Source organism: Pinus tabuliformis, chromosome 5_2 (assembly GCF_031772625.1).
Source record: "Pinus tabuliformis cultivar Carrire ecotype Pingquan chromosome 5_2, CPIR1, whole genome shotgun sequence".
Lineage (NCBI taxonomy): Eukaryota > Viridiplantae > Streptophyta > Pinopsida > Pinales > Pinaceae > Pinus > Pinus tabuliformis.
Genome location: NC_142306.1, coordinates 65,091,782 through 65,163,870, shown reverse-complemented (window position 1 = coordinate 65,163,870; position 72,089 = coordinate 65,091,782).

Sequence of the window (72,089 nt, the reverse complement as noted above, 5' to 3'; positions counted from 1 at the left end):
GTTCTATTGGGAAAGGCCTACCTTCTAACAGAGGTATTTTATTCCGGTCTAATCCCATTTTCCTAAACGGACGGGTGTGTCAGACCAGTCATATATCCTCTGCGGAAACCTACCCTATATCTGAAGTTTTCTTGCCGAAGCCGACGAAGGTGCATGCCCCCTAGGTTTCAGTCACAACCACCGAATCACTCATGTTCATCAGGTGGATGAATAAGAGATTGATGAGACATTCCTTGTGCAAAAAGAACTGTTAGGGATGGCATTTGACTATTAGCTATGTGTGAACTGGGGAATGAAAGATGGTCTACGAGCTGGACCACTCTACCTTCATGCGGAAAACTCATTACTCGAAAGAGTGAGGAGATGATGGCTCCCATGCTATAAATGTAGTCGCGCCCAAGGAGTAGATTGTAATCTAAAGGTCCTTGGACTACCATACGTTCAGATAAACGGTTTTCCTCCTCAAAGTTATAGGCAAACTTGGAAGGATCCCTAACGGCCGACTGGTTCCTTTATCGAAGCCTGTCAGATATCACATCTCAGGCAAAAGCGATGGCAAACCAAGCACTTTGCAAGAAGTTGAGGAAAGGATACTCACAGAAGTCCCTTCATCTTTGATGGTACCAACCATGACCATTTTGTAAGTTTGCACTATGATTCGAAATGGTACATTAGATGGTAAATGGGGTCTGCCTAGTAGATTCCAATTGAAGGAAATGACTAGGTTGCTTGGAGGTGGGACCGAATAAACGACCGGATACAACTCTGATGAATTTCCTTCCTATGGTAAAGGAATGGGCAGATTGCCCCCATGTTCATCGGAGTCTGTGTTTACGAAAAGATTTTGGACGGTGTCGTTCTCATTCTCTTCGATGAATGTATCATCTAAAGGTAAATCTTCTGAAGTCAAGATTGGGTCGACTGCCGTCTTGGACTCAGAGGGTTTATCTTCAATGATAGATGCTTCGACCGACTCTAAAGGTGGGTCAGTCAGATTTTCAACTAGCAATGGATTCGACAAGAGTTTCTTGTACCCAAGAGGGAGTTGCTGTGGTGATACAGGATGATTATCCAAGACTCTTTTAGCTTCGTCCAGGAAGGGACAATGGTGGAGGGCATGATCGCCTTCACACAATCTGCAGGGAAATTTAGATTTTCCCTTTTGTCCGGAGACTTCGCTTTCACTAGTTGACGGTATACTTTCAACATGATTTTTAGAGGTTGACGACACCAGATTGTGCAAGCGGGGAGACCAGTTCATTAGGATCCATGGGATGCAAGGACAATCTCGGTGATAGTGGTCTCCTTTGCAAATGACACATGGAGATTTAGGTTTGGACGGTGTAGTTTGTGGATTTTCACTAGTGGATGCACGATTGCCCCTTTTTGTCGTTGGCTCCTTCTTCTTCTTCTCCTTCCCCTTCTTCTTCTTCTCAGTTACTTGGTTTTTAGTTTTACTATCTTTACCAAGCGAAGAGGAAGAATGAGAGGGAGAGATAAACGAAGTAGAAGGTTGGGGGGGAACTCTGGTATCATCTAGTTGCTGATTCGATTATTCAGGAATCATGGTGCTTTGAACGACAGAGGTCGAGAAAAACCATACCAGCAAGCCAATTGTCAGTCCTGGGAGGGACAATGTGGCCATATTAGGTGCACCAACATCTCCCCAAGAGGAGAAAGGACTAGGACTTCCCCAAAGGGGAAATCCTTGGTTGGCGGACTCCATTTTCTCAACCTAAGACCAACGAGGGAACAGTGACGTTATTCAGATTAAAATAAATTTTAGACGCTTTGACACAACTTGTTTTTTAAATTTTTAAGAGTCGAGAAAAAGCTAAAGATGACTCTAGTCGCCTTTGATTTTTAATGAGCTTGAAGTGACAAGTGCTCAGATGGACCTTTTCTTTTAAGGAGTCTGAAAAGGAATGAAAGAGACTACTCTGGAAATCTAGACAGAGGGATTACCAAACCAATCACAAAACTGTAGAATACTTTTTACGGTACGGCAGTCAATCTTCCCGAATGATGTGTTCAGTGCATTGTGATCGATAGGGCGACAGACATGGCTTCCTAAGGATAAAGGATATAGCCCATTGTGGTCTCCCAATATATACTCGACAGTACGTGGGAGCACAAGTCCGTACTGACACTTATCATCTCAAAGAGGAGGAATCACCCAACCTATGGTGAAAGTGACAGTTACCAGGCTTTATGACGCTGGAATACGTCTCTATCCTAGACTTCTAGATGTTGTGCGTTAGGTTCCAAAGCGTTTTATGTTCATTAATTTACTTTACAGTTGATATTTATTAAGAAATTTTCCTTTCAGGTTCACCGCGTGATGTAGATGTACAATTCCTAAAATGCAATCTAAGATGATAAACAGTCATTTAATCTTCTTTTTGCAATGAAAATCCTAGCCACTAAGGAAAGAGAAATGAAATCCTTTCAACATAGAGAAAAGAGCACACACTAGATGCACTGTCCTAAATCAAAATCAACAAGCAGTCTAAATGTAAATGCATGTGCATGTATTTGTTTTCCGCTTTCTTAATGTGTGAATGACAAAAAGAATGCTAAACAAAAATCTGAATTATTTCTTCTTTCAAAGCGATAGTACTAACGATTTTCTTTTCAAAAAACGACAGGAAGGCAAGACGACACTTCGCAATTTTGAATTGAAAATTGCTTTCGACACTTGAAATACTTATAAATTGAGATCAAATACAAGAGTAACAATGTAATCGACTATCAAAAGAGAAATATTCTTTTCTTTGACTGAAAACGACACTTGCGACACTTCCAAATCAAAAGACGATAGTTCGATTAATCTACTATTTTGTAAAAGAGAACTGTAAATGGCACACAATACATAAAAACACTCACAATTCTTTGTACAATAGAGGTTGGATGATGCAAAGAAAGGGGGTTTCAACAGTGGTCTACTGATCATAGACAGCAAAATTCCTGAATAAAACTGAAGAGTGTGAAGAAAAAACCAAAATATGGAGGCAGATCTAGTCTTGTATGGTCATCGCACTTGTAACACAAGGAAATAGGGATGCATCCCACCTACTGCACACGAGAGGTGCGATGCATCCAGATTTCCTAAAGGAGATGGTGCAATGGTCAAGGAACGAGACTTTAACTTGGTTTTTGGTCACAGTTTGCAGTTTAGTTCAGGGATTTAGGGCAAGCAAATGATAGTCAGTAACTACAAAGTATAGGACTGATCTAATGAGGTTACTCAAGCTACCTCTAGGGAACTTAGGATGTTTGCAAGTCAATTTTTCAGTTCATAAACAAACCTAGAGATTGACTGAAGTAGCATTGATCTACTTTGCACTTGCATAGCAAATGTAGTTCGAAGGCTAGCTGGCTTGACTTCAAGCTCTGTCTGCGGTTTATGAATCAAACAAATGAAGACAAGAAATCAAACTAATTGCTCCCCAGCGGAGTTGCCATTTTGTTATCGAGAAATCTAGTGTCTATTCAGAGCTGCTAGTCCCACTAAGACGGGTAGCTATCTTAGAAACAAACAGATTAAAGTCACTTGTTTTTCCTTTACGAGAGAGAGATGAGAAAGAAGCAGAGAGTACCAACCTCAATCTTTCGTTTGGCTCCTTTCTTGTTTCCTTTCCCCTTTGACAAAATCTCGCCACTGCTTCCTTACTTGTCCCACTTCGAAGAGCACCTGTAGATTCACAACAACATAATACCATCAAAGCATAGAGATCTTTCACTGTAAACAATATAGGATCAGATATATATTGACCATACAAATGCATATATCAACACGATATTCAAAGATACACAAGAGTATGGAGGAAAACTCAAATAGATTTATTAGTAAAAGTCGTAGAAGAGAAGATTACAACCACTTGGTCTGAACCAACGCCATCCTCCTATCTTGAAAGCCCTCTTCACCTCACACAAAACAAGATCACCCAACAATGTTGTTACACTAAAATTTGTCACCATGACTATTTGCAGTTAGTATGGCTCCATCAACTGTCATACTATCCTCCTTGGCAAGTCTCATACCTCTGCTCTTCATGTCAAACTCCAAAAAAGAGAGAAAGTCTTTAAAAATCTATATAACTCTGGGTACGCAGTTTCTCTTAGCCTTACCTACGTGTATGCACCCCAAGTTCACAATACCTGCGTACTTGTACGCTCTGTCTATAAAGGGGTGGGTGCGTACTCCTGTAAAGGTCAAAAGGCGCAAGTTTCACTTCAAAAAAGTTACTTGTGGTCATTTCTAGAGCATTCTAGAAGCTTGTTTGACGTGTATTGAGCGCCTCCAGATGGTTCATGTATCCCTATGAAAGAGGAGCTTATCCCATCAAGAGGGGAGCTATCCCATTCAAAGAGGGGCTTATCCCATTGATGGTGGACCTGATTAACGTCCTCTAGAGCACTATAAATACAGGCATTGGGCCAGAAGGAGGGGAGGTTGAAAGCTGAATATTCCTAAGGGTAGATGCTGCTGGAATTAGGACTCCCTTATAGAGATTGAGAGGAGAGATTCCCATCCTTTCCTAGCCTTATTTGGAATTGGGTGAGTTGATCAAAGTAAAGGAGAACTCTTGCTGGACCCTAGGAGGGACCTACACAACACCAAGGCTCAGGTTGTAATGGTTTCTTTTGTTTCCACTTAATACAATTAAGCTCACTTTTCTCAACAGATTGTTATACATGATTTGTTTCATATACTCCTTGGTCTGTATGATGAATATGTGTTATTTTATAAGTTATTCAGCTATGTAATCTTTTGGCTTGTTAGTGAATGTAGGTTTCGAAGAGAAGGAGGAGCTCATCCGGATCGGCGAGGCTGGACTACTACAAAGCGTTGGACTAAAGGTATGTTATGAACACCTGATTACTTGTATTCTAAATGCATATTTAGAGAAAGGTAGTGTTTACTTGTCTTGTTTGTCACTAGAAAGCCTTAGCTTCTAGGGAGGTCAGTTTTGTCCGCAAAATTGACTCTTTCCGCATGACAAAATGGCGACTCCACTGGGGACTCCATTGATGTGAATGATTTTTCCTTTGTGTGAAACTTTGATTTGATAAAAGTCGTTTGTTTTCTGGTTTTTAGCTGTTTGACTCTGTATTTGGGTGGGATAGCTTAGAGTTAAATTAGATTTTAGTTTTTCTTGGTTTTGCTAGTAGTATGCACCCTCTGAGTTAAGCACAGTGCGTACCTGTACGCACTGCAACTTTGTGCACAGAGCGTACACGCACCTGTGAAAACAAGTTGCCTGCGTACCCTGTCAAAATTGAGAAAATTTCAATTTTTTCCTTTTTTCCTCATAGATTTTGTTTTTAATTTGTTTTTACTACCCAGATCCACTGGTTACCTATCATAAATCTTCACCTAAGCTTGTTTCATCAGTGTCAAGAGTTTTAGTGAAATTCATAGAGATTTTTCCCTAGGGTTTGATTTTTGCATTGGTCCTGTAGTGACTTTGGCTTTAGAAGTTGTAAAACCTTGGATCTCCCTGGTCTTTTCAGTCTTCTTAGGAGTCGGACCTTTCATAGAATCCACCCTTGTGAGAAACCTACCTTTGTGTTGTCCCTTTGCGGAATCTCGAAAAAGTTTGTTGATTAAACTTTGAATTTTATTCTTAAGAAAAAGAACAAAAGATTTTGATTTTTGTTTTTGACTGGTTTTTGATTCTGCATTAACTAGTCCTTAGTTAAATTTTGACTGAGTAAAACATCCTGGAATCATACTTGCTAGGCTTTTGCCTCATTAGATTTACTTTTAGGTGAATTTCTCTTAGATTTGCTTTTGGGTGAAATTGAGTTGATTTGATTGCCATAGATTTTTTAACTTTGATTTCTGTTAAAGTAAGTTTTACATGCTTTGTTAATATAGGGAAAAATACAAAAAGAACTCTTTTGAAGAAAAGTTTGCTTTAGTAGCATTTGAGTCTTTGAAAAGATAAGGAATTTTCGTGAAGTAATTAGTGGTCATGTGTTGTATGCTTTGGAAAAGATAAAGAGTTTGTTTCTTTGATTTTCATTGCCAAGAAAGTTGTTTTTATATCAATTTTGCATTCTCCAACTCTCTTAGCTAGGGAATTCATTGAAAAAGAAAATTAGTATAAATCATCCTAAGTGCATCTTTTTAGTGGATTTCAGTCGAGTCTACACACCATCAGTTTCATCTCCACTACCTTTTGTCCTAAAGAAAAGCCATAAAAAATTAATGCTTAAAGTAAAATCAACTTAGTAACTTTTATTTACTAGGGCTCTGAAACACTAATATAGATCAGGCTAGTGTCTTGGAGTAGGAGAGTAATTAACTCTCCAAGACAGTAAAACCAAACAAGTAGCTCATCTTGTGGTAGGATAAATCCAACTGTTTCATTTGTACTCTGGGAAAGCTCCTCTTAAAGGAGAAGCACGAGACCGTGTCCGAACCAGTGAGGGGATCAATCCTCCTTCATTGGGAAAGATGCCAGATACGCACGTACTACAAACAGTAAACCTCGGATTATTGTCGAGGAGCCTAGGGTCACTTGTCGGTAAACCTTGGATTATTGTCAAGGAGCCGGCAAGGGGATTTAGCTTGTTACTCTGCCCTTGCGCGCTATCGCGTCGTAGACTGTTCCCCCAGGTATATTTGTTGTTGTTGGTAACCTTAGTGACCATTATCTTTAGGATTCTACCCGAGGTGATGGTGGAGGGAAGATCCCACTGTACCTGGAGCAGACGTCGGCTAGAATCACTTGGATTTTCTGGGGGGTTCACTTCACTCGAGACGGTTAAAGTGGAGGAACTTGTGCCGGTCTATTCATTAAGCAGGTTGCCGGGGTAACTGTTCCACCCACCACTTCTGTACTGAATTCGGCGATGGGCTTCATCACCAACTAGTGTTTTCGGTCCGGAAGGCTACTATTTGTGTATGGTTTGACGCCCTAGATTCTTTAGGCGTGTGATTCGAATTTGTTTGGTTCCTTAGAGACTTTAGGCGGTTTTCTTTGAGATTTTACTTTGTTTGCATGTGCAGTAGTTAAAAGTTTTTAACTGTGGCTGAATTACCGAGCCAGTCTCGTAGACTTCGGGGCCAATCTCCTGAGATTGTTACCGTGGCCGATTTGTTGAGGAAGTCCTGTAGACTTCGGGGCGAACCTCCTGAAGACGTCCCGGGTCATTACGAAGGTTTGAAAGTCCTTGTAACTCCTAGTGGCAGTAAAGTAGGTTCACCTGAAGAAGGAGAGTCATCGTTGGTAGTCCATCCAGATTAGCAAGGTCTAGAAACAGGTTATAATCTCGAAGCTGTTGCAGTTTCCGAGCTTGCTGGTAGTTTTTCATTTACTAGTGATATAGGCGAAGAACCTGAAATATCTGAACCTGTTACTCCAACTTCTAGTGCTCCTGATTCACCTAGGGTAGAAAGAGTCATCACCGAAAATCTTCCTTCTGGTTTGATAGCTATTGAAGAACTTGCTCCAGAAGAAGAAATAGGCGTCTCTATCCTTGAAGATCAACATACTATTGATCTAAGGGAGCGTGAATCCATTTTTTACAGTCCTCCTAGAAGTACTACTTGGTATCTTTCGTTAACTAATTATTTGGACAACTCAGGGTCAAATTTTTCTCCACCTCGTACTCCTTATCCACCTGGAGGTATTTATACTCCTGTAAATATGTCTGGTCAGTCGTCCATGTTCACTCAATCTCCTGAATCTTTCTTGTACGGCGGTCCTTCTATTCCCTCTGGGTATCAGTCACTTTCTGGTACTTTTGCGGGAGCATCTCCTCAACCCATTGAACATGGGTTATTAACTGGAAACAATGGTAATAAACCGTTGGGTGTAGGAGACATTTACATGATGTCAGGTTCAATTCCCGGTTCTCAACCTCAAGGTGGCCAGTTACCGCCTGGGGGGCAGCCTCAATTAACGCCTGGGGGGCAACCTCAAGGTACACAAATTGCGTCTGCGGGGAAACCTCAAGGACAATATGTACCCATAGTGCAATACATTCCTCAAGGTCAACCCCAGCCTCAATATGTACCCCAAGGTCAACCTCAGTATCAATTTATGCCTCAAGGTCAACCCCAGTATCAGTACTTACCTCAAGGGTATCTACCTCAAGGTCAGTACTCGAGTCAAGGTTATCAACCACCCCAAGGTCAATCTTATGTTCAAGGTACGGGAAATGTACCTTTCAATTATCAATCCTACCCTCAATTCGGTTATGGATCTGAATATCCTCAACCTGTCATGGGTCAATACCCCGGAATGAACATAGTGTGGGATCCATCGCAAGTTCAGCAGGTGTTGCAACCAAGCATACAGTTGTCATCTCAAACTGGACAACCTTTAGTTTCTGGTTCACCCCAGCAACTAGTCCAGTCTAATGTTCAAACTTTTGTACCTTCGGTAGTTACTCAGTCGCCCATTGCGCCTAGTACTCCATCTCAAACGACTGCTGCAACTACCGCAACATCTGTTCAGTCTACCACACTTACTTCTGGAGTATCGACAGCTCCAGTTTCTACTGTCTCTACAACTACTCCTCAGACATCCTTACCATTGTCTGGATCCACGATCCAAACTACGGTTCAGATTCCTGTAGGACAGCCTGGTTTAAGTACGGTTGTCACTAGTCAACCACAATTCACTTATCAACCATACCAGGGACAGTAACAATACGGGCCTGCTGTCCAGCAGCCAGTTTACCAGTATCAACCCTATCCTGGGTACACTTATCAACAACCTCAGCAACCCCAGTACGGTCTGGTTAATCCTGGTTTTCCGGGAGGATACAATATCCTGAATGCGATTCCTATTCCAAGTTATCCTGGATATCCTCCTCCTGGGACTGGTCTTGTGACCCAGAGTTTTAGGGATCCTAATCGGCAATTACCGTTTATCGAAACTTTGGATTTACCAGACTTGTCGTGCCTAACGAACGATCCGATCAATTATCTTCCGTTTTGGCCGCCAATGCCGAATAATTTGCCCAATGACATTCCCAAGTTCGAGGGTAAGTCTGGAGAGGATCCGTCAAATCATGTGATGACTTACCACCTCTGGTGTGCTTCAAATTCCATCTCGGATGATTTGATCTGCTTACGTCTTTTCCAGCATACGCTCATTGGTCTCGCGGCCAAGTGGTACATTGAGTTACCACGGGCCTTTTTTTATAATTTTAGTCAGTTAGCTACCTCGTTCCTAACTCATTTTCAGTTGCCGGTCAGATATGATAATGGCACAGAGCTACTAACTTCATTAAAACAGTCGACGTCCACTTATATTTCCGATCATATACATGAATGGAGTCGTCGAAGGCGATTAGTGAAAGTTTTTATCCCGGACCAAATCTTAACTGAATGGTTTGTTAAATCATTATTACCGAAGATTAATGAAGACGTAACTAAGGCCGGCGTAGTTACTGAGGAGCAAGTGATTGCTCAAGCGCAGTACCTTGACTTAGTTTACACTCAGTCAGGTACGTTACACGAAAAGATCCCAGATCTTCCAAAGTCAAATCAAATCGCTGCTGCTCCTTCGGGATCTCATGCTGCTGATGGCATGATTGGTACGGTGAATACTAAAAGCAAGAAGAAGTCTTCAAAGAATTCTTCTCCTATTATAACCCTACCAGACTCCCCGACAGGAGAATCTTCTGCTGAAGTTTCCGCTGATATTCACGCTGTAGAGTCATCTACGGCTAAATCAAAAAACGGTGGGAAGAAGAAAGGTAAGAAGAAGAATAAAGCAGACAAGACTCCAAAGGAGAAAACAAAAAAGTCGGAAACCAATGACGAAAAGCGCAAACCTCGATATCCTTGTCTTATTTGTGAAGAGGATCATTTTACAAGAGATTGCCCTCATCAGGCCGAGGTTGTGAAAATCGTCAAGGGTTCCCCAACTCCTGCTGTTTTGAAAGATCCATTTCCAAAGCAGGAGAGTAAGATGATAGGTTCTTCCTCGAGTGCCAGTGAAGAACCCATATTGATGATGTCTCATGTAAGGATTGCGACTCGATTGCAAGATTATGGTAGTAAAAGTCCTGTTGATGGATCGAAAGAAGCAGAATCTTCTCATTCAAATCCATCAACCTCAGCTCCCGGTTCCGATCCACTACAGATCGAGAAACCTAACCCTGACTTAGTAATCAAACCGCCTGCCAAGGGTGTACTTCGAAGGTCTGCTTTCAATCCACATGCGAGAGCGGCCCAGAATTACAACATTGTTGAGGACTTAGCTGTTTCACCCTCAGTAATGTCGGCTTTGGAAGTGCTGCAATCGTGCCCAGCACAACGTAAATTAATTTTGTCGGCTATAGGAGCTGTTGATATTTAGGACCCGAACCTAATAATCTTTGATCTAGAAAATAGTACACCGCGTTTACCTCATCAGATGGCTTTCCAGATTCCAGTGATAGTAAAAAACAGGCCTATTCATCGGACTGTAATTGATGAGGGAGCTTCCATGTGTATTATGTCGATACAGTGCTGGAGATCGCTTGGTTCTCCTTCACTAAATCAATCCCCGACAATTCTTAAGGCCTTTGATGGCCGTTGGTTTCATCCGTTTGGCATTCTACAGGATTTGCCTATAGGGGTTGAGGGAAAAACCGTTAGTCTAGATGTGGAGGTGGTTGATGCCCCTCTAGACTACAACCTTCTCTTGGGTCGAAGTTGGTCTTATGCTATGACAGCGGTCGTTTCATCGGTCTTCAGAGTAATAAAGTTTCCACATAATTGCAAGATCGTAACCATAGACCAGCTGGCTTACTTTTCATCCGACCCAGCCTCTTCAGAGAGTATCCAGCGTGTCGGTAAAACGACTATCCCTTATAAGGATTTTGGCGTAGGATTAGTTAAAGATGCCGGTTTACTGGGAAATTTTCCTTTTCCTCCAATCAACGCCGTGTCTTCATTTGCATCTATTCATATGATTACTTCAGACACCATTGTTTATGACGATCCTTGGATCGTTCCTTCTGACTCTGAGATAGACTCATTTGGTGATGCGATGCCTTTGAGTCCATATGAAATTGCCTATGAAGCCGTGCAGTCTTTTACCGACCCGAGTTCAACCAAAATCGACCAAATGAATGTGGTCCATGAGAAATCACTTTTCACCTCAACCTCGGAGTTAATAATGTTTCCCGAAGTTGTGTCATTTGATGAACAACTTTGTGAAGTCCTGTGCGTAGACAATTTACCATGGGAAGATCTCCATCATAGATCTTCGTTTTTACTTGAGGATGATTGCTTTGAAAACGATTTCTCATCAATCTTTACAGCTGAATATGTCAAAGAAGCTCAGAGTCCAATGAAACATCCTGATTCAGAGCTGAATTTGGGAAACATTTCTCGCACTATTCCCATTGACATTTCAGTCAAGCCCGGAATTGTTGAGCACATTCATATAGGTGCCTCGTGTTCAGATGACGAAATTCAGACATACAAGGCCCTATTTCAAGAATTCCGCGACGTGTTTGCCTGGTCTTACGAGGAAATGCCAGGAATTGATCCCGCGATTGTTGTCCATGAGATCAAGACTTACCCGGACGCTAAACCCGTCCGGCAACGTTTGCGTCAGATTCACCCACGAAAAGCGGCTGCAATTAAAGCAGAAGTTGAGAAGCTGTTGAAAGCAGGTTTCATTTATCCGATCCCGTTAACGGATTGGGTATCGAATATTGTTCTGGTTAACAAAAAACAGGGAACAATAAGAATATGTATCGACTATAGGGATATTAATCATGCTTGTCCCAAGGACAACTATCCAACACCCTATATCGATCAAATAATTGATGATTGTGCCGGCAGTGAAATATTTTCCTTTATGGACGGTTTTTCCGGTTACAACCAAATCAATATTCTACCTGCCGATCAACCAAAAATGGCTTTCATTTGTCCATGGGGGACATTTTCTTATTGAAAATTACCTTTTGGGCTGAATAATGCCGGAGTCACTTTTCAAAGGGAAATGTCTTATGCATTTCATGACATCAAACACATTGTGAAACCGTATCTCGATGATTTGCCCGCTCACTCCTTACATCGAGCTGATCACCTTGTCCATTTATGAGCAATCTTCATGAGGTGTAGGCATTATCGGATTCGGTTGAACCCACACAAATGTGTCTTCTGTATAGAAGTGGGATGATTGCTAGGATTTGTAGTTTCAAAAGCCGGCATCCGCGTCGATCCCTCGAAGGTAGAAGCTATCATCAAATTGCCTCCTCCTTCGAGTCTTCGCCAACTCCAAAGTTTGCAGGGGAAAGCAAACTTTTTACGCCGATTCATTCCTAACTACGCCGAGATTACAAAGGGTTTTACCCGGTTGTTGAAACAGAACGCTCAATTCTCTTGGGATGAGATAGCTCAGAAATCTTTCGATGTGCTCAAGCACGCGTTGACCCATGCACCGTTGCTGTATCCTCCCAACTACAACCAGGATTACTTTTTGTACCTCGCCACTGCTCATTCCACCATTGGAATGGTCTTAGTACAGGAAGACTAATTCGGAATGGAACATGTGATATATTACCTTAGTCGGACGTTAAATCCCACTGAGCTCAAATATTCACATGTGGAGAAATTGGCCTTGGCAGCCGTTCAAGATGTCCAACGTTTTCGTCACTACATTCTTCTCCGTAAAACTACAGTCATTTCGGATTGCAACCCTATGATCTACATTTTGACTAAACAATTGCTAGGGGGCAAGTACTCCAAATGGATTGTTATCCTGCAGGAGTTCGACTTGGAATTTGAAAAATCTAAGTCTAAGAAATCTTTAGTTTTTGCCGAGTTAATGTGTGATTTCCCGCGTGCTGACACGAAAACTATGGCAGAGGAACCCATTACGGACGAATCTTTGTTTCTCATCAGCATTTTAGATCCGTGGTATGGGGATATAATCATCTATCTCCAAACCCAATCCTTTTGGCCCGAAGTTTCAAAGTCGGAACGTCGGAGAATTCGATTCCAGTACCAATAGTACAAAATTATTGGAGATACTCTTTATCGCCGTGGGGCGGACTTGGTTTTTCGCTGTTGCTTAACTCAAGAGGAAGTTGAAAGGGTTTTGAATGACTGTCACTCTGGAGCGTGTGGCGGTCATATGTCTGGGTATGCCATAGCCCAAAAGATATTGCACGCTGGTTACTTCTGGTCGTCCTTGTTTAAAGACTGTATTATTGCGGTCCGGAAATGCCACAACTGTCAAGTGTTTGATCGCAAGATGCGCGCACCACCTGCTCCTCTCCACCCTATAATTTCCGTTGGTCCTTTTGCCAAATGGGGTATCGATTTTATTACATGTAACCCTCACTCGGCCGGGGGGCATGCATATATCATCCTTGCGGTTGACTATTTTACTAAGTGGGCCGAGGCGATGCCTACATTCGAGGCAGACGGCAAGACAACTACAATTTTCGTATTCAATCACATTATTGCTAGGTTTGGTGTCCCACAAGCGATAATCATTGACCATGGGCGCCATTTTCGAAACGTTATGATGACAGAACTTACAGGCCAGCTTGGTTTGCGTCACGATAGCTCAACTCCTTATTATCCACAAGCGAATGGTCTGGTTGAGTCCATCAACAAAGTTTTAGTTATCATGATCCGATGAATCATTGGTATTCATCAGTCGAATTGGCACAACATTTTATTTTCCACGGTTTGGGCGTACCGAACCTCAGTGAAAACATCAACAGGGTTCACTCCTTTCAACCTAGTTTATGGTTTGGAAGCTATGCTGCCCATTGAATGCGAAATCCCGTCACTTCAAATGGCTGTCGAATTACTTCCAACTACTTCCGAAGAGGAGAAGCGTTTATTATACTTAGCTCAATTAGATGAGACTCGACGTGATGCTGCATTGGCAATCGAGACTCACGCAAAACGTATGAAAGCTCAGTATGATTGAAATGTGACCCCTCGAAATTTTTCGGAAGGAGACCTAGTGCTATTATATGATCAAGCTAACGATAAATTAGGTGCTGGAAAATTCGTTCCTATGTGGCATGAGCCCTACATTGTCAAGCGAAAGCTAGCAAAAGGGGCCTATGAGCTGGTAGATTTTGACGGGGACTCTTTGGGTAAACCCAGAAATGGACTTTACCTAAAGAGGTATTATGCTTAAATGATGGGTATGGAGATTTTAGTTAGGTTAGGTTTTTCCTTTTAGCTGGTGTGTTTGTTAGTATAGACAGTGTGCTTAGCTTAGAAAGTGTGTTTTTCGCCGTTATTCTGGCTTATCTTGGTTTTACTCTTGATATTGCAGATGTCGACGCCTCTCCAAACGTACATTGGATTCGCTGATGGTGCTTGTCGTAGTACACGGAATATCTCTTCCGCAGCTTGGGTTATCTATTCGCCCTCTGATGAGTTAGTTTCTATGCATGGGGTGAGCCTCGGTCAAACAACAAACAACATTGCAGAATACAGTGCAGTGATTGAATTATTGTCTGAATCCATTTCGTTTGGGATTCGGAGTTTGATAGTGAGGTTAGATTCTGAACTCATTGTATTACAGCTTAATAGAGTATATGCCATTAGAAATCCAGTGTTATTAAGGTTATTTTTGAGAGTGCATCTCTTGGAACGTGAATTTGATTACATTGAATATCAGCATATTCCAAGGTCTTTAAATACATTAGCAGATGCAATTGCTTCTCGAATGTTAGACAGACATTTGCGATAATCATGCATGTAAATTTAAAAACATTTCATCACACATGTTTAACAAGATAAGCCAGTAATAATGATATATATAGATAGGAGTGTGTCAAAAAATACATCGTCTTCGATCATAGGTCGAAAAACACCTTATGATCGGCAAAAATGATAAGTACAAAAAACCAAAATGTCACATGTGTCTACAAAAGCGACCATCCAATCACTGGTGATGCTCTCTATACGACACCACTGCACGCGCCACCCTACACAAGAACCTCCTCAAAGGTCCTGGGACTGCGACGACATAGCGCTGAAGCCTGATACGAATATCATCTATAGTAGTCTCTGGTATGTCTGCCGTAAGATGCTCTAGGTCTTCTTCCAACTCAGCTAAGGTCTCTGCAGCCGCGTCCTGTGGGGCCGGTGCCGGTGCAACTGGTACTCTCCTCTCGAAAGGCCGGAGATTGGCTGGACGCTGTGGGCCTACATCTGCATTTTGAAAATTGTCACTGTCAGTTTTGAGACGATATAAAAACAAAAAAATAGATAATTTAAAAACTTGTGAAAAATGAAGTACCTGTGTCATCCCACTGTTCTCCCGGTGGAAGAATCATGTCCGGATCTCCACGAAAATCAACTCCGGCATAAGGAAAATCCTGTATCGAGAAGATCTGGTTCTCCAACCAGTGAAAATACTCCGGTCTAAATCGGACAACCTCCGTGCCCTCGTTAGGATGACGGGCCATCACCGCAACCCATCGCGTCAACTTAGGCTCTCGGGGAGGCCCAGCCTCAACAGTGAGATGCTGTGGGATCAAAATCGGAACCCTCTCTAGGGCAAAACTCACAACTAAAGGCCCATAACCAAAAGTCTTCAGCTGTCCGTTTTTGGTCCTAGTCAGTTGGCCCTTTAAGTTGGCCAACACAGCATCGCACCAGTTGAAAATGGTGCCCCGATAGCAATCAATCGCCATCCGCATCTGGGATCCAGTGGCAATGTGCAAAGCGGCAGCCCCGCAAAGTTTGGTAACTGTAAAGGCAATTACCATAAGTTCAGGTCGGGATATCTTTTTGATCTCTATCCCCTTATCCTGGTTTTTATTATTGCACCACTCTAGTCGGAGACTAGCAATGGGCTGGCCACCCGGCCTAGTCCTGGACAGAGTCAATTGTTCGCCCCTCTTGGGCAAACCAGTGAGAAAGTAAATATCTGAGGGCTCTATCTCGAGCTGGTGCCCTCCAATGTAAAAGCACTGATCCTGAACGTTCCACCTTTCAACCAGCCACTCTAGAAAGCGCACATGGGCCCTCATGTCAGGTATGGCCCAGTATTTGTAAAGACCGCATGCCTTCAAAGCATCAATGGAAGGTTGGTGATTAATGGAAGCCAAATCAACATCTTCGTGTTCTCTCTCGTGCCAATCAAGCATGGTGGGAAATCTACACACCATAAAACATATGTTAGAGTCCATAAAATTAAAATTTTTTGGTTCATTTTGGAGAAATGGGGGTTTGAAAATCCTTTCCGCGGTATACGCAGCCCGCCTTTAGAGACAGAGTGTGTGTACGCAGGTTCTCTTAAGGCAAGCTGCGTACGCCCGACATTTTCCCAACTGAGAAAATGTCAGGGTACGCAGGTCACCAATGGAGCACCTGCGTACCCCGAAAGCGGACCTTGAAACCCCAAGGCCTCCAAAAAATGAAACTAAAGCTTAAAAACAAATTCTAAATGGATGGAAATGCAAGGGAGGATGTTGTAGAATACCTGATGAGATGGCGTTCGATTCCGACGGTCGGATTCTCCGCAATGACCACGGGAAGTTTCTTGCCAAAAGCCCTTTTTCTCTCCTCAACAGTAAAATGGTAAAAGCCCTTTTTATAGGTTTTTTGAGTAAATAAATGTTAAATTTGTTTATTTTCCACGGTGAAAAGGTATTTTTCAAAGTATTTTTATCTATCTTTAAACAGGTATGAGTAATGTGTTGGTTTTTGTGTAGGATAAAAGGATTTTCAGGGAAAATTGTCATTTTTCACAAACAAAAAATCAGAGTCATCTTTTAAGCCCTTTTCTGACTCCTAAAACATGAAAAGATTTCTGAGCGTTTCTTTTACACTCGTTAAAACGGAATTAAAAGATGGTCCCCTTATAGCCTTTTTCTGACCGTAAAAACAGGAAAAGATTGCCGGGTTTTTGTCGTTTCAAACTCGATATTGGAAATAAAACGACGTGTCCTTGATCGCTTTTTACTTTTCAGGTCAAAGACACTAACTATGAAAGTACTCCTTGGTCATAAAAAATGAAGCGGTTCTCTCAAGTATTATTTTATACTTTTTTGGGCATGGGAGACACAAATTTACGAAAAAGTTCAACCCTGGAGTCTTCTTAAGTTTTTTCAGACTCTCTAAAATTGAAAAACGCCGAGTTTCTCCTATACTGGACTCGTTAAATTTTCACAGTAAAGGACCTGTTCGATTACAAACAGGAACAGACCACTCCTTCTTACGGTTCGAATCAAAACTAAGTTGGACTCATCCGAAGGATGAGCTTATAATCAAGCATATGTTATCCTCCTCAAGCTTGTAAAAAATAAAGAGGTACTTGCCAGAAATGGTGGGGGAAAAGAGAGAAAAATGAGCCTATTTGTTATCCTTTGTCTCAGAAGAAGCCTTATCACCACTCTTGAACACGACACTTTCCATTCACCTGGGTTGGGAAATCCTTTGCCTCACAGTTGATCAAACCACATTGAAAGTCTTCAGCCAGGTATTAACTTTGGGTCAAATGTCACCAAGCCATCTGTTGTGTCGTTATGTGTTCAAGAGGTCACTGCAAATAAACCATTCATCTGCAAAATACCCGTCATCCATCTCGACCATCCCTGAGTCAGTCCTTACAGCTATGTTTCTTCAACTTGATCTATGATTTCGTGTTGTGGGCTTGTCTGCAACGGGTCGCTTTCTATTGACATCATCACATTATCTAGAAAGATGACCTAGAAATCGTCAGTACCTTGAAATCTGCATGCATCAATGGCAGGTTTCTCGCCTTTGATGACGGTTTACATCATTGACTTTCGATCGAAGGACTCCGTGAAATGTTCGACATCAACTCATTCATTCACATCTCATGGTTTGTACTGGGTACTTTGAGAACCATTGACATCACTGGTGGTCTCTCTCACACTTGTTAACAGTTTACATCATCGACTGGTAATCAAGTGGTTTCTACCATGCTCGACATCAACTCATTTATTCGCATGGATAGAATCGTACTATTTCGGGAAGTAGAAATGAAGACCCTGGATCTAGTTTCCACCATCCAGGCTGCGAGGAGTTTTGTATTCATTATATAGTAGACTAATCATAAATAGATGGCTGCGTCCATACTGTGTATACAAAAGTCTATGATTATGATGTACTGCGAAATCATTTCTGTATCAGAGCAGTAGTTAGTTTGTTAGTTAAAGTTTTTGATTTGAGTATGGGAATGCCTACCTCAGCGATGATATGATCTTATATATGTATTTTGTGTTGAATACTTGCAGGTTCCAACTGGGCTCTCCACAAGATAATCCTTGAAATGATAAAGTACTTCACCCTTCCTAGATGATATGAAACCCTAATCTACTACAGGCTTCGCACTTTAGGGGGAAATTTGTTACACTAAAATTTGTCACCATGACTATTTGCAGTTAGTATGGCTCCATCAACTGTCATACTATCCTCCTTGGCAAGTCTCATACCTCTGTTCTTCATGTCAAACTCCAAAAAAGAGAGAAAGTCTTTAAAAATCTATATAATTCTGGGTACGCAGTTTCTCTTAGCCTTACCTGCGTGTACGCACCCCAAGTTCACAATACCTGCGTACTTGTACGCTCTGTCTGTAAAGGGGTGGGTGCGTACTCCTGTAAAGGTCAAAAGGCGCAAGTTTCACTTCAAAAAAGTTACTTGTGGTCATTTCTAGAGCATTCTAGAAGCTTGTTTGACGTGTATTGAGCGCCTCCAGATGGTTCATGTATCCCTATGAAAGAGGAGCTTATCCCATCAAGAGGGGAGCTATCCCATTCAAAGAGGGGCTTATCCCATTGATGGTGGACCTGATTAACGTCCTCTAGAGCACTATAAATACAGGCATTGGGCCAGAAGGAGGGGAGGTTGAAAGCTGAATATTCCTAAGGGTAGATGCTGCTGGAATTAGGACTCCCTTATAGAGCTTGAGAGGAGAGATTCCCATCCTTTCCTAGCCTTATTTGGAATTGGGTGAGTTGATCAAAGTAAAGGAGAACTCTTGCTGGACCCTAGGAGGGACCTGCACAACACCAAGGCTCAGGTTGTAATGGTTTCTTTTGTTTCCACTTAATACAATTAAGCTCACTTTTCTCAACAGATTGTTATACATGATTTGTTTCATATACTCCTTGGTCTGTATGATGAATATGTGTTATTTTATAAGTTATTCAGGTGCTATGTAATCTTTTGGCTTGTTAGTGAATGCAGGTTTTGAAGAGAAGGAGGAGCTCATCCGGATCGGCGAGGCTGGACTACTACAAAGCGTTGGACTAAAGGCATGTTATGAACACCTGATTACTTGTATTCTAAATGCATATTTAAAGAAAGGTAGTGTTTACTTGTCTTGTTTGTCACTAGAAAGCCTTAGCTTCTAGGGAGGTCGATTTTGTCCGTAAAATTGACTCTTTCCGCATGACAAATGTCTTCAAAGAGAAACTAGCAGCACCTCTTTACAAATTACCAAATTCCAACCTTTGAATCTCTTGGATGAGGGATCCATTTATAGATATTTGCAGGGGGGTGAGTCAGCTTTTGGGATTTTGATTAGTGTCATCTCTCTGATAGTTCCTGGTTCCACATGGAGATTTTAGATCTCTTACTCATCCCTGGGCGAACTCAGAGAGGCAAGTGTCAAATGAGCAGTTTCTAGAAGATTCTCTGGGTTTCCACCTAGCAAACTACTTGTGCCATTTTTCTGCTCTCGCTCATCTACCCTATAGAAGGGATTCCAGTATGCATCGCACTTTTTTCATGTGGAAAGTGAGATGCATCGCACCTTTAGCACTGGGCAGTCTGTATGGTCCTGCTTTGACCAGTTCTGAGTAGCTTTTCATGGAGAACTTCTGGGAGATGATGTAATCAGTTGACCTTGCTCCTTTAGGGTACGAAACAACACTTTTAGGGACTTAGAAGCCCTTGGTTTATGGAAATATGTGATTGGGGTTGTAGTGCCCAAATATGTCTATAACAGTTGCCCCCCAAAGCATGAGGTCGTAAATCTTTTGATGTCGGGTGAAATGATTTATAATGAGGATCCAAGGTTTTTTGCACTGGAAGGTGACCTGTAATAAGATACAATACAATACATTATCTTCATAATATTTTCATGATCTAGCTGAGGCGGGCATTCCCACGCTCAGCTTGATAAATTCATTTTCATGTACAAAGGACAGACAACCGTCTGTGTGCAGACTGATGATTCTGGTAGAGCTATCATCCCTTAGTTTGGCTGATTATCTGTGCAGCAATGATGTACATTTGATGTCTTTATTTTCCTGATTATATCGTAGCCCAGATGGATGAAACTAGATCCGGGGTCTTCAAAACTTGTTCAATCTTCGCCCGAAAGTACAAGTCGATCCATGTGAAAAGATGTTCTGACGTCGAACATGGAAGGACATCGCCTGATTACCAGCTAATGATGTAAGATGTTAACAGACGCGAGAGGAATCACCGATGATGATAATGACCCTCAAGGTACTGCAGTACAATTCATGTGGTGCGAATACATGAGTCGATGTCGAACACCACGCAAAATCTTTTGGTCGAAGGCCATTAGTGTAAACATGTCGTCGGAAGTGAGAAACTTGCCATTGAGGCATGCAAGCTTCAAAATACTGGAAGGGTTGTCCATAGGTCAGCTTCTTGGATAATGAGTTGATGTCGACAAGAAGTGACCTGTCATAGGAGGGCATTAATGGATCCCACATCTATGACACGGAACGGAGCAAATGATTTTGTGGAGGTGAAAACGATCTGATGATACAACGTTCAGGGTGGCGGTCATGAAAGCATGAAGCGTGAAGGTATTGTAGCAGATGAGACACAAGCTGGGTAGGTGAATTCGCTGAGTGACTTCTCTTAAACATATCAGCGATCACTGGTCATATCACCATTGGTCCACCGTACCATCCACTTTTGGGGTTAAGGCTACCAATCCAGTGAACGAAATAACCCAACTCGACTCAATCATGGTGATGGAGTGAAAGTGTTATGTTCAAGAGCGACTTGCTACCAATAAAGTTTCTTCAAGTTTTCTTCCCAATTTTCCCCAATCATTTCTGACCAGTGCCTCTTTATTTTTGTCAAGCTTGAGGAGGATAACATATGCTTGTTCTATAATTTTCCCTTCGGGCAAACCCGTCACTATGTTTTAACGAGCCTAGCAACAGTGAAACTCGCCCTTGTTTTAATGGACAAGTTTTTCACTATTGTTTTAACGAGTTTAACGACAAGGATAACTCGATTCTTTTCAATTTTAAAGAGTCTGAAAAGAGACGGAAAGAAGACTCCAATATTCCTTTTTCATAACATAATCCCTTACGTCTGAAAAAGTATAAAACAATGCGCAAGGGATGACTTTTTGATAGTTTTAATGAGCCAAACAAGACAAACGCTTGATATTTTTGTGTAATAATCCCTCAGGTCCAAAAAGATTAAAATCTAGAGGAGGGATAGCACTTCCAATCACTTTAATGAGCTGGAGAGGCCAATCGCTCTGCCATCTTTTCATATTTTACGAGTTAGACGAAAGGAGCTTAAAGGAGACTCGTTTTTTGAGGAACGAGTGATGTTTTCAGATAGCAGCTGGTTACAAGTAAGGTTTGGAACTATCCAATCACGGTAGTGTAAAAGGTGGCTAATAGGATCACTGGTCGCAGCTGTTCCTCAAAAGGGGTAAACAATCAAATGGAAGTGAATGATCGGCAACAACAGAGTGGAGGTGATGGTAAGAACATGACCAAGGCTCAAAATCTAATGATAATGCATTCACAATGGTTATTTACCGGAGGTGGGTTCATTTTTTAATGAGCTTAAACTCTGGTGGAACATATGCTCATTGCTAGGTTTAATTTTTAACGAGCTTGAACTTCGTGGAAAACTGCTCGTGCCAGTCGTATAATAAGGATGTCTCAACGATAGGTTCATTTTTTAGGGAGCTTGCACCATTCGAAATTATGCTCCGACTCCTTTCATTATGTAAGCTAGGAACGACCAATCCTACGAGTTTAAAGGGTTAAGAACCTACAAACTAAGAAAATAAATGGTCGTTTTTCACTTTCATGCAAAAAGGTTTGCATGCCCCCAGGTATAGCGAAGTAGAGTTTCCTAGGTTACCCCTCAATTTGCAGAAAAAACACTTGTTCTATCGGGAAAGGCCTACCTTCTCCATGTTACCCTTCGATTTGCAGACAAAACATTTGTTCTATTGGGAAAGGCCTACCTTCTAACAGAGGTATTTTATTCCGGTCTAATCCCATTTTCCTAAACGGACGGGTGTGTCAGACCAGTCATATATCCTCTGCGGAAACCTACCCTATATCTGAAGTTTTCTTGCCGAAGCAGACGAAGGTGCATGCCCCCTGGGTTTCAGTCACAACCACCGAATCACTCACGTTCATCAGGTGGATGAATAAGAGATTGATGAGACATTCCTTGTGCAAAAAGGACTGTTAGGGATGGCATTTGACTATTAGCTATGTGTGAACTGGGGAATGAAAGATGGTCTACGAGCTGGACCACTCTGCCTTCATGCGGAAAACACATTACTCGAAAGAGTGAGGAGATGATGGCTCCCATGCTATAAATGTAGTCGCGCCCAAGGAGTAGATTGTAATCTAAAGGTCCTTGGACTACCATACGTTCAGATAAACGGTTTTCCTCCTCAAAGTTATAGGCAAACTTGGAAGGATCCCTAACGGCCGACTGGTTCCTTTATCGAAGCCTGTCAGATATCGCATCTCAGGCAAAAGCGATGGCAAACCAAGCACTTTGCAAGTAGTTGAGGAAAGGATACTCACAGAAGTCCCTTCATCTTTGATGGTACCAACCATGACCATTTTGTAAGTTTGCACTATGATTCGAAATGGTACATTAGATGGTAAATGGGGTCTACCTAGTAGATTCCAATCGAAGGAAATGACTAGGTTGCTTGGAGGTGGGACCGAATAAACGACCGGATACAACTCTGATGAATTTCCTTCCTATGGTAAAGGAATGGGTAGATTGCCCCCATGTTCATCGGAGTCTGTGTTTACGAAAATATTTTGGACGGCGTCGTTCTCATTCTCTTCGATGAATGTATCATCTAAAGGTAAATCTTCTAAAGTCAAGATTGGGTCGACTGCCGTCTTGGACTCAGAGGGTTTATCTTCAATGATAGATGCTTCGACCGACTCTAAAGGTGGGTCAGTCAGATTTTCAACTAGCAATGGATTCGACAAGAGTTTCTTGTACCCAAGAGGGAGTTGCTGTGGTGATACAGGATGATTATCCAACACTCTTTTAGCTTCGTCCAGGAAGGGACAATGGTGGAGGGCATGATCGCCTTCACACAATCTGTAGGGAAATTTAGATTTTCCCTTTTGTCCGGAGACTTCGCTTTCACTAGTTGACGGTATACTTTCAACATGATTTTTAGAGGTTGACGACACCAGATTGTGCAAGCGGGGAGACCAGTTCATTAGGATCCATGGGATGCAAGGACAATCTCGGTGATAGTGGTCTCCTTTGCAAATGAAACATGGAGATTTAGGTTTGGACGGTGTAGTTTGTGGATTTTCACTAGACGATGCACGATTGCCCCTTTTTGTCGTTGGCTCCTTCTTCTTCTTCTCCTTCCCCTTTTTCTTCTTCTCAGTTACTTGGTTTTTAGTTTTACTATCTTTACCAAGCGAAGAGGAAGAATGAGAGGGAGAGATAAACGAAGTAGAAGGTTGGGGGGGAACTCTGGTATCATCTAGTTGCTGATTCGATTATTCAGGAATCATGGTGCTTTGAATGACAGAGGTCGAGAAAAACCATACCAGCAAGCCAATTGTCAGCCCTGGGAGGGACAATGTGGCCATATTAGGTGCACCAACATCTCCCCAAGAGGAGAAAGGACTAGGACTTCCCCAAAGGGGAAATACTTGGTTGGCGGACTCCATTTTCTCAACCTAAGACCAACGAGGGAACAGTGACGTTATTCAGATTAAAATAAATTTTAGACGCTTTGACACAACTTGTTTTTTCAATTTTTAAGAGTCAAGAAAAAGCTAAAGATGACTCTAGTCGCCTTTGATTTTTAATGAGCTTGAAGTGACAAGTGCTCAGATGGACCTTTTCTTTTAAGGAGTCTGAAAAGGAATGAAAGAGACTACTCTGGAAATCTAGACAGAGGGATTACCAAACCAATCACAAAACTGCAGAATACTTTTTACGGTACGGCAGTCAATCTTCCCGAATGATGTGTTCAGTGCATTGTGATCGATAGGGCGGCAGACATGGCTTCCTAAGGATAAAGGATATAGCCCATTGTGGTCTCCCAATATATACTCGACAGTACGTGGGAGCACAAGTCCGTACTGGCACTTATCATCTCAAAGAGGAGGAATCACCCAACCTATGGTGAAAGCGACAGTTACCAGGCTTTATGATGCTGGAATACGTCTCTATCCTAGACTTCTAGATGTTGTGCGTTAGGTTCCAAAGCGTTTTATGTTCATTAAATTTATTTTACAGTTGATATTTATTAAGAAATTTTCCTTTCAGGTTCACCGCGTGATGTAGATGTACAATTCCTAAAATGCAATCTAAGATGATAAACAGTCATTTAATCTTCTTTTTGCAATGAAAATCCTAGCCACTAAGGAAAGAGAAATGAAATCCTTTCAACATAGAGCAAAGAGCACACACTAGATGCACTGTCCTAAATCAAAATCAACAAGCAATCTAAATGTAAATGCACGTGCATGTATTTGTTTTCCGCTTTCTTAATGTGTGAATGACAAAAAGAATGCTAAACAAAAATCTGAATTATTTCTTCTTTCAAAGCGATAGTACTAACGATTTTCTTTTCAAAAAACGACAGGAAGGCAAGACGACACTTTGCAATTTTGAATTGAAAATTGCTTTCGACACTTGAAATACTTATAAATTGAGATCAAATACAAGAGTAACAATGTAATCGACTATCAAAAGAGAAATATTCTTTTCTTTGACTGAAAACGACACTTGCGACACTTCCAAATCAAAAGACGATAGTTCGATTAATCTACTATTTTGTAAAAGAGAACTGTAAATGGCACACAATACATAAAAACACTCACAATTATTTGTAAAATAGAGGTTGGATGATGCAAAGAAAGGGGGTTTCAACAGTGGTCTACTGATCACAGACAGCAAAATTCCTGAATAAAACTGAAGAGTGTGAAGAAAAAACCAAAATCTGGAGGCAGATCTAGTCTTGTATGATCATCTCACTTGTAACACAAGGAAATAGGGATGCATCCCACCTACTGCACACGAGAGGTGCGATGCATCCAGATTTCCTAAAGGAGATGGTGCAATGGTCAAGGAACGAGACTTTAACTTGGTTTTTGGTCACAGTTTGCAGTTTAGTTCAGGGATTTAGGGCAAGCAAATGATAGTCAGTAACTACAAAGTATAGGACTGATCTAATGAGGTTACTCAAGCTACCTCGAGGGAACTTAGGATGTTTGCAAGTCAATTTTTCAGTTCATAAACAAACCTGGAGATTGATTGAAGTAGTATTGATCTACTTTGCACTTGCATAGCAAATGTAGTTCGAAGGCTAGCTGGCTTGACTTCAAGCTCTGTCTGCAGTTTATGAATCAAACAAATGAAGACAAGAAATCAAACTAATTTCTCCCCAGCGGAGTTTCCATTTTGTTATCGAGAAATCTAGTGTCTATTCAGAGCTACTAGTCCCACTAAGACGGGTAGCTATCTTAGAAACAAACAGATTAAAGTCACTTGTTTTTCCTTTACGAGAGAGAGATGAGAAAGAAGCAGAGAGTACCAACCTCAATCTTTCGTTTGGCTCCTTTCTTGTTTCCTTTCCCCTTTGACAGAATCTCGCCACTCCTTCCTTACTTGTCCCACTTCGAAGAGCACCTGTAGATTCACAACAACATAATACCATCAAAGCATAGAGATCTTTCACTGTAAACAATATAGGATCAGATATATATTGACCATACAAATGCATATATCAACACGATATTCAAAGATACACAAGAGTATGGAGGAAAACTCAAATAGATTTATTAGTAAAAGTCGTAGAAGATAAGATTACAACCACTTGGTCTGAACCAGCGCCATCCTCCTAGCTTGAAAGCCCTCTTCACCTCACACAAAACAAGATCACCCAACAATGTTGTTACACTAAAATTTGTCACCATGACTATTTGCAATTAGTATGGCTCCATCAACTGTCATACTATCCTCCTTGGCAAGTCTCATACCTCTGCTCTTCATGTCAAACTCCAAAAAAGAGAGAAAGTCTTTAAAAATCTATATAACTCTGGGTACGCAGTTTCTCTTAGCCTTACCTGCGTGTATGCACCCCAAGTTCACAATACCTGCGTACTTGTACGCTCTGTCTGTAAAGGGGTGGGTGCGTACTCCTGTAAAGGTCAAAAGGCGCAAGTTTCACTTCAAAAAAGTTACTTGTGGTCATTTCTAGTGCATTCTAGAAGCTTGTTTGACGTGTATTGAGCGCCTCCAGATGGTTCATGTATCCCTATGAAAGAGGAGCTTATACCATCAAGAGGGGAGCTATCCCATTCAAAGAGGGGCTTATCCCATTGATGGTGGACCTGATTAACTTCCTCTAGAGCACTATAAATACAGGCATTGGGCCAGAAGGAGGGGAGGTTGAAAGCTGAATATTCCTAAGGGTAGATGCTGCTGGAATTAGGACTCCCTTATAGAGCTTGAGAGGAGAGATTCCCATCCTTTCATAGCCTTATTTGGAAGTGGGTGATCTGATCAAAGTAAAGGAGAACTCTTGCTGGACCCTAGGAGGGACTTGCACAACACCAAGACTTAGGTTGTAATGGTTTCTTTTGTTTCCACTTAATACAATTAAGCTCACTTTTCTCAACAAATTGTTATACATGATTTGTTTCATATACTCCTTGGTCTGTATGATGAATATGTGTTATTTTATAAGTTATTCAGGTGCTATGTAATATTTTGGCTTGTTAGTGAATGCAGGTTTCGAAGAGAAGGAGGAGCTCATCCGGATCGGCGAGGCTGGACTACTACAAAGCGTTGGACTAAAGGTATGTTATGAACACCTGATTACTTGTATTCTAAATGCATATTTAGAGAAAGGTAGTGTTTACTTGTCTTGTTTGTCACTAGAAAGCCTTAGCTTCTAGGGAGGTTGGTTTTGTCCGCAAAATTGACTCTTTCTGCATGACAAAATGGCGACTCCACTGGGGACTCCATTGATGTGAATGATTTTTCCTTTGTGTGAAACTTTGATTTGATAAAAGTCGTTTGTTTTCTGGTTTTTAGCTGTTTGACTCTATATTTGGGTGGGATAGCTTAGAGTTAAATTAGATTTTAGTTTTTCTTGGTTTTGCTAGTAGTACGCACCCTTTGAGTTAAGCACAGTGCGTACCTGTACGCACTGCAACTTTGTGCACAGAGCGTACACGCACCTGTGCAAACAAGTTGCCTGCGTACCCTGTCAAAATTGAGAAAATTTCAATTTTTTCCTTTTTGCCTCATAGATTTTGTTTTTAATTTGTTTTTACTGCCCAGATCCACTGGTTACCTGTCATAAATCTTCACCTAAGCTTGTTTCATCAGTGTCAAGAGTTTTAGTGAAATTCATAGAGATTTTGCCCTAGGGTTTGATTTTTGCATTGGTCCTGTAGTGACTTTGGCTTTAGAAGTTGTAAAACCTTGGATCTCCCTGGTCTTTTCAGTCTTCTTAGGAGTCGGACCTTTCATAGAATCTACCCTTGTGAGAAACCCACCTTTGTGTTGTCCCTTTGCGGAATCTCGAAAAAGTTTGTTGATTAAACTTTGAATTTTATTCTTAAGAAAAAGAACAAAAGATTTTGATTTTTGTTTTTGACTGGTTTTTGATTCTGCATTAACTAGTCCTTAGTTAAATTTTGACTGAGTAAAACATCCTCGAATCATACTTGCTAGGCTTTTGCCTCATTAGATTTACTTTTAGGTGAATTTATCTTAGATTTGCTTTTGGATGAAATTGAGTTGATTTGATTGCCATAGATTTTTTAACTTTGATTTCTGTTAAAGTAAGTTTTACATGCTTTGTTAATATAGGGAAAAATACAAAAAGAACTCTTTTGAAGAAAAGTTTGCTTTAGTAGCATTTGAGTCTTTGAAAAGATAAGGAATTTTCGTGAAGTAATTAGTGGTCATGTGTTGTATGCTTTGGAAAAGATAAAGAGTCTGTTTCTTTGATTTTCATTGCCAAGAAAGTTGTTTTTATATCAATTTTGCATTCTCCTACTCTCTTAGCTAGGGAATTCATTGAAAAAGAAAATTAGTATAAATCATCCTAAGTGCATCTTTTTAGTGGATTTCAGTCGAGTCTACACACCATCAGTTTCATCTCCACTACCTTTTGTCCTAAAGAAAAGCCATAAAAAATTAACGCTTAAAGTAAAATCAACTTAGTAACTTTTATTTACTAGGGCTCTGAAACACCAATATAGATCAGGCTAGTGTCTTGGAGTAGGAGAGTAATTAACTCTCCAAGACAGTAAAACCAAACAAGTAGCTCATCTTGTGGTAGGATAAATCCAACTGTTTCATTTGTACTCTGGGAAAGCTCCTCTTAAAGGAGAAGCACGAGACCGTGTCCGAACCAGTGAGGGGATCAATCCTCCTTCATTGGGAAAGATGCCAGATACGCACGTACTACAAACGGTAAACCTCGGATTATTGTCAAGGAGCCTGGGGTCACTTGTCGGTAAACCTTGGATTATTGTCAAGGAGCCGGCAAGGGGATTGAGCTTGTTACTCTGCCCTTGCGTGCTATCGGGTCGTAGACTGTTCCCCCAGGTATATTTGTTGTTGTTGGTAACCTTAGTGACCATTATCTTTAGGATTCTACCCGAGGTGACGGTGGAGGGAAGATCCCACTGTACCTGGAGCAGACGTCGGCTAGAATCACTTGGATTTTCTGGGGGGTTCACTTCACTCGAGACGGTTAAAGTGGAGGAACTTGTGCCGGTCTATTCATTAAGCAGGTTTCCGGGGTAACTGTTCCACCCACCACTTCTGTACTGAATTCGGCGATGGGCTTCATCACCAACTAGTGTTTTCGGTCCGGAAGGCTACTGTTTGTGTATGGTTTGACGCCCTAGATTCTTTAGGCGTGTGATTCGAATTTGTTTGGTTCTTTAGAGACTTTAGGCGGTTTTCTTTGAGATTTTACTTTGTTTGCGTGTGCAGTAGTTAAAAGTTTTTAATTGTGGCTGAATTACCGAGACAGTCTCGTAGACTTCGGGGCCAATCTCCTGAGATTGTTACCGTGGCCGATTTGTTGAGGAAGTCCTGTAGACTTTGGGGCGAACCTCCTGAAGACGTCCCGGGTCATTACGAAGGTTTGAAAGTCCTTGTAACTCCTAGTGGCAGTAAAGTAGGTTCACCTGAAGAAGGAGAGTCGTCGTTGGTAGTCCATCCAGATTAGCAAGGTCTAGAAACAGGTTATAATCCCGAAGCTGTTGCAGTTCCGGAGCTTGCTGGTAGTTTTTCATTTACTAGTGATATAGGCGAAGAACCTGAAATATCTGAACCTGTTACTCCAACTTCTAGTTCTCCTGATTCACCTAGGGTAGAAAGAGTCATCACCGAAAATCTTCCTTCTGGTTTGATAGCTATTGAAGAACTTGCTCCAGAAGAAGAAATAGGTGTCTCTATCCTTGAAGATCAACATACTATTGATCTAAGGGAGCATGAATCCATTTTTTACAGTCCTCCTAGAAGTACTACTTGGTATCTTTCGTTAACTAATTATTTGGACAACTCAGGGTCAAATTTTTCTCCACCTCGTACTCCTTATCCACCTGGAGGTATTTATACTCCTGTAAATATGTCTGGTCAGTCGTCCGTGTTCACTCAATCTCCTGAATCTTTCTTGTACGGTGGTCCTTCTGTTCCCTCTGGGTATCAGTCACTTTCTGGTACTTTTGCGGGGGCATCTCCTCAACCCATTGAACATGGGTTATTAACTGGAAACAATGGTAATAAACCGTTGGGTGTAGGAGACATTTACATGATGTTAGGTTCAATTCCTGGTTCTCAACCTCAAGGTGGCCAGTTACCGCCTGGGGGGCAGCCTCAATTAACGCCTGGGGGGCAACCTCAAGGTACACAAATTGCGTCTGGGGGGAAACCTCAAGGACAATATGTACCCATAGTGCAATACATTCCTCAAGGTCAACCCCAGCCTCAATATGTACCCCAAGGTCAACCTCAGTATCAATTTATGCCTCAAGGTCAACCCCAGTATCAGTACTTACCTCAAGGGTATCTACCTCAAGGTCAGTACTCGAGTCAAGGTTATCAACCACCCCAAGGTCAATCTTATGTTCAAGGTACGGGAAATGTACCTTTCAATTATCAATCCTACCCTCAATTCGGTTATGGATCTGAATATCCTCAACCTGTCATGGGTCAATACCCCGGAATGAACATAGTGTGGGATCCATCGCAAGTTCAATAGGTGTTGCAACCAAGCATACAGTTGTCATCTCAAACTGGACAACCTTTAGTTTCTGGTTCACCCCAGCAACTAGTCCAGTCTAATGTTCAAACTTTTGTACCTTTGGTAGTTACTCAGTCGCCCATTGCGCCTAGTACTCCATCTCAAACGACTGCTGCAACTACCGCAACATCTGTTCAGTCTACCACACTTACTTCTGGAGTATCGACAGCTCCAGTTTCTACTGTCTCTGCAACTACTCCTCAGACATCCTTACCATTGTCTGGATCCACGATCCAAACTACGGTTCAGATTCCTGTAGGATAGCCTGGTTTAAGTACGGTTGTCACTAGTCAACCACAATTCACTTATCAACCGTACCAGGGACAGTAACAATACGGGCCTGCTGTCCAGCAGCCAGTTTACCAGTATCAACCCTATCCTGGGTACACTTATCAACAACCTCAGCAACCCCAGTACGGTCTGGTTAATCCTGGTTTTCCGGGAGGATACAATATCCTGAATGCGATTCCTATTCCAAGTTATCCTGGATATCCTCCTCCTGGGACTGGTCTTGTGACCCAGAGTTTTAGGGATCCTAATCGGCAATTACCGTTTATCGCAACTTTGGATTTACCAGACTTGTCGCGCCTAACGAACGATCCGATCAATTATCTTCCGTTTTGGCCGCCAATGCCGAATAAGTTGCCCAGTGACATTCCCAAGTTCGAGGGTAAGTCTGGAGAGGATCCGTCAAATCATGTGATGACTTACCACCTCTGGTGTGCTTCAAATTCCATCTCGGATGATTTGATCCGCTTATGTCTTTTCCAGCGTACGCTCATTGGTCTCGCGGCCAAGTGGTACATTGAGTTACCACGGGCCTCTTTTTATAATTTTAGTCAGTTAGCTACCTCGTTCCTAACTCATTTTCAATTGCCGGTCAGATATGATAATGGCACAGAGCTACTAACTTCATTAAAACAGTCGACGTCCACTTATATTTCCGATCATATACATGAATGGAGACGTCGAAGGCGATTAGTGAAAGTTTTTATCCCGGACCAAATCTTAGCTGAATGGTTTGTTAAATCATTATTACCGAAGATTACTGAAGACGTAACTAAGGCCGACGTAGTTACTGAGGAGCAAGTGATTGCTCAAGCGCAGTACCTTGACTTAGTTTACACTCAGTCAGGTACGTTACACGAAAAGATCCCAGATCTTCCAAAGTCAAATCAAATCGCTGCTGCTCCTTCGGGATCTCATGCTGCTGATGGCATGATTGGTACGGTGAATACTAAAAGCAAGAAGAAGTCTTCAAAGAATTCTTCTCCTATTATAACCCTACGAGACTCCCTGATAGGAGAATCTTCTGCTGAAGTTTCCGCTGATATTCACGCTGTAGAGTCATCTACGGCTAAAGCAAAAAACGGTGGGAAGAAGAAAGGTAAGAAGAAGAATAAAGCAGACAAGACTCCAAAGGAGAAAACAAAAAAGTCGGAAACCAATGACGAAAAGCGCAAACCTCGATATCCTTGTCTTATTTGTGAAGAGGATCATTTTACAAGAGATTGCCCTCATCAGGCCGAGGTTGTGAAAATCGTCAAGGGTTCCCCAACTCCTGCTGTTTTGAAAGATCCATTTCCAAAGTAGGAGAGTAAGATGATAGGTTCTTCCTCGAGTGCCAGTGAAGAACCCATATTGATGATGTCTCATGTAAGGATTGCGACTCGATTGCAAGATTATGGTAGTAAAAGTCCTGTTGATGGATCGAAAGAAGCAGAATCTTCTCATTCAAATCCATCAACCTCAGCTCCCGGTTCCGATCCACTACAGATCGAGAAACCTAACCCTGACTTAGTAATCAAACCACCTGCCAAGGGTGTACTTCGAAGGTCTGCTTTCAATCCACATGCGAGAGCGGCCCAGAATTACAACATTGTTGAGGACTTAGCTGTTTCACCCTCAGTAATGTCGGCTTTGGAAGTGCTGCAATCGTGCCCAGCACAACGTAAATTAATTTTGTCGGCTATAGGAGCTGTTGATATTTAGGACCCGAACCTAATAATCTTTGATCTAGAAAATAGTACACCGCGTTTACCTCATCAGATGGCTTTCCAGATTCCAGTGATAGTAAAAAACAGGCCTATTCATCGGACTGTAATTGATGAGGGAGCTTCCACGTGTATTATGTCGATACAGTGCTGGAGATCGCTTGGTTCTCCTTCACTAAATCAATCCCCGACAATTCTTAAGGCCTTTGATGGCCATTGGTTTCATCCATTTGGAATTCTACAGGATTTGCCTATAGGGGTTGAGGGAAAAACCGTTAGTCTAGATGTGGAGGTGGTTGATGCCCCTCTAGACTACAACCTTCTCTTGGGTCGAAGTTGGTCTTATGCTATGACAGCGGTCGTTTCATCGGTCTTCAGAGTAATAAAGTTTCCACATAATGGCAAGATCGTAACCATAGACCAGCTGGCTTACTTTTCATCCAACCCAGCCTCTTCAGAGAGTATCCAGCATTGTTAAGATAATCTTCGGCAAAATCACATAACCAATCTTTTGTCGACGCGTTTCGAACCAACCAGTGTGGTTCATGTCGGTAAAACGACTATCCCTTATAAGGATTTTGGCGTAGGATTAGTTAAAGATGCCAGTTTACTGGGAACTTTTCCTTTTCCTCCAATCAACGCCGTGTCTTCATTTGCATCTATTCATATGATTACTTCAGACACCATTGTTTATGACGATCCTTGGATCGTTCCTTCTGACTCTGAGATAGACTCATTTGGTGATGCGATGCCTTTGAGTCCATATGAAATTGCCTATGAAGCCGTGCAGTCTTTTACCGACCCGAGTTCAACCAAAATCGACCAAATGAATGTGGTCCATGAGGAATCACTTTTCACCTCAACCTCGGAGTTAATAATGTTTCCCGAAGTTGTGTCATCTGATGAACAACTTTGTGAAGTCCTGTGCGTAGACAATTTACCATGGGAAGATCTCCATCATAGATCTTCGTTTTTACTTGAGGATGATCGTTTTGAAAACGATTTCTCATCAATCTTTACAGCTGAATATGTCAAAGAAGCTCAGAGTCCAATGAAACATCCTGATTCAGAGCTGAATTTGGGAAACATTTCTCGCACTATTCCCATTGACATTTCAGTCAAGCCCGGAATTGTTGAGCACATTCATATAGGTGCCTCGTGTTCAGATGACGAAATTCAGACATACAAGGCCCTATTTCAAGAATTCCGCGACGTGTTTGCCTGGTCTTACGAGGAAATGCCAGGAATTGATCCCGCGATTGTTGTCCATGAGATCAAGACTTACCCGGACGCTAAACCCGTCCGGCAACGTTTGCGTTAGATTCACCCACGAAAAGCGGCTGCAATTAAAGCAGAAGTTGAGAAGCTGTTGAAAGCAGGTTTCATTTATCCGATCCCGTTAACGGATAGGGTATCGAATATTGTTCCGGTTAACAAAAAACAGGGAACAATAAGAATATGTATCGACTATAGGGATATTAATCGTGCTTGTCCCAAGGACAACTATCCAACACCCTATATCGATCAAATAATTGATGATTGTGCCGGCAGTGAAATATTTTCCTTTATGGACGGTTTTTCCGGTTACAACCAAATCAATATTCTACCTGCCGATCAACCAAAAATGGCTTTCATTTGTCCATGGGGGACATTTGCTTATTGAAAATTACCTTTTGGGCTGAATAATGCCGGAGCCACTTTTCAAAGGGCAATGTCTTATGCATTTCATGACATCAAAAACATTGTGAAACCGTATCTCGATGATTTGCCCGCTCACTCCTTACATCGAGCTGATCACCTTGTCCATTTATGAGCAATCTTCATGAGGTGTAGGCATTATCGGATTCGGTTGAACCCACACAAATGTGTCTTCTATATAGAAGTGGGACGATTGCTAGGATTTGTAGTTTAAAAAGCCGGCATCCGCGTCGATCCCTCGAAGGTAGAAGCTATCATCAAATTGCCTCCTCCTTTGAGTCTTCGCCAACTCCAAAGTTTGCAGGGGAAAGCAAACTTTTTACGCCGATTCATTCCTAACTACGTCGAGATTACAAAGGGTTTTACCCGGTTTTTGAAACAGAACGCTCAATTCTCTTGGGATGAGATAGCTCAGAAATCTTTCGATGTGCTCAAGCACGCATTGACCCATGCACCGTTGCTGTATCCTCCCAACTACAACCAGGATTACTTTTTGTACCTCGCCACTACTCATTCCACCATTGGAATGGTCTTAGTACAGGAAGACTAATTCGGAATGGAACATGTGATATATTACCTTAGTCGGATGTTAAATCCCATTGAGCTCAAATATTCACATGTGGAGAAATTGGCCTTGGCAGCCGTTCAAGCTGTCCAACGTTTTCATCACTACATTCTTCTCCGTAAAACTACAGTCATTTCGGATTGCAACCCTATGATCTACATTTTGACTAAACAATTGCTAGGGGGAAAGTACTCCAAATGGATTGTTATCCTGCAGGAGTTCGACTTGGAATTTGAAAAATCTAAGTCTAAGAAATCTTTAGTTTTTGCCGAGTTAATGTGTGATTTCCCGCGTGCTGACACGGAAACTGTGGCAGAGGAACCCATTACGGAAGAATCTTTGTTTCTCATCAGCATTTTAGATCCGTGGTATGGGGATATAATCATCTATCTCCAAACCCAATCCTTTCGGCCCGAAGTTTCAAAGTCAGAACGTCGGAGAATTCGATTCCAGTCCCAACAGTACAAAATTATTGGAGATACTCTTTATCGCCGTGGGGCGGACTTGGTTTTTCGCTGTTGCTTAACTCAAGAGGAAGCTGAAAGGGTTTTGAATGACTGTCACTCTGGAGCGTGTGGTGGTCATATGTCTGGGTATGCCACAGCCCAAAAGATATTGCACGCTGGCTACTTCTGGTCGTCCTTGTTTAAAGACTGTATTATTGCGGTCCGGAAATGCCACAACTGTCAAGTGTTTGATCGCAAGATGCGTGCACCACCTGCTCCTCTCCACCCTATAATTTCCGTTGGTCCTTTTGCCAAATGGGGTATCGATTTTATTACATGTAACCCTCACTCGGCCGGGGGGCATGCATATATCATCCTTGCGGTTGACTATTTTACTAAGTGGGCCGAGGCGATGCCTACATTCGAGGCAGACGGCAAGACAACTACAATTTTCGTATTCAATCACATTATTGCTAGGTTTGGTCTCCCACAAGCGATAATCACTGACCATGGGCGCCATTTTCGAAACGTTATGATGACAGAACTTACAGGCCAGCTTGGTTTGCGTCACGATAGCTCAACTCCTTATTATCCACAAGCGAATGGTCTGGTTGAGTCCATCAACAAAGTTTTAGTTATCATGATCCGATGAATCATTGGTATTCATCAATCGAATTGGCACAACATTTTATTTTCCACGGTTTGGGCGTACCGAACCTCAGTGAAAACTTCAACAGGGTTCACTCCTTTCCAACTAGTTTATGGTTTGGAAGCTGTGCTGCCCATTGAATGCGAAATCCCGTCACTTCAAATGGCTGTCGAATTACTTCCAGCTACTTCCGAAGAGGAGAAGCGTTTATTATACTTAGCTCAATTAGATGAGACTCGACGTGACACTGCATTGGCAATCGAGACTCACGCAAAACGTATGAAAGCTCAGTATGATCGAAATGTGACCCCTCGAAATTTTTCGGAAGGAGACCTAGTGCTATTATATGATCAAGCTAACGATAAATTAGGTGCTGGAAAATTCGTTCCTATGTGGCATGAGCCCTACATTGTCAAGCGAAAGCTAGCAAAAGGGGCCTATGAGCTGGTAGATTTTGACGGGGATTCTTTGGGTAAACCCAGAAATGGACTTTACCTAAAGAGGTATTATGCTTAAATGATGGGTATGGAGATTTTAGTTAGGTTAGGTTTTTCTTTTTAGCTGGTGTGTTTGTTAGTATAGATAGTGTGCTTAGCTTAGAAAGTGTGTTTTTCGCCGTTATTCTGGCTTATATTGGTTTTACTCTTGATATTGCAGATGTCGACGCCTCTCCAAACGTACATTGGATTCGCTGATGGTGCTTGTCGTAGTACACGGAATATCTCTTCCGCAGCTTGGGTTATCTATTCGCCCTCTGACGAGTTAGTTTCTATGCATGGGGTGAGCCTCGGTCAAACAACAAACAACATTGCAGAATACAGTGCAGTGATTGAATTATTGTCTGAATCCATTTCGTTTGGGATTCGGAGTTTGATAGTGAGGTTAGATTCTGAACTCATTGTATTACAGCTTAATAGAGTATATCCCATTAGAAATCCAGTGTTATTAAGGTTATTTTTGAGAGTGCGTCTCTTGGAACGTGAATTTGATTACATTGAATATCAGCATATTCCAAGGTCTTTAAATACATTAGCAGATGCAATTGCTTCTCGAATGTTAGACAGACATTTGCGATAATCATACATGTAAATTTAAAAACATTTCATCACACATGTTTAACAAGATAAGCCGGTAATAATGATATATATAGATAGGAGTGTGTCAAAAAATACATCGTCTTCGATCATAGGTCGAAAAACACCTTATGATCGGCAAAAATGATAAGTACAAAAAACCAAAATGTCACATGTGTCTACAAAAGCGACCATCCAATCACTGGTGATGCTCTCTATACGACACCACTGCACGCGCCACCCTACACAAGAACCTCCTAAAAGGTCCTGGGACTGCGACGACATAGCGCTGAAGCCTGATAGGAATATCATCTATAGTAGTCTCTGGTATGTCTGCCGTAAGATGCTCTAGGTCTTCTTCCAACTCAGCTAAGGTCTCTGCAGCCGCGTCCTGTGGGGCCGGTGCCGGTGCAACTGGTACTCTTCTCTCGAAAGGCCGGAGATTGGCTGGACGCTGTGGGCCTACATCTGCATTTTGAAAATTGTCACTGTCAGTTTTGAGACGATATAAAAACAAAAAAATAGATAATTTAAAAACTTGTGAAAAATGAAGTACCTGTGTCATCCCACTGTTCTCCCGGTGGAAGAATCATGTCCGGATCTCCACGAAAATCAACTCCGGCATAAGGAAAATCCTGTATCGAGAAGATCTGGTTCTCCAACCAGTGAAAATACTCCGGTCTAAATCGGACAACCTCCGTGCCCTCGTTAGGATGACGGGCCATCACCGCAACCCATCGCGTCAACTTAGGCTCTCGGGGAGGCCCAACCTCAACAATGAGCTGCTGTGGGATCAAAATCGGAACCCTCTCTAGGGCAAAACTCACAACTAAAGGCCCATAACCAAAAGTCTTCAGCTGTCCGTTTTTGGTCCTAGTCAGTTGGCCCTTTAAGTTGGCCAACACAGCATCGCACCAGTTGAAAATGGTGCCCCGATAGCAATCAATCGCCATCCGCATCTGGGATCCAGTGGCAATGTGCAAAGCGGCAGCCCCGCAAAGTCTGGTAACTGTAAAGGCAATTACCATAAGTTCAGGTCGGGATATCTTTTTGATCTCTATCCCCTTATCCTGGTTTTTATTATTGCACCACTCTAGTCGGAGACTAGCAATGGACTGGCCACCCGGCCTAGTCCTGGACAGAGTCAATTGTTCGCCCCTCTTGGGCAAACCAGTGAGAAAGTAAATATCTGAGGGCTCTATCTCGAGCTGGTGCCCTCCAATGTAAAAGCACTGATCCTGAACGTTCCACCTTTCAACCAGCCACTCTAGAAAGCGCACATGGGCCCTCATGTCAGGTATGGCCCAGTATTTGTAAAGACCGCATGCCTTCAAAGCATCAATGGAAGGTTGGTGATTAATGGCAGCCAAATCAACATCTTCGTGTTCTCTCTCGCGCCAATCAAGCATGGTGGGAAATCTACACACCATAAAACATCTGTTAGAGTCCATAAAATTAAAATTTTTTGGTTCATTTTGGAGAAATGGGGGTTTGAAAATCCTTTCCGCGGTGTACGCAGCCCGCCTTTAGAGACAGAGTGTGTGTACGCAGGTTCTCTTAAGGCAAGCTGCGTACGCCCGGCATTTTCCCAACTGAGAAAATGTCAGGGTACGCAGGTCACCAATGGAGCACCTGCGTACCCCGAAAAGCGGACCTTGAAACCCCAAGGCCTCCAAAAAATGAAACTAAAGCTTAAAAACAAATTCTAAATGGATGGAAATGCAAGGGAGGATGTTGTAGAATACCTGATGAGACGGCGTTCGATTCCGACGGTCGGATTCTCCGCAATGACCACGGGAAGTTTCTTGCCAAAAGCCCTTTTTCTCTCCTCAACAGTAAAATGGTAAAAGCCCTTTTTATAGGTTTTTTGAGTAAATAAATGTTAAATTTGTTTATTTTCCACGGTGAAAAGGTATTTTTCAAAGTATTTTTATCTATCTTTAAACATGTATGAGTAATGTGTTGGTTTTTGTGCAGGATAAAAGGATTTTCAGGGAAAATTGTCATTTTTCACAAACAAAAAATCAGAGTCATCTTTTAAGCCCTTTTCTGACTCCTAAAACATGAAAAGATTGTCGAGCGTTTCTTTTACACTCGTTAAAACGGAATTAAAAGATGGTCCCCTTATAGCCCTTTTCTGACCGTAAAAACAGGAAAAGATTGCCGGGTTTTTGTCGTTTCAAACTCAATATTGGAAATAAAACGACGTGTCCTTGATCGCTTTTTACTTTTCAGGTCAAAGACACTAACTATGAAAGTACTCCTTGGTCGTAAAAAACGAAGCGGTTCTCTCAAGTATTATTTTATACTTTTTTGGGCATGGGAGACACAAATTTACGAAAAAGTTCAACCCTGGAGTCTTCTTAAGTTTTTTCAGACTCTCTAAAATTGAAAAACGCCGAGTTTCTCCTATACTGGACTCGTTAAATTTTCACAGTAAAGGACCTGTTCGATTACAAACAGGAACGGACCACTCCTTCTTACGGTTCGAATCAAAACTAAGTTGGACTCATCCGAAGGATGAGCTTATAATCAAGAATATGTTATCCTCCTCAAGCTTGTAAAAAATAAAGAGGTACTTGCTAGAAATGGTGGGGGAAAAGAGAGAAAAATGAGCCTATTTGTTATCCTTTGTCTCAAAAGAAGCCTTATCACCACTCTTGAACACGGCACTTTCCATTCACCTGGGTTGGAAATCCTTTGCCTCACAGTTGATTAAACCACATTGAAAGTCTTCAGCCGGGTATTAACTTTGGGTCAAATGTCACCAAGCCATCTGTTGTGTCGTTATGTGTTCAAGAGGTCACTGCAAATAAACCATTCATCTGCAAAATACCCGTCATCCATCTCAACCATCCCTGAGTCAGTCCTTACAGCTATGTTTCTTCAACTTGATCTATGATTTCGTGTTGTGGGCTTGTCTGCAACGGGTCGCTTTCTATTGACATCATCACATTATCTAGAAAGATGACCTAGAAATCGTCAGTACCTTGAAATCTGCATGCATCAATGGCAGGTTTCTCGCCTTTGACGACGGTTTACATCATTGACTTTCGATCGAAGGACTCCGTGAAATGTTCGACATCAACTCATTCATTCACATCTCATGGTTTGTACTGGGTACTTTGAGAACCATTGACATCACTGGTGGTCTCTCTCACACTTGTTAACAGTTTACATCATCGACTGGTAATCAAGTGGTTTCTACCATGCTCAACATCAACTCATTTATTCGCATGGATAGAATCGTACTATTTCGGGAAGTAGAAATGAAGACCCTGGATCTAGTTTCCACCATCCAGGCTGCGAGGAGTTTTGTATTCATTATATAGTAGACTAATCATAAATAGATGGCTGTGTCCATACTGTGTATACAAAAGTCTATGATTATGATGTACTGCGAAATCATTTCTGTATCAGAGCAGTAGTTAGTTTGTTAGTTAAAGTTTTTGATCTGAGTATGGGAATGCCTACCTCAGCGATGATATGATCTTATATATGTATTTTGTGTTGAATACTTGCAGGTTCCAACTGGGCTCTCCACAAGATAATCCTTGAAATAATAAAGTACTTCACCCTTCCTAGATGATATGAAACCCTAATCTACTACAGGCTTCGCACTTTAGGGGGAAAATTGTTACACTAAAATTTGTCACCATGACTATTTGCAGTTAGTATGGCTCCATCAACTGTCATACTATCCTCCTTGGCAAGTCTCATACCTCTGTTCTTCATGTCAAACTCCAAAAAAGATAGAAAGTCTTTAAAAATCTATATAACTCTGGGTACGCAGTTTCTCTTAGCCTTACCTGCGTGTACGCACCCCAAGTTCACAATACCTGCGTACTTGTACGCTCTGTCTGTAAAGGGGTGGGTGCGTACTCCTGTAAAGGTCAAAAGGCGTAAGTTTCACTTCAAAAAAGTTACTTGTGGTCATTTCTAGAGCATTCTAGAAGCTTGTTTGACGTGTATTGAGTGCCTCCAGATGGTTCATGTATCCCTATGAAAGAGGAGCTTATCCCATCAAGAGGGGAGCTATCCCATTCAAAGAGGGGCTTATCCCATTGATGGTGGACCTGATTAACGTCCTCTAGAGCACTATAAATACAGGCATTGGGCCAGAAGGAGGGGAGGTTGAAAGCTAAATATTCCTAAGGGTAGATGCTGCTGGAATTAGGACTCCCTTATAGAGCTTGAGAGGAGAGATTCCCATCCTTTCCTAGCCTTATTTGGAATTGGGTGAGTTGATCAAAGTAAAGGAGAACTCTTGCTGGACCCTAGGAGGGACCTGCACAACACCAAGGCTCAGGTTGTAATGGTTTCTTTTGTTTCCACTTAATACAATTAAGCTCACTTTTCTCAACAAATTGTTATACATGATTTGTTTCATATACTCCTTGGTCTGTATGATGAATATGTGTTATTTTATAAGTTATTCAGGTGCTGTGTAATCTTTTGGCTTGTTAGTGAATGCAGGTTTCGAAGAGAAGGAGGAGCTCATCCAGATCGGCGAGGCTGGACTACTACAAAGCGTTGGACTAAAGGTATGTTATGAACACCTGATTACTTGTATTCTAAATGCATATTTAAAGAAAGGTAGTGTTTACTTGTCTTGTTTGTCACTAGAAAGCCTTAGCTTCTAGGGAGGTCGGTTTTGTCCACAAAATTGACTCTTTCCGCATGACAAATGTCTTCAAAGAGAAACTAGCAGCACCTCTTTGCAAATTACCAAATTCCAACCTTTGGATATCTTGGATGAGGGATCCATTTATAGATATTTGCGGGGGGGGGGGGTGAGTCAGCTTTTGGGATTTTGATTAGTGTCATCTCTCAGATATTTCCTGGTTCCACATGGAGATTTTAGATCTCTTACTCATCCCTGGGCGAACTCAGAGAGGCAAGTGTCAAATGAGCAGTTTCTAGAAGATTCTCTGGGTTTCCACCTAGCAAACTACTTGTGCCATTTGTCTGCTCTCGCTCATCTACCCTATAGAAGGGATTTCCAGTATGCATCGCACTTTTTTCATGTGGAAAGTGAGATGCATCGCACCTTTAGCACTGGGTAGTCTGTATGGTCCTGCTTTGACCAGTTCTGAGTAGCTTTTCATGGAGAACTTCTGGGAGATGATGTAATCAGTTGACCTTGCTCCTTTAGGGTACGAAACAACACTTTTAGGGACTTAGAAGCCCTTGGTTTATGGAAATATGTGATTGGGGTTGTAGTGCCCAAATATGTCTATAACAGTTGCCCCCCAAAGCATGAGGTCGTAAATCTTTTGATGTCGGGTGAAATGATTTATAATGAGGATCTAAGGTTTTTCGCACTGGAAGGTGACCTGTAATAAGATACAATACAATACATTATCTTCATAATATTTTCATGATCTAGCTGAGGCGGGCATTCCCACGCTCAGCTTGATAAATTCATTTTCATGTACAAAGGACAGACAACCGTCTGTGTGCAGACTGATGATTCTGGTAGAGCTATCATCCCTTAGTTTGGATGATTATCTGTGCAGCAATGATGTACATTTGATGTCTTTATTTTCCTGATTATATCGTAGCCCAGATGGATGAAACTAGATCCGGGGTCTTCAAAACTTGTTCAATCTTCGCCCGAAAGTACAAGTCGATCCATGTGAAAAGATGTTCTGACGTCGAACATGGAAGGACATCGCCTGATTACCACCTAATGATGTAAGATGTTAACAGACGCGAGAGGAATCACCGATGATGATAATGACCCTCAAGGTACTGCAGTACAATTCATGTGGTGCGAATACATGAGTCGATGTCGAACACCACGCAAAATCTTTTGGTCGAAGGCCATTAGTGTAAACATGTCGTCGGAAGTGAGAAACTTGCCATTGAGGCATGCAAGCTTCAAAATACTGGAAGGGTTGTCCATAGGTCAGCTTCTTGGATAATGAGTTGATGTCGACAAGAAGTGACCTGTCATAGGAGGGCATTAATGGATCCCACATCTATGACACGGAACGGAGCAAATGATTTTGTGGAGGTGAAAACGATCTGATGATACAACGTTCAGGGTGGCGGTCATGAAAGCATGAAGCGTGAAGGTATTGTAGCAGATGAGACACAAGCTGGGTAGGTGAATTCTCTGAGTGACTTCTCTTAAACATATCAGCGATCACTGGTCATATCACCATTGGTCCACCGTACCATCCACTTTTTGGGTTAAGGCTACCAATCCAGTGAACGGAATAACCCAACTCGACTCAATCATGGTGATGGAGTGAAAGTGTTATGTTCAAGAGCGACTTGCTACCAATAAAGTTTCTTCAAGTTTTCTTCCCAATTTTCCCCAATCATTTCTGACCAGTGCCTCTTTATTTTTGTCAAGCTTGAGGAGGATAACATATGCTTGTTCTATAATTTTCCCTTCGGGCAAACCCGTCACTATGTTTTAACGAGCCTAGCAACAGTGAAACTCGCCCTTGTTTGAATGGACAAGTTTTTCACTATTGTTTTAACGAGTTTAACGACAAGGATAACTCGGTTCTTTTCAATTTTAAAGAGTCTGAAAAGAGACGGAAAGAAGACTCCAATATTCCTTTTTCGTAACATAATCCCTTACGTCTGAAAAAGTATAAAACAATGCGCAAGGGATGACTTTTTGATAGTTTTAACGAGCCAAACAAGACAAACGCTCGATATTTTTGTGTAATAATCCCTCAGGTCCAAAAAGATTAAAATCTAGAGGAGGGATAGCACTTCCAATCACTTTAATGAGCTGGAGAGGCCAATCGCTCTGCCATCTTTTCATATTTTACGAGTCAGATGAAAGGAGCTTAAAGGAGACTCGTTTTTTGAGGAACGAGTGATGTTTTCAGATAGCAGCTGGTTCCAGGTAAGGTTTGGAACTTTCCAATCACGGTAGTGTAAAAGGTGGCTAATAGGATCACTCGTCGTAGCTGTTCCTCAAAAGGGGTAAACAATCAAATGGAAGTGAATGATCGGCAACAACAGAGTGGAGGTGATGGTAAGAACATGACCAAGGCTCAAAATCTAATGATAATGCATTCACAATGGTTATTTACCGGAGGTGGGTTCATTTTTTAATGAGCTTAAACTCTGGTGGAACATATGCTCATTGCTAGGTTTAATTTTTAACGAGCTTGAACTTCATGGAAAACTACTCGTGCTAGTCGTATAATAAGGATGTCTCAGCGATAGGTTCATTTTTTAGGGAGCTTGCACCATTTGAAATTATGCTCCGACTCCTTTCATTATGTAAGCTAGGAACGACCAATCCTACGAGTTTAAAGGGTTAAGAACCTACAAACTAAGAAAATAAATGGTCGTTTTTCACTTTCACGCAAAAAGGTTTGCATGCCCCCAGGTATAGCGAAGTAGATTTTCCTAGGTTACCCCTCAATTTGTAGACAAAACACTTGTTCTATCGGGAAAGGTCTACCTTCTCAAGGTTACCCTTCAATTTGCAGACAAAACATTTGTTCTATCGGGAAAGGCCTACCTTCTAACAGAGGTATTTTATTCCGGTCTAATCCCATTTTCCTAAATGGATGGGTGTGTCAGGTCAGTCATATATCCTCTATGGAAACCTACCCTATACCTGAAGTTTTCCTGCTGAAGTAGACCAGGGTGCATGCCCCCTGGGTTTCAGTCACAACCACCGAATCACTCATGTTCATCAGGTGGAAAAACTGGAGATTGATGAGACATTCCTTGTGCAAAAAGGCCTGTTAGGGATGGAATTTGACTATTAGCTATGTGTGAACCGGGGAATGAAAGCTGGTCTACGAGCTGGACCATTCTGCCTTCATGCGGAAAACACATTACTCGAAAGATTGAGGAGACGATGGCTCCCATGCTATAAATGTAGTCGCGCCCAAGGAGTAGATTGTAATCTAAAGGTCCTTGGACTACCATTACGTTCAGATAAACAGTTTTCCTTCTCAAAGTCATAGTAAAACTTGGAAAGATCCCTAACGGCCGACTGGTTCCTTTATCGAAGCCTATCAGATATCACATCTCAGGCAAAAGCGATGGCGAACCAAGCGCTTTCCAAGCAGTTGAGGAAAGGATACTCACATAATCCCCTTCATCTATGATGGTTTATACCAAGCATGTCAGCTTGTGAGCCACTCACACTAGTGGAACCTGACACCATAGAAACATTCAGGTTCTGCCCCCCAAGCGGTGGCACAATCTGGCCACTGACTAGTGGGACGAAGGAACTGACAGAGACAATCTTTGAAACTGCCGTTGTGTCTGACGGGTAACTGGGATCAATGATACAAGGGTATTCAGAATGGTGGGTTGTGCCAGGACTAAAGTAATATCCTGTTGGGAAGTCGTGTTCGTAATGAACAGACCTGACATAGGCCTAATGCCTGACGCCCATACAGGATTATGGTAAAGTGATGAGGCACTAGGTGTACCTGAAACCAAGTGCACCAAAGACACATAGTTGGGTGGCAAACTGGCGGGAATACCTTCTGAAAAAGGGAAACCCTCAGGAGGAAACTAAAATTTCAATTCTTCCCCCTCAACAGTGTGTGGAGTAGAAACTTCAGACTCATCCGAAGATGTGATTGGAGGATCGTCTTCGGGTTCCATGTTTGAAAACAAACGACGATGAATGGTCGAATGTGTACGAGGGGATAGTTCCAAAGGAACACTCGGCTGGTCATATGGACTGTAAGGATGCTGCAGTGATATCACAATAGAGTCAAACAGAGGGTTCAGAGGATAGATAACCAGTCCAAGCTGACCGTTAGTGGTCGGTGAGTTCTCTGGAGTTCGAACAGGGTTGTCCGGAGATTCCAGGCCAAGATCAGCAGATGACCCAGTATCGAAAGTAGGTGGAGGACGAGATGACAATGGTTGAACACTAAAAATGATTGTGAGTTCAATGTTTTGGTCCTCGAGTGACTCTGGTAACTTAGGAAATGACGACTGAGACAATATTTCAGATGGAGGAGAGGAAGAGGAATTGGGTGAACCAGATGGTTCAGCCATGATGACCTTGTCTTAGTCGATGGAACAAATAACTTCAAGGCTTTAAAATTTTCTTTTAAGGAAACTCACGATTTGGTCTCAAAAATACTAACAGGGTGTTTGGGATCGTAGGCAATCAATTATTAAGACGCATAAAAGACTGATGTTCTTTCTTTTTTTAAGAGTCGAGAAAGAAACAAAGATGACTCTATCGCTTTCGATTAGAAACAACTTCGAAAGGACAATTGCTCAAATGATATTTTAAGTTTAACAAGTCAAAAATGACTGCTCTGGATGATCTAGGTAAACATGATTACCAGGCAACTGTGAACTGCAGAATACCTCCCGGCGAACCAAGAAGTACGAGCAGGCAATCTCCCCGAATGCTGTGTTCAGTGTATCATGTTTGCAAGGTGGCCGAATCGGCTTCCTAAGGATAAAAGGATTATAGCCTAGTGGGGTCTCCTGTTATATACTCGATGGTACATGGAGCACAAATTCGTACTAGCGCTATCTAATGCCGAAGCTAACGACAAATGCTAGGTTTAAAGACGCTGGAACACGTCTCTAGCCTAGACCTTCTAGATATGATCGTTAATGTCAAATGCGCCTTAGGTTAATTGAATTCATTTTAAAGTTGATCTTGAGTTAAGTTTCAGTTTTCAGGTCTTAGCAATGCTACTCAAAAAACCTTAAATGCAACTAAATGAGACAAGACCCTTTCAATTCGACGAAATGCCTACAATAGAGAGGGTAGAAACTACTCAATCAAATCCAAACAATCAAGCAACTGAAAACGAAATGATCTTTCACTACCTTACTTTTTCAAAAAATAAACTAATGAAAAATGCATTCCAATTCCTAATTTCCTAACAAGCACTTATCTATTAGTCCTTTCAAAAAACAAAAAATTCTCTTCCTTTTTCAAATGCTGATGCAATTCTAGTCTTTTAAGAGATGCAATTATTGTAACATAATGATGCAACAAGCTAGAATTTCATACTTTTTCATGAAACAATGAAACAAGCTTTTCACATACAATCTTTCAATGAAAAATTTTCGAGACAATAAGCTCTTCAAGTAGATGAAAACATGAGAAGAGAAGTTCATTCAGATCAATGGAATATCGACTTTACCAAACACAAGACCAACAATGTAATCTATTCCGGAAAAGAAACGTTTATGCAAGTAAACGAAACTTTTTCAAACTTGTGCAAAAGAGGTCAAAGTCATAAAAAGGGCCAAAAAACAAAATGCAAAGACTAAACACACCTACAACTCGACCTAGTGAGTTCACAAACTGCTGAATGGGTGACCAACTAGATGCCCTAGTGTCAATGGCCACTCAATGACTCAATCAATCAAGTAAAAAGATGATAAGCCAACAAGGAAACAAAAACAAATGAAAAGTAGCTTTCTAATCGGGGAGAAAATTGTCAAAAAGGCTTACGTGGTAAAAAACACAAGAGCAGAACACACTGACCAGGATTGGGGTTAAGCCCTAATATTCACTTACAGGCATCGGTGTGATTGCCTAACTGACAACAAGCGGGAGAGGCTGGTCGACGCGACTGTTTCTCAGCAACTCGTGCTGGTTGGCGTGATTGTTAGCTGATTAAGCATGCTAATCGAGGTATCTAAGGAAAAATATTTTTTTTTGAAAACAGGGGCTAGATCTGCTACTATGAATTTTAGACTTAGGCCAATAAGTAGGAGAAAAGAAACAGAACCAAAGAAAAAAATTGGAACTAGAAAAGTCCTCATGAAATCCAAGACAAACAAAAGGATTGGGTTCCCCAGTGGAGTCGCCAATTTGTGGTGAAGTAAAATTATAAGTGTAGACATGAACAGATTCCTCTAGCCCAATAATGGGTCTGGCCACAATAGATACATTCTATGGAAGATTTCCTTTGGTTAGAATCAATCAAGAGGGCCTACCTCTTGGTCCGCTTATCTTGCTTGATGATGTTCTCGCTTGCTCACTCCAGCTATCTCTCGCTTCCTTCTTCAAACTCCTGAAACAAGTAAACAACAATAGACAACAAACATAATAATAGGCAAATTGCAATTCAACCTACTCAACAAGTCAAGAAACATTAAGCCATGAACATGTAATATTACAAAACATGTAGGAAATCAATCGATAGTTGCATATATTAATATCAAAGAGAGATTACAACCATTCGTCTTGACATTGCAGTCTTCTTCTGACAAGTCCAGGGTCCCACACACTTCTGCTAGAATTCCATGATGGCCTCAATCAATAATAGTTTTAAGGCTCTTCCCTTTTGGCTTCACTCCAAACCAAATCACACTTCTCCCTCACACAACTAGATATCTACAACTAGTAATAGCTTGTTGTCTACTCCAAACCAAAATAACATCAACACTAAACCAAAAAACTATGACTAGCTTGTGCTTGGGAAGAAGGGAGGTTTATATAGGAAATATGGATGGGAGATGGATCCCCTTCTCATGGGAGAAGGACTTATCCCTTGAGGTAGTTCCATTATTATAGGGGAAAGGAGCCCAAACCGTCATCCTCGACCCCATCTGGCCAAACCATTTACCAAACTTCCGTTACGGAGCTTCTAGAGCTGGAAACTTCAACTCTAATTTAAAAAAAAATCCGTAACAAGACCGACACGACTGGAACACAACTCAGTCACTCTGGTCGGCGCGAGGAGTAGTGCTAATCTCTACACATTGGCGTTGGGGGGGGGGAGGCCATAAGCGCCGGTCTTGTAAACTGGGCAAAACAGAAGTTTCATGGGAAGTGGTGCAAAAGGGAATTTATATTCTCATGAAGAGGGAAACAACGGGAGTTTCCTCATGAGGGAAAAGCATGCAGGGTGTTAGTGCCTATATTTACCTCAGGCTGAAAAGGTAGGATCCAAGGCCAACATCAAACCACGCTCGGCCTCGTAACTAGCCCTATGAGGATAGAAGAGGGCTCTCTCCGGGTCAATCTCAGCAAAAGATAATCAATGGGCTTGAGATGAATGAAATAAAACTAATTTTAGGCTAGATATGAAATACAAGGATTTGATTTGAGTTTTTGGGGGTTTTGTTGGGATCAAGGGAAAGGCAAATTTTGGGGTGCGGGGATTGAGGCTCAGTTCTGCAGAGATCTCGATGGGGCAATGTAAGTGATCGTATTGGCACTTAAATTTTAGTGAGATGGAGGGAAAATACAGGTGAGGTGTTGAAGAGGGCAAGGGAAATCAAGAATCCTCCCCAAACAGCTGAAAACATCAAACAACTAAAGCAAACTTCAAGTAGAGCATTGCACCTTCAATGAATTCTACTTACACTCTTGTTTGTTTAGTTCAGAAGAAATAAGATAGATGATGGCATACATAAAAACAATTCACAATTACAAATATAAGCACCGTACCAATACAAATTTCCACATGAATCCCAAAGAGTGCTGCAAATCCTGGTCTCAATTCCTTAGCCAAAATACTGAAAATGAATGTACAATGAAGCTCAAGGCTTTCTCAAGAGTCCAACCATGCTAATGACTGAAAAAAAAAATAATATAGAAAAACATAGCTCCTCCTTGCCTCTAGGGGTCGAGCTCATGAGTCTAGGAGTTGATCCAACTGATTCTAAACTGAGAACTAGAAACTAGGCAAGATAACAGCATGCCTCTAAAAACAAGGGAACTGATTCATTCAGTTTCAAACAACCTCTAAACTGATGAATCTACCTCTACAAGTGAAAATCAAACATATTTAAATCATAATCCATCAATTTTCATCAAATTACATCATAAATTTTGCATTAGAAAAGTGAAAAAGTCAAACTAGGCGAAGCTGGGCGAAAAACAGAGCAGAACTTGGTCAAACTGGCAATTTTTCCTCTATGCGCCGTGCCTGATTCTCTATGCATAGCGCCTGTTTGGACCCACTTTTGGAGGCCTTCCCAATGTAAAAATGAGCTCCAGGTGTGCTTGATGGAAAGGTCTACCTGTATACCTTCCAACCCAAGTAGAATTTTTAAATTTGACCTCCATTTTCCCCTCCAAAAGTCCATTCTCCCAACACTTCTTCATGTGTGTCAAAATAGGGGCAGTGAGGTCATTTTTTGAGTGTTTTTTGACCTTTTGAGGGCTCAAAACATGCTCAAATTTCTTGGCCATAGGTAGGAAAGCATAAATTTCCATGAAAAATCTATAAATGCAAAGTTTTTATGATTTAGAGCCCTCTAGCAAAAGCGAGCGCCACGTGGCGCGGCGCGTAGGGAGGAAAACTCTATTTTTTGTGTCAAAAATTTACAAAAATGCAAAAATTGCTCCAAATTTCTTGAAATTTGGGCTGAGTCTTCTCTATTAAGTTCTGTGATGGACCAAGGAAGCCTCAACCAAGATTTTAAGTCCTTCATCCTCTTTTTTCCTCCTTGATGCTCTCTTCAACTTAGCTTTCAAATTCCTGATTCTTGCTTGGCACACCAAATTCCGGGACAAATAATGATATGAAAAATTTCTAAGCATGTTCTTCTCATTTATTGCCTTCTCTAGCTTCCTCTCCAAGTGGGTATTGACTCTTTCAAGCCATGACTCTCGATCAGCATTGATCTCTTGCTCCAATGAAGTGAACTCTATCCTCCTCCTTCGGGCACTTTGGCGGTTTTGCCGAATGTTCTGTAACTCCATCACCACCTGCTGATCCTCAAGCTGCTTGTTCCTCTGCTCCAAATACTGTATAGTCCACTGGGCTCTATCCAAGTTGGTGGACAAGGCATCAATGTCTGCCTATTGCTCCTTGATGATCTGTCTAAGGTTTGCACTTTGTGGGCCCATGTCAGTATCATCACCCTCAATGAGGATGAAATCAGTCTCTCGCTCACCTGATGGTCCTTCCTCCTGTAGAGGCCTCTTGCCTCGGTCCTAAACCTGTTGTGATGATGGAGGAAGCGAGGCCCCTTCCACCCCGGGTGGAGATAACACTCGCTTCGTTGCTGCAAACAACCATCTAGTGCCTCTCTGATAAGAGATGAACACCGACACACTAGCGGTCTCATGGCCCTGCTGATAAGAAGGTCCACCTGTCTCATGCCCAACCTTTGAAGGTCCCTGTGAAGCTCTGAAAAACTCACGAGAGATGAAGTCATCCCATGTGATGCCCTGTAAACCAAGCTGGTGAACGACCACAATTTTGATGAGAGCAAAATGATAAAGACTGTTAAACTGCTGCTGAGGGGTCTTGTGCTGCACAAGAGTGGTCATCCTTTCTATGTTTCAACATATGAAATAAGGAATGTTCATCATCCGTACCCGAGTGAAATGCATCAGCAGCCTGATGTGATAAGCATACAAGCGGGAGAACCAGCCCTCACAGGTGAAATACTTCATGATGAGTTTCATTAAAGGAGCATACTCATCTTTGAGAAACTGAAAAGGAAACACTCTCTTAAGCTACCTCAGAAAACCAGGTTTGATGCATGGTTCATAGTGTTGCTGGTCAATCTTTTGTCTCTTATTCCATGGTTCTCCAATGTTTGGTATGCCGGTTGCCAATGAAATGGTTTCTGGTGTTAATGTGAAAGTAACACCGGCAAGAGTGGCTTGATCACCATGCAAATGCAACACAAATAAGCGTTCCAACTCATGATGAAACTGAATATTAGCAACCTTTTCACAAAATTCATAACATGACTGATGCTAGAAACAAAAGATGAAAAGAGGGCAAGCCTGCAACTCGGCAAGAGTGGTCGGTTCTTCTCTGATATGTCTGCCACCTCTATGAGGCCTCCTGGGTGCATGTCCCTCTGTGGGTGAATCACTTTGGGTCTCTTCTTCATAATCATATGAAGGATCAGATGCCATAACTGTTGATAGACAAATTGGCTTGGAGAAATAGGTGTTGATGTGTCAAATTGTGTTGGACTGCCTTTGATGATTGTTTGACCTCTGCTACCAAGGGAAAACAATGAAACAAGGGACTGTTAGGAGAGGGAAAAATAATGGGAATTTAGGGACTGTTGGGACAGAGTTAGCTAGGGAAAAATGGGATATTATGGGAGTTTTGTATAGGGTTAGGGTTTGGGATTTTACAATTAGGATTTTGGGAAAGGGAACTTGGGATAGGGGATTAGTGAATTTAGGGGGGTTGGGGAACTTAGGGAACAATGAAATTCAGGGATAAATGGGATAGGGGAGTAATGGAGGGATGATGAACTTGGTAGCAAAATAGGTTTTCAAACCCTAGGTAGCAAGTTTTTTTTTAAATAGTAGGGTTTGATTGCTTCTCACAAGCACCATAAAAAACACACCATCAAACCATCATCAAACTTAGATGAAATACAGCTTTGAAGATTGTACCTACTTGTATCAAGATCGTTCCAAGCGATTTCGGGCGATTAGAGTGAGTTTGGAATTTTTTCGGGCTCTTTGGCTATGCGCGTCGCTCAGCACACCCAATGCGCCGCGCCCCACCAGTGCACCATGCCTGTGCAAAAATACACTGAGTTCTGAGGCCTAGTGCGCCGCGCCTCCTACCCAGTGCACCGCGCCGGTCACCAGGAGCGATTTTCACCCAATTTTTTCCTCTTGCTCAACAAAATCACTTTGCCTTACTTGTCTTTTGCAAATGAACTTTACAAATGAAGGCATTGCTTATAAACCAAGAGCTTTTGAAATTTTGGCTCATGAAACCCACTTTTATAATGTTTTGGATTTGACTTTATCTTTAAACTCTATTTTTGAACTTTTTCACTGCTTTTTTCACTTTGTGATGAATTTAATGACCTGAGCTTGCTTGTTTTTGCAGGTGTTGGGGCTTTTGGGCTAAGGAAAGAAACCAGGATGCAGATGAATGGATTTACAATGAGGAAAACAAAAACTTTCATGATTTTGTACAATAAATGCTAAATACTCTGTTTTTTCCTCAAAACAGAGTTTTGAGGAAAAACACATTTTCAAATGCTTGGTGATAAAATTTATTGATGTTGCAACCTCCTCATGGCCTGCTGGAAATTATTGGACATTTTAACACATTTTTTGACGAAACCCTAATGAAACCCTAGACCTATTTGACAATGAAACCCTAAAGACAACCTTTGCAATTTTCAAGATAAAAAGAAGACTGTGTATGTTTCTAAATGAACAAACATGAGCCAGCAAGTAAATGACATGAGGGAAACTGTACAGCAAGCCACTACCATTAGATGATCCATGCTCCTAATGGAATGCAGCTGATTGAGCGAGACACCTAATATGCAATGCAACAAGAGGATTTGATCTCTGACGGAGGGATGAAGATACCGACACTAACACAGGATTCACTGTAGAGGTCCTCCAGGATCAAGGAACGGGGAGTACAAGGACAGTGAAAAAATGCTGTGTAACAGGCCCACAGACAATGGGGCATGTAACGTGGCCTCATATTCATGTTGTGACCTGGGAGGTGGACACATGATAGTTTAATTTGAAGGTTTTTTGGGCTCAAGTGGCCTAAATTTTGGGTGATACGTGGCATACTTAAAGTGGAGCCATGTAGAGGGTGATGTCACCCTAATGGAAAGGGATGCTAACATCACCCATTGACTTGTTCCCAAAGATTTCTAATGGAGTCGATAGCAACCTTGTCGGGATTCAATCCTCAGGGTGATGTGGCATGGTAGAGGCCACCTATATAGGTGTAAGGCAAAAACGATTGATGAAAGCTGAGTCAAGGTGGAGGGTGTCTAGGTGACTGCTCCACGTAACCCTAGCAGTTTGAATGCATTGAAAAAGAGATTGGGTCGGGATAACGTGGCATGGTGGATCTTGAGCGCATGTTCATATAAAATAATGAGATGACACATTGGAGGAGGGTCCATAGGGGACCAGCTAGGATACCGTCGGGATTTTATTCCTAGCGTGATGTGGTCATAAAGGGGCCCACGCCTGCATACCGTGTGTGCAATATATCTATATATATATATATATATATATATATATATATATATATATATATATATATATGTATATGTATCTATATATATATGTGTGTGTGTGTGTGTGTGTATATATATACATATATATATATATATATATGTATATATATATATATATATATATATATATATATATATATATATATATATATATATATATATCTATATATATATATATATAATACGTAACACGAGTATGTACAGGTCAACAGATGAAGTAACATTGCAATGTGAGGGTGAGGTGGTTGACTCAGGTAGCTACATGGGTGCCACGTGGTAGGTTAGGATGACATGGCACTATTTGATAGGTCAATATTTGAACAACTGTATCTTTTGATCCAGGAGTCAAATTGAGACAAATTTTATATCTTCGGAAGTTCTCAATGATATGAGTGCAATGATGTCGTTGGTTTTAAGTTTTGAGAGGGTTGAAAAAGGTCAAACAATTTAGGCCTCATTTACAGGACACTAGATGTCGGGTCTGCATATGTTAGGTCCCTATACTACTAGTGTAACCACTTATTGTTGTTAGTACAACCCCCTTATTATATTTTTGTGCCCATGTAGTCCCCATATTGTTATTATTGTGCCTCATAGAAGCCCACTGTTGTTATTATTATGCCCTTACATTATTATTGTTATGTCGGCTCTGATTATATTATGACCCCTTAGACTCCTATATATAGAAAGGAGGTCTTGTCATTTGTATCATCTAAGAGTTGTTCATTTGTGTAATGTAAAGGAGGTTACCCCCTCGAAGAGGATTATTTCTAAGGCGTTCATCTCTCTTTTCTATCTTTTTGTGAGTTGGTTTCGTAACATTTGGTATTAGAGCTTTGAATTCTAGGGTTTCGCTGCTCCAAATAGGTCATCATGGCATTTGCGCTATAACTTTTTTCTGTGACGTTTCAGATGCTTAAAAAAAAACCCATTTGGGCCGAAATCGTTCTGAATCATAGGCCCAAATTTCATAGCCTTTAGCGCTATATTTGCAGAGATATGATTTGAGGAATTTGTCATTTTTGCAGACTCCCGAATTACATTCCAAACAGGTGATCTAGGGAAAATACTCATAAATTTTGTTTTGAGAATAAAAATTAAAATTTCGTAAGAAGTTACAGAAAGAGGATAGACTGTAGTTTCCTGTGTATATGTTTTAGATCCAAAGGTCAAAACTGTGACACATGGCACTTCATACAAGTTTGCTCTTCTGAAAAGGTATATAATCAGGTCATCTTGGGAGATTGTGCATAACTATTTCTTGGAGAATCTAAATTTGATAAAACTGGTGGCACTGGAAAGAGGACACAGAGGGCTACAACAGGTCACGATTTTAGAACTTAAATATCCGAAAGGACAGAGTTATAGTCATTTCAAGATCGAGCTCCTAAAATTAGGAAAAAGCGAAATGAGGAAGTTTGATGACAAGGATTCGGTAAATTGGATACTATAGATGGAGAAATATTTTGATCTACATGGGGTACCACTATTACAAAAGGTATGTATTTCATCTTCATATTTAGAAAAAAACCAATTTTTATGGTATAAAGGGCTTTGTTCTCGTAAACAACTTGTTACGTGGTCAATTTTCACAGAGGAAATTATAGCACATTATGAGAATACAAAGAGCAACACCTTCTTTAGAGAAACACCACAACAATTGGAAGAAAAAGGAGAAAAAGGGCTTTGTTACAAAGTGGAAAGCAAAATTATGGAAACAAGGAATTCTACCCGTCACAACTATAAAGATGGAAGTTTTGTTTCTCCTAGCCTTCCACAACCTACAAGGGTTACACCACAACAATTGGAAGAAAAAAGAGAAAAAGGACTTTGTTACAATTGTGATAGAAAATGCACTAAAGGTCATAAGTGTGCTGAGAAGAAATTATTTTACGTAGAGTATGAAGAGGAGGAAGAAAATGATCAAGAAAAATCAAAAGAAGAGGATATACACGAGGACCCAACCCCAGAGAAAGAAGAAATGAATCCAGCCATATCTTGTAAAGCATTGGCAAGAAGTACCACTCCTCAAACTCTCAAGATAAAAGGACATATCAAGAAGAAAAAGGTTCAAGAAGTGAAAGATCACATCAAGAAAGAAGATATGAATCCAACCATATCGTGTAATGCATATGCCGAAATTACCACTCCTCAAACTATCCAGATAGAAGGACATATCAAGAAAAAAAATGTTCAAGAAGTGAAAGATCACATCGAGCATCAAGAAATGAATCCGACCATATCTTTTAAAGCAATGGAATAAATTGCCACTCCTAAAACTCTTAAGATAGAAGGACATATCAAGAGGTAGTGAAATATCACATCGAGCATCAACAACAAGTTCTCCAACTTTTAAAGGGTAATTCCACTTTGGTGAAAAATCGAATGAAACAACAGGTAGATCAACATCGTAGTGAAAAATGTTTTGATGTAGGTGATTGGGTATTTTTACTGCTACATCTAAAACAAGCTATTTATGAGAAGGAAATGTTGGCAATACTACATGCACTTAAGAAATGGTGACCTTACCGAATGGGAAGACACTTCAAGGTAAAAATGGATCATGATAGTCTTAAATACTTTTTAGAACAACTATTATCTTTAGAAGAACAAAAAAAATGGGTGACAAGTATGTTGGGTTATGACTTTGACATCATCTATAGAAAAGGGAAGAAAAATTTTGTTGCAGATGCACTCTCAAGAAAGGATGAGGATGTGGAAGCATTGTTTTGTGTTATTTCTATTATCCAACCAGATTGGATAAACAAAGCAAGGGATGAATGGAAGAAGGATGAATAAGTATGGCCACTCATTCAAAAGTTTCAAAAGATCCCAATTGAAACAATATTGCCAGAACTTGAAGAGGAAGGAAAAATCATATTGGAACCTAGAGCATTCATAGAAACAAGAACTCGGCAGCTACGAAATCGATCAATTTTAGAGTATCTCATCAAGTGGAAGAACTTACTCGCTGAAGATTCCACATGGGAGGACAAGAATTATGTATAGAAGCATCAAAAACTACTCAAGCATTGAGGACAACACTTTTTGAAGGAGAGGGGCATGTTAGGTCCCTATACTACTAGTGTAACCCCTTATTGTTATTAGTACAACCCCCTTATTATATTGTTGTGCCCATGTAGTCCCCATATTGTTATTATTGTGCCCCATAGAAGCCCACTATTGTTATTATTGTGCCCTTACATTATTATTGTTATGTCGGCTCTGATTATATTATGACCCCTTAGACTCCTATATATAGAAAGGAGGTATTGTCATTTGTATCATCTAAGAATTGTTCATTTGTGTAACGTAAAGGAGGTTTCTCCCTCAAAGAGGCTTATTTCTAAGGCATTCATCTCCCTTTTCTATCTTTTTGTGAGTTGGTTTCATAACATCATAGTAACCATTTTCCTTTGTCCTTGGTTTGGTCCATGGGTGGTAAGAGGGTGTGTTACAAAAACCTTAGATAATAAATCATTCCATACATTTGACACAATAATGAAATTTAACAGATCCAAGGCATACTTACATGATATAATACATGTAAAATCCTTTATTGCTCCAAAGTAGGATATCCAAGGCCAAATAAATAGCTCCAAATAGAAAAGTACCCATAGAATCACATCTCCACAAAAATTCAAGAAGGCCAAAATTCTTGAAGAGGGTCAAACTAGTCATAAGTGTAATTATCCAGTGCAAATGAGCCTATCCTTTATTTAAATGAGGATTAGGACTACTAATTAACTTGCAAAATCCCCTAAAACAATTTTAATGATAACATTAGTTGGGTTACATGCCAGCCCACTATATTTAACATAATATTCCCTAATTATCCCACACGTGTGAGCCACAAGCTCTTTAGGGATGATGCCATCCAATGTAAGTGTTCCAAATTCCATGTCCAAGGGTGGTGTCCAAGATGGTGTAGAAGCATTTCAAGTCAAAGATTTGAGTGTTGGCCCTCAAATTCACCCCATTTCCTCCCATGGGGTCCCATGCTCCAAGGGCACCATAAAGTGGTCTCCATGGGTATCTAACTCCTTAATGTGACCTCCTCTACTCTAGTGATAAGGGCTTCTCTGGTGCAAAAAGTAATTCCTAGTATCTCATGGGCTATGAATCAACTGCTACCCATCGAGATGTGTAAAGGCCAACCTATGGGCATTCTAGGTCCAACTATGTCATTCTGAAGAGTCCTCAAATTTGGGACAAAGCTAACTAATGTCCTAGGTGTTTAAGGTGCTTTGGGACATGTATCATCCAATGATGTAGCTAGGAGGCCTAAGGTTCTCAAAGATTCACATGTTTGTGCCAATCATTAGGGGAATTTTGAGGTTTGAAATGGGCCTCCTAAGGAAATTATAAAATAACAATGGAAATAATAAAATAAGATTAGATCACATCATCAAATTTTAGAGGAAAAAAAGAAAAAAACTATTTTTTAAAATTGTATTTTCAATTTATATCCCTATGGGTTTACTCAAATTTCGAGTAGAAACACTTTTGGATGCAAAATTTGATTCCTCATATAAGGAGTACCCATGTTACATACTTTCAATGGACCCTACTACACAAAAAATTAGAAATACATGAAAAACATGATTACAATCATGTTTTTTCATGTATTTCTCATTTTTCGTGTAGCAGGGTCCATCGAAAGTATGCAACATGGGTACTCCTTGGATGAGGAATTAAATTTTGCATCCAACGAGTACTCCCACTCGAAATTGAGTAAAACCTTAGGGAGATAAGTTGAAAATACGATTTGAAAAAGTAGTTTTATTATTTTATTATTTTTTAATCTTTTTACTTTTTTACTCCAAAAATGGTGAATCATCCCCCATGGTTGACATCATTTGAATGCTATTGGTTCTTATAAAGTTTATTTTGTTGTACATTTTTCTTAGGAGGCCCATTTTAGACCTAAAAACTCCCCTAATGATACTTCTCTATATGTCCTGGGTACCTGTGGAGTAGGTGCCCAAACCTGAGCCGCTGAACCACCTAACAAGAACAACATGGATTCTAGTGAAAGAAGCTAGCCATTATAGACCAAGATCAATAATGCGTCTAAGTGAAACAAAATTGAATGTTAATGGTGGTTTAATACTTCAAACAAGGATCCCTTTCCAAAATTAGGAAATTGATATCACAAATATGTTTTCTCACTAGGTATGGGTGGCTAAAGGTAAACCCTATTAGGTGCTTCCAACCCCTAAGGGAAAGTAACATTTCCCTGGTCTACCCTTCAATTGATAGGCGCTAGTAAATAATAATGATCGAAATGGAGGGGAGAAGACTTCTTGTCCAAGTGCCATGGTCCGAAGGACCAACTGATGAGAGTGTTCACATCCTGAGTGTATAGATGCAAGGAAGGATCATTCATCGATGCCTGAGTTACTAGCTCGACCTTGGTTTTTCTAGTCCTCTTGTGCACATTTTACTTCTTCCTAATTTACCCTTCTATTAATACTTATAGTTCAAGGGTTGGAGCTTTCTTCATATGATGTAGCAATTTTGTTCTCTTTTAAGATGAGTAAGTTTATTTCTCATTGGGGTTGGGACATGAAAGGGTTCCCACTTTTGATGTAATGGAGCAATATGTGCGCAGGAATCGGGTGATGTCCATATGAGTAAGGTAGAGCTCATGCTAGGTTTTTTCCAATGTGATAATATTTATGTCCCTAGCCATATTTTTCATTTTAAATTTTCTTTCTTCATTTTGTTGTGGACTTGATATGATATTTCTAGTTCTTCTAGCTCCATCAACCTCCCAGGGAAATTTTTTTGGGCCCCACATAGGTATGTGGACATATGAGTGCCATATCCAAAATAACCAATGACAATTTGCACACAAAGAATGGAGGCGAGACATGGGATTGTAATGTAAGATGGAAGTTGTAAATTGTGACATATGGGAATATGGAACAATACTATCTCAATTATGGCTTCCTAGGTAGTGCTCCTCCTATATCCAAAGGGCCTTAGGTGTGGTTCCAGTGGAATAGGATTAAATATTAACCCCAAAAGTAAGGTGAGGGAATGAGACTACAATTAAAGTATGCCAATCTTCCAAGTCAATCCATAATCCATGCCAAATTCCTAAAATAAACGTATAAGCACTTGATTGCAAAATGATCAAAGTAACTTTTGAGTGGAAACCCACCTTCGTCCATGTGCTCATGCCAGATGGATGAGAAGAAAATGCTTGATGTAAGTGGTAGATATATATGGCACATTATCAGATAATGGTAGTTAGAAAGGGATGATGGTTATCCAATGTTGGAGAAAATCTATCTCCTATGGGGTTACCCATTTTAGTGGGTAACATCTGGCTCCAACTCATGGACATGAGATCATTGTGGAGCATGTTTTCATTCTGTATTGTTGAGGTTGAGGGAGTAAACACATTGGACAACGTCAAAACCACTTTGGAAGTAGGGATCTAGCCCTTCTAGCTTTAGAGAGGGATCTCTCTGCTTAATTTAGTTTTGTTTTAGTATAAGTTTTAGGCTAGTTATGATTGTACTTGTTTGTTTTGTTTGAAAGGTTTGGTTGATTCGAGTGTTATAATTCCATTGGGCTATGGAGTCTATAAACTAAAAGTCAATTTTGCATCATTTTTTAGAGGAGTTCTCACAGGGTAAGCTAGGTTGCACTAACTAGATCTTTTCAGAAATTAAATGAATTGTGGAATAGCAGAAGTGTAATTTTTAGTAGAAATCAAGGAGCAGTTAAGAATTCCTTGTTCTGACTTCAGTGGGAAGCATTAAAATTAACAACAACCAAAATAGGGCGCTCTAGATAACGAATCCTATTTATCACAATTTTTGTTGATTAATTCAGATATTAGAATAACAGAGAAAGAAATAACAACGTTTAAACAAATAGACAGAAGAGACACATCACCATTTACCGCACCACATGAATCCTGTGAAAGGTCCTTGTATTATTGATGCTCTGGTGCTTTAAAAATTACAATATGCAGAAGGAAATTACATTCGGAAATAAACCCTTGATGGTTCAAACAGTGAAGTATTTATAATGAAAATTTCAAAAATTCTTTACAAAATCGCTGTCAAACTAACAGTATATTATTAGCATAATTGTAAACAATATCATCTAATCTTGGCAGAAGAATAGGCCACATAGGCTATTGAAAAGAGAGGTGGCCCAATTTTGATGGTTTCGGTCGCTGAGTAAACCCAAAGCAGTGCCGCGATGCTGAATTGACAGTCGTGCTAGCTGCTGTGCTGGCAAGTTGTTTTACTGCTCCTGAGTTATGCTTCAATCCAGTAAATCAACCAATTTTTCCCATCTCTTTTCATTTGACACTGTCAATTTTGCTACCATGTGTTAAATTTCATCCACCTCCGTGTATTTGGCGAAAAGTTGGCTACACAATAAAAATGTGTTTTACCTCATTCTGTACATGGAAATCATTTGACATGGTTTCCATAAACGCCTTTGCTATCATACCTCCCTTAATTCCATTGAACTTAATGCTGCTTTTGGCCACTTCCTTCATCTTCAAGATATAGTCTTCCTGAGTGATTAGTTTGTCATTTATAACATATATACTGGGCAGTCCCTTTTGCATTAAGGCTTCAATTCTGTTTGTGAACCTGTTTACCTGCAATTCTAAGGTTTCACACCTTTCTTCCAACTGATCAATGAGATTCCTCTTTGTCAAGACTTTCTTGACTTCTAGAATGGTGGTAGTTCTATCACTGATTCCTACCTCCTCCATCTCATACCTAGACTTTGAGTTTAAGAACTTGATTATATTAGTAGCTTCTGTTGGCATCTCTCCCAACTTTTCTCTTCCTTGCACAATAGTTTCTGTAGCCTTCTCTATTAGCTCTTTTTGCTCAAATATGATTTGGATAGAATCCCAAATCTCATTCATAGAGTCTAATATATTCATCCAAATAGTTCCCTTGGCTTGGGCCAAGGTCTTACCAATTGAAGTGTCTCTCTCTACTTGGCGCAACTTCTCCAATAGTTTTTGGGATTTCTCCAATTCAGTAACCCGAGCAGCTTCAACTTTTTCCTTTTTCACTTCCAAAGTTTTAAGTTGGCCCTACAAAGTCTCAATTTCCTTTGACTGCAGTGACATGTTTTGTAGTGTCTACGTTACCTGTTCAACACTTGGAGTCTGAGTGGAAGAGGTAGGTGCAGTGGTTGTCCCTGTTGATGGAAGATAAGACATAGGTATAGCATCTAGGGGGACAATGGCCATCTTTAGGCTGTCTTCCTTCTCCTTTATCATTTTCTCCATCTCTGCCTCCATCTACCTAATCTATATATTATGTTCTATGATCAATTTCATCATATCTTCTTTTTGTGCTTCACCCTCTTCAATATCCTTGGTTATTCGATCTTCTGTGGCTGGAAACTTGAGCTGCTTCCTCAATGCTGCAATGTCCAGGTTCTTATTTTTAACAATCTCTTCAGCAACATAGACATCTTTAGGGTCATACCCTATCTTAATCACCAAGTCTTCCAAAGAATTGATCCTGTTATCTTAGGTCAACGAGGACACATTCTCCGTCTTCAGCTATGATTGGACATTTGCAAAAGAAACCTGCAATTTAGATAGTGACATTGCAATGTTAGTTAGAGTGGAGGATATCATTTCACTATTTTTCTTGTGCATCTCCATTTGATCAATGGGATGTATGTCCTTTGTGCTAAATTCAAAGGTGGTGCTCTTGTAGTCTGCTACTGATTTTGGTTGTGGAATATGGGCCTCAATAAAGACCATCTGACAACAACCTACTATGTGAGCTGGAGGTCTGCTTCCAGAATTGGTTATAAGTGTTGTTTTTTAGAATTTCATTTCTGAGTTTTATCTCCCTATACTTGTCAAAAACCGTCTTCTCTATTTCTTATGATTCCAGCTCAATTTCCTAGTGACCTTGTGAAGATGAAGGTTCAAAAGGAGATGTTGTGAATATGATAGTTGCAGGTGGTGAATCCATGATGGTGATGGATTCCTGCTCTTCAATTTCTTTGTCCAATTCTACTCTGGGAGTTACCTTTGCTCTCTTCCTATAAATGATTCTGAATTCTTTAGCTTCAATCCCAGTTGTAGAAGATGATGCTTCCTCCCTTTTTCTTTTACTTGATTTTTCCTAAGGAATAGGAGTCTGCAAACTAGAAGTAGAAACAAGTTGTTCTTCAACTTCCTGCATGGTATTTTCTGGCCACTCCAGCTAATTGACATATTGTTCTATGTCTGGCCTTGAAGTATGAATGTAAGGAGTGTTTTTCTTTTCCACTTTGAGCTTTGAGATAATGCCATAGGGGTCATAAGACCATGTAAAGCTCAAACTAAACTTCATTTCTTTAAGTATTCTGTCTACCTCTTCACCTGTTGTTCTTGTGTTTCACACAAATGGGCCAACCTGTGTCTTTATCTTGAATTGTGCCTTCTTCTTGGACACTATAAAGTGGATGTCATCTGAATTCAACATCTGCCTGATATACTCCAGGGAAAAAATCCTCATTGGGAGGTATTTGGGGAGTTTGTAGGGGGTCAATTCATATATATACACCATAATTTATGTGTAATTTTGGTATAGGTAACAATCTCCAGTATTTTCTTGGTCTGAAAAATGTAAAATTCTCTTAATCTTCTCACTGATTTTGGGTTGTACTGCACTGTTCAGAATGTTCATGGCTGGATGAACAAAGTCTTCAATAAACTGCATATAACTGAATTCCTGTTGTTTTATCATGACTAATGAGGTCCAAAAGCTCACTGGCTGCTGGTTCCCTTCACCATCAAGCTTCTGCAATGAAAAACTAAATTTGTTTGCCTGATAATAGAGGAACATATAAATCAAAATAGAGATGTAATTGAACACCTGTTATGTTGGAAACTTTATGAACTGTTCATGGGTATTATCAGCCAAAAATTATTGAAGTTGAATACCAAGGAGGGCTTGTTGTTTGTGGAAAATATGGAAAGGAATCCTAAAATGGGCTCATCTACCCACTAATTAGAATGATAGCCTAAAAAGTAAGAAATCATGGAAATAATCTTCTTGGCCTGATCAGGGAAGATGGAAGAAGGATATGGAGGATTATTTTTGGGTAATTGGGCATTCTCTGGCAAGAAAATCTCAAACTTTTTGGCTCTGTTGGCAAAGTCCAGCTTTTGATAAAGCTGGGTGAGGGCTTCTAGGGAGAAAGGGGCAAAATTTTCAATAGTGGGGGACAACATCATTTGGTAAATGAACTGGGCTGTGATGGTGAAAATAATGTCACTTGTAGCAGCAATAATGGCTCTTTTGGTGGGGATATAACTAGCTTGACATCTTCTGATAAATTTTGGAGCTTGGAATGTCAAGGGGAAAATATAATGGTGGAGGTTGGACTCCCATAGCCCAATTTCATCGGTCTTGTCTGTGTGTTTATCCTCTAACCAACAATATAATTCTAGAAAATCTTAGTCACACTAAGTTTCATTTATCCTGTAATCCCTATCAACTAAAGGTATATGATCTAAATCTAAAGAAGGGAGAATTAAAGGATTAATAAGCTTATCTTGAGTTTTAGTTTTGGGAGGCATGATTGTAAAATTATAAGTACAGGATGAATTTGCAGAGGAGCTTACCGAACACAACAGGATAACGGATTGTCAGGTGAAAATGGAAAGGAAATGCCAATTTCTGGCGTAATCTAGTTGCAGAATCGCTTTGATAGAGATTGCTATGGGAAACTGTGAATAATAGAAAAAAGCAGGAGTGAAAAGGGGAGAGAATGACAAGATTCAAGGCTTTTAAATGCTGTGACGAATGTCCTGTTGGAAATGGCGTGAGACCTTTAGGCTGAATGGTTACTTGGGAGAAATCAAAATAAATGAAGAACGATTGTTTTGGCTGGGAACACATTTAATTGGTCCAATGGTCATGCCATGTGGTGGGTAGAGAGTGGTGGAGGAAGAGTGGTGGGGTGTGACAAGATGGATGAGGGAAAGCGGTTTCTAAAGGGGGTAGCGGGCAGTTAACGATTTTAGTGGGGGGGTGCGAAATCACCTCAGGGTGACACATAAGGAATGGGGTCCAGTGGGGGAAACTGCTTTCCGGACCCCCCCCAATGGTAAAGACAGAATGGAAAGGGGGGGAGGCGAAAATGGATGAGGTCCGAGGATGAAGTGGGGGAGCGGATCCTGAGGGTAGTGAGTGGAGTGTTATTTATCTTGAATATGACAAAGAAATTTTGTTGGCCTACGCTTTTTGACCTTTGCTTCCCGACTTAGGATAAGGGAAGTGAACAAATGAAAAATATCAACCATAGCGCACATATTTTCCCTTTTGAAATTAGGATACCGGATTTATAATGAAACATACAAAAGACTTTATCCTATCATGCATATTATGACCTTTCATGATATCCTCAAATCTTATGATAAAATTTATAGAAGAAAATATTTATGAATCACCTAATTTACCCACCATTAGCTAGACTATAATTTTTATTTCTGTCTCTAGGGTGCACTTAAACTAGCAAACCCATTTCTATTTTCTTTTATACAAAATGAAAAAGTACCTAACATATCCCTTATTTCTCCTATTGATCCAGATTAAACAGTTGGATCAATGTCATTTTTTACCTAACCAATGATTTACGCAGATTAAACTGTTGGGTAAATATTTATTCTCTATCTTAATTTACATAAATTGAAAGAAGTTTAATCATGATTACAATGTATGATTAAACTAAAACTAGTGATTGTGGCATTTTGAACAAGTTGCACACAAATTTTATTTTACATAAATGAAGCAAAAACTATCTATGAGTAGTGGCATTTAGACTTGCAACACTTTCAGTATTATTATTTTTTTTTTAACTTTTCTTTCTTTTGGTGGGGTTCAATTTTTTTTTTTTTCAATATTCTTGTTTTTCTCTTTATTTTTCTTCTTTATATCCTCTTTTCATTTTTTAATTCTCTTTTTCTTTTTATTTGGAAATCATTGGCAAGTTGACAAGTATTTACAAAATAAGATTCTTGAGATAGAATACTCAATTACCTTGAGATCCTATAAATTATATGACCCTAACAGTGGCTCCAGCTGGGGATGGAACTCTCCCTGTGAGGTGCCAAGAGCATGTGATCAGTAGCCTTGAGTGTCTTATTTCAGCAATATCTACCTCTGATTTCTTTGTTGCAGTACTAACAGTAACTCATCAATAGAAGCTCAGGGCCTTCTCTTCGAGCTTCAACTTCTGTTAATAGGTCATCCAATCCAAACAATAAGGACAATGGTATTTACAATGATAAATGGTAAGAAATTCTGTATTGCTCAGAGAAATAGTGTTTGAGAATCCTACCATTGACAGGTTTACTAGGTAATTCTATCCCATCCAAATTTATGATAAAAAATGCATTATTCCCTGTGAAAGCATAAATGACATATGGTCACATCCATAAATTGTCAAATTTTCCATGCTTCCATTTATCATCTCTTCTAGAATCCCACTTTAAGACTTTATCACTAATGGTGAAATCATCTGCTTTTGTCCTTTTGTCAAAAATTTTCTGAATATTCTCATGGATGACTTGAGCCTTATTATAAACTTCTTCCCTGGATTTATGCAACTGGATTGTCTGATCAATCCTCCTTTGAATTTCGTTCGGCTCAGCTTGCAATTCCCGAATTAACTTCATGACAAGAACTCCCAAAGAGGATGGAAAAGCAACATCCATTCCATAAACCAATTGGTATGGTGACATGCCAATTGATTTCTTTGTGGTGAGCCTATCATCCCAAAGTGCATTTATGAGCTTGTTGCGCCATGACTTTTTGTTGTCTGCTAACATCTTATTGATAATATTTACCAGACTCTTATCATAAGATTCAACCAACCCATTACCTTGTGGGTAATAAACAGTTGAATGCCCCGAAGAGATGTGGAATTTGTTGCAGGAATCTATCATTTTCTTAGACCTAAAGGCTGCAACATTGTCTGTAATAAGCTTGTTTGGGCAGCCAAATATAGACAGGATATTGGTTTCTAATAATTTAATGATAACAACATATGTGGCTAGTCTAGAAGGAGTGACCTCAATCCATTTGGTGAAGTCGTCAGTAGTAGTAAGGATCCATTTATATTGAGCATAGGATGGAGGATGAATTTCTCCAATGAAATCCAATCACCACTATTGGAAAGGGCTTTCAACAGATATGGGTTTCAAAGGTATGGCAAAAGCTTTCTTTTTCCCTCAAAGATTTGAAACTTGTGGCAAGAGGTTACCTTTTTATGAACATTTGGGAAAAGTGTAGGCCAGTAAAAACCAGCTCTAAGGATCTTATTGGCAGTGGGTTTCCAATACATATGGCCACCATAGTCACCTTCATGGAATTCTTGCATTGTTGTTTCTGCATCATATCTCAATAGACACTTTAGTAGAAGCCCACCAACATCTTTCCAATACAAAACATTTTCTATGATCAAAATTTAACCACATTTAACTTCAGAAATCTAGCCTTTGTTTTTGTTAGACCAGGAGGAGAATTTAAATTAAATAAAACATAAATAAGGTCTACATAACAGGGTGAGGTCATGAAAGCCTCATCTAGTTGTGGAGTCGCCTATTCCTCTTGATCATCCAATTCAGCTACGAAGTTGATATCTAAAGAATTAAAATTAGATTTAGCCATTAATTTGGCTAATCCTTGTCCTTTAATAAGCTTGGTTGGCATGATTTCCATGTCATATTCCATTATGATGGCAATCCATTTTCCTCTTTTTCCATCTTTTCCATTTTGTGTCAAAATATCTTTGACTACAACATTTGGTACATAAGCAATTATATGAGAATGAAGGATATATACTCTAAAATCTTTAATTTCTTTTATTAGTGCAAATGCCTATTTCTCCATTATATTATACTTGAGAGCAACATCCCTCAAGTCCTTGCTAAAGAAAGAAATGGGCTGTTCATATCCATCATCATTTTTCTGCAAAAGAACAACTGCAACAGTATGTTCAGAGGAAAATGAAAAAATGAAAAAATCTTTAGTAAAATTTGGAATAACAAAGACTGGTGCCTTTTTTAGTGCTTGCTTAACCTGATCGAATGATTGCATAGCTTCAAGGTTCCACCTGATTTCAGAATCCTGTTTCGGCATGTTTGTGATGTTTCTGAGAAGTTCTACAAGGCTAGGGATAAATCTTCTCAGGAAATTTATTCTCCCAATAAATGACTGAAGTTTTTAAATATTTCTTGGATTATATATTTTCAGAATAACTTAAATCCTTTTAGGACCAATTTTAATACCTTCCTTAGATATGATATGACCAAGAATTTTTACCTCTTCAAGGCCAAACACTATTTTTTTAGGATTTAGTGAAATCCCAAACCTCCTACATTTTTCAAACACTCTTCTCACGTGCATCAGATGCTCTTCATCAGATTTAGAATATACATTTATGTCATCTAGATAGATCACAATAAATCTGCCAATTTCATCAGCAAAAACAATATCCATTTCTCTTTGAAATGTGGCCCCAACATTCATTAATCCAAAAGACATTTTCACATACATGAAGGTACCCCATGGAGTGGTAAACGCTGTTTTGTTCTGATCTTTTGGATGAACTAAGACCTGATTATAACATAAGAATCCATGTAATAAGGAAATCCTAGAAGATCCAACTACCTTTTGCAGAATATGATCCATTTTAGGTAAGGGATAGTTTCCTTTTAGAGAAACTTTGTTTAGATTTCTAAAACCTATACACAATATGATTTCATCTGTTTTCTTCCTGGTTGGTACAATATTGGAAACCCATTTGGAGTACCTAAGAGGAAATATGATTTTAGAATCATACATTCTTTTGATTTCCTTTTCAATTAAAGGCACTAGAACCGGTTTATTCTGTGAAGTTTTTGTCTAAAGGGTTTATGATCTTCTTTAATTGAAATTTTGTGTTGTATGATTTCTGTATCATATGTTTTAAGATCTTCATATTTCCAGGAAAAAACATCAGGAAATTCCTTGAATAAGGCAATATATTTTTGTTTTTTAGCTGTCGGGATTGATTTAGACAATTTTATGATTTTGGGGTCTTTTCAGTACCTAATTACAATCTTCAACTGCTGTTCTTGAGGGCTCAATATTAGTCTTTTTAGCCACATCATTGAAATCAAATAATTATTCTAATGGAACTAGACCTCTAGGAAAAACATTATCTTTAAGCTGGAGTGTCTCAAACTCTTCTTTTACTGGGTCTATTTCAAGAAATTCTAGTTTATTTACAATTTCATCTACGGGTGTATTTACATCTAAATTATCTAATTTCCTTTCTAAACTATAATGTTCAACAATTTGACTATCTACTTCATATTCCAAATCAATACTATCATCTTGAAATTCATCTTTTGATTGCATAAAACTTTCAATATGTTTATCATTTCCGAACATCTGCTAATACCTCATGTTATCAGGTACAGCTGGTCGGTGTTTTACCTCCAATACATATTCTTGGTTAGGATAAGGCATTTTACAAGAGATGGCTGAACAAGCCAGATTTTTTGGAATGATGTTTTGTTTTCTAGGAATTTTAGAAGGGTCATATTCAAGAAAACTTTCTAGGAAATCGAGCACAACATTTTTGTATGCTCTCATCCTGGGATGTCTGGCTGAATATTCTCCTTTAATTTGTTTGATAATTAATTTGGAATCTCCTTGAATGGAGATTCTTTTAGCACCTAAATTTAACAACTACAATCCTAAAATAAGGGCTTCATACTCTACTATGTTATTGGTACATTGAAAATTAAGTCTGTATGAGTGACCCTCGGCATGATTATTCCCTGTATTAACCACCCAAATTCCTGCTCCAACACCATCTTTGCTGCAAGAGCCATCAAAACTCATGTTCCAAAGAGGTTCAGGAGGAGTTTTTAGTTCTGTTATTTGTGATTGGGTTGGGTCTGTTTTAGAAATTTTAGTTTTAGCATTGATTACTTGAGTGTTGACATCCCCATCATTGTAAAGAATGAAAGAATCCAAATCCGAATGAACAGAATAAAGTGGATAGTTGTGAGGTTTGTCTTGACTACTCACCATGAATTTCATCAAGGTTTCCCTATATAGTCTTCTTTGCTGCCCAAAGACTGGTATGGTAGCAAAGGTCATATCCATATGTAGGGTACCTTGTAATTCACCCCCCCATGAGCGTGACAACAACATGCCATACTTAGGGGGAATATCTGCAACCACTATGTCCATTACTAGACTTTTAGCAGGGATTTGAGCTAAAGTAACACATAGGTCTTTGATAAGACCTAGGCATCTAACTTTGCTGGAATCAAAGGAATACAAGTCTTTATAAGGTCTAGTAATGTCAAGTCCTAATTTCTCCATAACAGCTTTAAGCATTAAATTGTGGGATGCACCTGAATCTAGCATAAAATTATGGAGAATCTTGTCATGAATATTCAGGCTAAAATAGAATGGAGGAACTCCTCCTTCCTAAGGTTTGCCCTCAACTTCCGGTCCAAATAAGAGTTCAGGTTGGTCATCATTCAGATTTACACAGTCAATGTTTTCCCCTATGTTTAAAGCTTTCATTACTTGGGGTCTGTAAATGCTTTTGTTCATTAACTTTGTGAGAGGAATAAAGATTTTCAATTTAGCTAATTCATTCTCAATGTTGAACGATGTTGGAATCTTACTTAAGTTAGGAAGTTCAGATTGATCTGTGATTTGTTTATTCATAGACTCTTTTTGTTGACTAGTGGTTGGGGCATCTGTTTGAGTAGTTTTAGAAACACTGTCAACAACCTTTTTGACATGGATTTCTACTTTTTTCTTACTAGAACTATCCACAATTTTCTTAGGAAGACTATCTATGGTTTTCCTAAGTTCCTTTTCAGATGACTTTTTAGCAGGATTGTCTGAGTTTTTGGTGTTGAGAGTGTCTGGATTATTTTTTCTCCTAAGGTTGTACTTCCTATGGACTTCCATTATGGAATTTTCAAACTGTTGTTTATATTCATCTGACTCTTCGGAATCTAATTCAGTTTGGGATAGAAGAAAAATTTCTTGATCCTCTTGAGTGAGGAAAACTGCTTCATCATCACTTATCCCCATCAAATTTATTTGATTCTCATCCAAATATTCAACAATATTCCCATCATAATCTGTGTAATTTTCTTGAAAAGGAGGCCGAACCTACTAGTCGGACCCTTTTGTTCTATTTGTTTAATTTAGGGAACATTCCTTCTAAAGTTTTGGTTTCCATTTTGAGGGAGATTTTGGTTCTCTCTTACTTGAGTTTGGTCATTGATGTTTACTCTTTGCGTCATATGATTCACTACTCTCACCAAGTTATCAATTTTATGATCAACAACAAAAGTAGAAGGTTCTTGTCTTATGGTAACTCTGCGTTCAGACTTCAGTTTGGCCTTCTTTGCCAGGATGTTAGCTTCAACTTTAGTAACATTTGCTTGCATTTCTTTGAAAGTTGCCAGGTATCTCTCTCTCTCTAAGTTGATATTCCATGTCTACATCGAAACCATCTGGAAAATAAATCAGAGCTAGGCTAGGGGAGGGCTTGATATCTTGTGGAATGGCATCATAAACAATATTAAACCATTCACAGTATTCTGCCACACTTTCATTTGGTTTTCTTTTCATCCTTTTATATTCATTTAGGAGTTGAAGAGAATTTTTCTTGATCTCCCATCTAGCTAAAAAGGTTTGATAGAAAGCGTCAAGGTTGGCTATACTTCCTGTAGGTAAACCCATAAACCATTTCTTGACATCACCTCCTAAACTCTGAGCAAACAATCTCATTTTAACATCAGCTTCATCTACTTCTTGGAGGTCAAACACATCATTCATCCTATCCACATGCTGCTGAGCAGTATAAGCACCACTGTTATCAAAGGTCACAATTTTAGATTGGTAATCTCCAGGGATAGCATTTAGCTGGCATGGTAACAGCAAAGGTGCATACCCACCTACCATAACTGTTCTGGAAGATTGACTTGAAGATGGACCTAATGGAGGCGTAGTTTTGATAACTACAGGGATAGTAGGAATAACAATTTGAGAGATCACTAGTGAGGAAGTTGAAACTGTAGAATAAGTAGGACTGGGAGGCTGTAGATGAATAGACTGGGAAGACTGAATAGAAAAAGAGGTTGCTGTAACTTTTAAAGCAGAAAATTCAACTGATTGTTGAATAAAATATTCTTCAATAGCTTGGTCCA